Source organism: Talpa europaea (genome assembly GCF_964194135.1).
Source record: "Talpa europaea genome assembly, chromosome: 13".
NCBI classification, from domain to species: Eukaryota; Metazoa; Chordata; class Mammalia; order Eulipotyphla; family Talpidae; genus Talpa; species Talpa europaea.
In genome coordinates this window covers 30,048,637-30,120,143 of record NC_140080.1, presented here as the reverse complement: position 1 = coordinate 30,120,143, position 71,507 = coordinate 30,048,637, and the positions used below count along the sequence as shown (strand labels likewise).

The 71,507-nt window shown below is 48.2% G+C and overlaps 1 protein-coding gene across 1 annotated transcript; it reads right to left on the bottom strand.

Annotated features, from left to right (window-relative positions):
* Nucleotides 1-29,402: 29,402 nt before the first annotated feature.
* Nucleotides 29,403-60,529, bottom strand: TGFBI (transforming growth factor beta induced; the record flags this gene model as incomplete). Its single annotated transcript, XM_084252358.1, has 17 exons — nt 60,379-60,529; nt 55,916-56,014; nt 45,444-45,508; nt 43,998-44,158; nt 43,483-43,647; nt 43,103-43,249; nt 40,998-41,139; nt 39,058-39,270; nt 38,150-38,287; nt 37,436-37,581; nt 36,165-36,301; nt 35,248-35,378; nt 32,894-33,018; nt 31,570-31,672; nt 30,915-30,994; nt 29,861-29,885; nt 29,403-29,443 (listed from the first exon to the last, which is right to left on the bottom strand). The coding sequence occupies exons 1-17, from the start codon at nt 60,510-60,512 to the stop codon at nt 29,403-29,405; spliced, it is 2,052 nt and encodes a 683-aa protein (XP_084108484.1). The 5' UTR covers nt 60,513-60,529.
* Between the last annotated feature and the right edge of the window lie 10,978 nt (nt 60,530-71,507).

Here is a 71,507-nt window from a genome sequence, read left to right as displayed (position 1 = left end):
CTCTGGGAAGTTGGAGCTCAATCCTGCTGGGACATGTTTGGGGGAAAGTTTAGTATCTCCCGCCAGAGTTACCCAAACCAAGAGACACAGAGGCTGTGGTGCATTTCTGTTATGTTCATGTCCTGAATCGGTGGGCAAAAAGTATTTGGCCCTTCCAACCTGTCCCTGGGAGAGATCAAGTGCATTCTAAAACAGCTGGCTGCCACTGGAGGTAAGTGGTAAGAGAACACAGATAAGACAGTGATGGCATCTGCGCCATCATTTCTCAGGAGGTAACATAATTCCCGAAGATAACTGAGGACTCCTATTTGATAGAATGAGTTCAGAAATTTACCAATGTCTATCTGGATGGACGCATGCCACATTTGGGATGCCAGCATTTAAAACCTTTCATTTGTGGAGAGACTTCTTTACTGTGTAGTTCCTGGAGGGAGGCTGAGACCCTTTCCTACCACCATGAGAACCCAACTGGGGGATACTTATACTCTATCTGTTGCATATGAGACCAAGACATGGTGCAAAGACTCAGGACAGCCAGTGATGACTCACAGCAGCAGTAGCCAGGTGTAGCAGTAGCCAGGGTTAGAGTCCAGCAGCATGGCGAGTCTGTGGGACAGCAGAACTGGCCATAGTGTTGTAACCTAAGTATTTTTAGTCTCATTCCCAGACACCCACCTCCACTGATTTCTACCCATTTTCCAAATCTAGTTCACTGAGTATCCATCTATTTTTAAAGGTTCTGAAAAGTTTGCAACAAACAGAGAGGTGCTATGTTGTTAGCAATAAAAAAGCTTCAACACTCTCCAGAGCATTTTTCCTCTCCCCATATCATCTTCTCACAGAAAAATCTATGTAACATATGAAGAACTATATCAATATTTCATTAGGTTATTAGACCTCAGACTATTAGGAAATGACTCAGGAGACTCTCTATCAATGGCAGAAAGGTTTAAGGCCAAAGGTTAATTGTCGCGGCCACAAGCACAATGAAAAGATAATGGGAATGTCCAGCTGCTCTCAGTGTGGTCCACCACTTCTTATTTTTTTTTTAAAAGATTTATTCATTTATACAAGAAGCAGAGTATAGGCCAGATGCGCGGGAGGGAGAGAGGATTCACCAGAGAGAGAGCAGGGAACAGAACAGGCAGACTGATGAAATACACTGTTGAGGGGAGTAGCGGGTGAGACAGACGAGGTCTGCCACGCCATGTGTGACCCTCGCCGGCTAGCCGGGCTCGAACCCATGCTGCAGAGGCTGTGGACAGCTTCGCAGCGCGGTGCTCAACTGCTTGTGCCACCAGGGGAGGCCCTCCACCATTTTTAGATGCCACCTTCATCACCAGTACTAGCATAGGCACAACTTTCTAGGAACTCAAGCAAAAAATAATTTGGATCCTCCGAAGAAACAAAGATCAGCTGTCTGTCAGAATTTTCCTCAATATTACTATTTAGCAGAAGATGATGGAGCAAAACCATCAGTGATTTTAGGAAAGGTCACAGTCATCTAAAGGGAAGAAATTTGAGTTTCCTGCAGATATTTATGCAACTATGAAGGCAATTTAAATGGATGGACAAGAAATCTCTAAAACTGAGCATTTTTTAAAAATATGACAGACATAACCTGAAATTTAAAAAATTAACCAAGAAAATGGAAAAGGAGAACTACAATGGTGAAGAATGTAATTTGTGTTCTGGAATATCAAATGAGGGAAGCGTCTCATACCCGGAGACAACAAACCCCCAAAATACAAATAATGATAACAAGGTAAAATTCATAAATGTAGCTCTGGGAGGTTTGATATGCAAAATGACAGAAGATCCTTAAGATCAAAGGCATAGAAGGAGAAAGGAATAAGGAAGGAAAGACTGAAAGAAAACTCTTAGCTGTAAGAAAAAATTGCATTCTTAGAAATAAAGGATTCATTCACTTCTACGTTTTCCAAGTTGCACAATACACCCAAAACCCATCATATTCTGGGGAAGTTTCTAAATTTCCAGGTTAAGGGGAATATCCAGCATGTTCCCAAGCACAGAGAACACTTAGTAACAAAGGAAAATGAATCAGATTGGTGTTACATTTCTCATCTGAAGTTCAATTATAGAAGACACTGAAACAGTGATTCTAGATTATTTGAAAAGAAAAGAACTACCTTCCAAGAATCTTCCGTTCAGTTATCTATTAAGATGATTGTTCTGATATGTGAGTACTCGGCAAGAGCCCTAGTGCTTTCTGGGGAAAAGCACTAGGTAAGTGTCTAAGTACATTAAATTTAAATCAGAAAAAAAAAAAAAAAGACGGTAAGATGAAGAGTACAAAAACACTGGGGAATATGGTCATTTTAATATTTATGGCTGAATCTAAACTGATGCTAACATTCATGCCTGGGATAGTGATATCAGTAAAGATATCAACATTATTGATAAATGTTAAGAAAGATGAGAAGGAGTAGGGCTTCCCAGGTGGTGCAACGGTGAGCGCTGGGTTGCGAAGCTGCCCGCAGCCTCTGCAGCGCCGGTTCGATCCCCGGCTGCTCCCCGGCCACCGGAGGAGGGTCCCACATGGTGTGCAGACCTCTCCTGCTGCCCGCTGCTCCCCTCAGCAGTGTACTTCATCACTGCCTGTTCTACTCTCTGCTCTGGCTCTGGTGAATTCTCTCATCCTCCTGCGCCTCTGACTGTACCCAGTGCTTGTATAAATAAATAAATAAATCTTTAAAAAAAAAAAAAGATGAGAAGGAGTAAAAGCTTTTGAATGAGGTTGAAATAGAGAAGTGTCACTAAGGTTTCATTTGGGATATCACTGCTTAGAAGAATAGAGATTTAAATTTCTTTGGAAAAATAAATTACAATAATAATGTATTAAATTCACCTACCAAATAACTACCAATAAAAGAGGAAAACAAAGCCAATAAAATATGGATATATCTACATTTGTGCTGAGTGTGTACAATTGATTGATAAGATATACAGCAAAATATTGATAATAAATAGTAGTAGTAGTAGTAGTATTAATCTAATACACAAATATATAATACACAATATAAATAATGATGGTAATAATATATTTTTTCTTTTAAGTAAGAAAAAACAATGGGACAATAAGGATCTACATATTAGGCAGGACAAGTTTTTTTTTAAAGATTAGTTATTGCATAGAAGAACTGGGATGTAGGCTAGAGGTACGGGGGGTGAGAGGATTCACCAGAGACAGAGTGGGAAGCAGAACAGGCAGATCTACTGAAATAAACTGCTTAAGGGAGCAGTGGGCAAGATAGGAGAGGTCTGCTGCGCTGTGTGGGTCATTTCCCTGGCTGGCATTGAACCCAGGCTGCAGTGGTGATACCGCTGATATTTAACCCCTGTGCCACCACAGAAGCCCTAGGCAGGACAAATTTTGCACCTTCCATTAGCCACTGGAGGAAGTATTCCTTAGGATTCCACACCCTCACCGTCTGCCCCATTGGTTGGAAACAACGGTTCATGGGCAATCAATTCTAGAAAGGTGGGACTCAGAATTCAGAAAACAAGCTCTTTTATCCGAAGTAGCAAAAAGTCTCCTTTGCCTGTCCTAGGCTGAAGTCCTATGAGAGTAAATCCATCAGGAAGGAGGAATAGGAAGCTCCAGAAAGACCCAAGAGACAAGTGAGGTACGTTTGACCTCTTTCCTACCAGTTTACTTCTTGTACTTCCCAGTTGTTTGAGTCAACACCTCTCCCTTTTTTATCTTCAGCTAATTTGAGTAGGTTTCTGTTGCTGTTAACTAAAACAACCCCAACTAAGGCAATGTCTCATCCCCTACCAGTTCTGACTGACACATGTACTAACAAGGCCTTCCTGGGTTTACTTTAATCACAAATGTTTCCCTTGCTGGGATGACATGATTTTAGCCCAGGATAATTTTTCTATTAGAGCAACTGCTGTTTTCTCTCTCCTCGTGAATAGCGAGAGCTTTGGTGCTCTGCTAGTCTTCCTGCCATTATCATGGGCTTTGTCCGTTGGGATGGTTCCCCTGCCCTCCTCAGACCCAAAATTGGAAACTGCACCTCCTAAATAATGACCCTCTATCATTATTCCCACTGTCCAGCCTCACCCGAGCTCACTCACCCCCCTGCTCACCAAATTCCAGACATGATATCCTTTATTTTATGATTTCAAAAATGCCAATGTTGGGGCCTCCCCGGTGGTGCAAGGGTTTAACCTAAGAAGCTATCCGCAGCCACTGCAGCACCCGGAGGCCAGGGAGCTACCCACAAGGGGCAGCAGACCTCTCCTGACTTGCCCCCTACTCCCCTCAGCAGTGTATTTCAGTCAATCTGCCTATTCTGTTTCCCACTCTGTCTCTGGAGAATCCTCTCACACACACACACACCCCTCTGGCCTGTACCCCAGTTCTTGTATGCATAAATAAATAAATCTTTTAAAAAATGCCAAACTTTAGCTTAGCCCAGGGTCTTTAACTAGGTTGCTTTCTTTTTTCTGAGACCCTGTCCTTCATTCATTGAGCTGACTCTTCATGGGTCAGCTTGAATATTACTTGTCATGGTCCTTCATTTTTAGTCTTGGGCAGTCCTAGCTAAGATCTAACATCAATTTTCAGTTTTACTCTTTATTTCTCTTTCACACATAACACTTATTACAAAACATAATTATACATATAGCTGTATTTCTGGAACTACATATCTAGTAACTCTTTCCCTAGATCACAAGTCCCATCAGCCAGGAGCACGGGCTATTTAAACATGGCTCTGTCTCCAGTATCTAGAACAGTGCCTAACCCCTGGGTGGCCCTCCCCAGACAGTTACTGAGTGGATGAATGTTTGTTCACAACTAGCCATTAATTCATCAGACAGTTCCTGGAACACATCATGGGAAGACCTGCTTTCAGGAACAGGGCATCTCTTGTGAGGCTTGCCAATGAGACACTGCATAAATTAATGGCTTTGTACTGAGTTCAGCATAATACTAAGGGAAAAAAATCAGGAAGAAGAGTTTCCAGGAAAGCTCTGGAGTCTGGAGAGCAAAATAGATGGCAGGGAACTGGGGAAGTTTCCATATTCCCCCCTAGTCTCTTGCAGACACTGGTCAGGACTCACCAGCATGCCCTACACAGAGTGTTATGGGCCATTGGCCAGCCAGATTAGCTGGAACGCCTGCCACAACGCAGTCACAGCACGAGATCGTACCCATCAACTTTAGCGGATGTCTTAGAAACATTTAAGCAGCAAAGTGAAAGGAACTGCCTGATGAAGGTGTTGTGCTCTCAGATCAGAAAGGAGCAGAGCGCTTTCAACATCAGAATCATGTTTTTCAATCTTAGCATCTTGGTATTATTTCTCACAGTATAAAGTAACACTAGAGCAAGGACTGTGAAATTAGCAAGATCTGTCTGTTTGAACTGGTTTCTACTGCTTGCTAGCTGTGTGATCCAAAGCAAGTTACTTAACCTTTCTGGGTCTTGAATTCTTTTTTCCCCCCTGAAAGTAGAGAATAACATTAGAACATAGCACACAGGGCTTTAGTGAGTGGATGGACATTAAAACGTCATAATCAATGAAAGTATTTAGCACAGTGCCTGGCACCAAATTAGCTCCCAGTACTTGTTAGCTATTGTTTTACCATTATTGCTATTGCTGCAAATACAGGTAAAGCATCTAGAAGAGTGAGTGTCTGGCACATAGCAAATAGCAATTGACTGCTGTTACTCTTTTGGGTCCAGCAAAGGTGGTATTCAAACATTTCACAATCCTGGCACCAGCTGATGAGAGGGAGTCTAAGGAGTATTAACCTTTTGGTGGCTGGATTTGTGGGAGGCCAGCAGTAGGGAGCCATGGGCTAGAGGGGTGGAAGGAAGACAGGGAAGCTGTGATGATGGGGTTTTCTTGGAGGATCTGGGCAGTGGTTATTTACCAAGCAGTTCAGAAGTATTTCTACAATAACCCCCAGGGTACCCACACCAGTGAAAACCAGCTCCTTGTTAGCCCTGGAGCAAGCATTAAGTCAGAGCCCAGGAAGGATCTAAACTCAAGGCCACTGCTAGTTCTCATCCAGCTACAAAGTCATTCTGGAAGTTTACTCACACTGCCAGGATCATCCCTGGCCTCTGCCTCTTTTTCTGGACCCTTCTTTGATCACTTACTTACTGCTTAAGAAGCATCAACTCCCTCCATACCCAGTGACTTGCAGCCTTGATGATGTCCCCACCACTTTTGGAGGGATTGGTTTCTCCCTAAAAAAGCTTTCCAGTCCTCAAGGCTCACTTCTACGTTCTCTTGTCCCCATACCAGGCAAAAGTGAGAGCCACCCCATCCTTGTTCTCATCAGCAATAAAGTGGATCTTGTTTGTCATGCCCTAATCCCAGCCTTGAGACTCTGAATGCTCACCCCAATCCTCACTGTCCGCATGGGTTGCCAGACCCTCTCAAGGGCAGAGGGCCTGCCTCCCCAGCCCAGCCAGCTCCCACTCAGGAAAAGGCCAGTCTCTATTTTGGGCAGAGGGTCCCTCACACTTCCCTAGGCCAGGACTCTGCCTCCTTTGCCAAGGCACCACACCTTAACTGTAGCTTTGGTCCCTGAAAGATGGACTCCAAAGAGTTGGGGGAGTACAGTTGGGAAGAGCCATATTAGCCTGACTCCTAACGTTCTGGAACAGCTTTTCTTCCTGTATCAGCATTACCTTCATTATTTTGTAACCTTCCTACTTCTGACCAATCATGGCTTTTTTGGTGTGTGTGTGTGTGTGTGTGTGTTGGATTATGTAATTATAATCCTACCTGTAGTTCCCATTAAAAAAATCACAGTTTTTGTTTAAGAAAAAAAAAAAAAAAACAATGACATTTTGGCCCTCCTCTACAAAGGCCTTCAGGTACTTTCAAGTTTTCTAAACCCTCTGAGCCTCCAAAAAGTAAATCTTATTTTCTCTTTCTCCCTAGCAGTCAGCTATATATAGCTCCACGCACAATAGCTAACCTTGGCAGCCTGAGCACTTGGACAGGCTTGGCCTATTGTCTCAACACCCGCCCACGTGCAGCCAAAGGCCCACAGCCGCCCAAGCGGGAGCTGCCTGAAGGGAGGGTCTGAGGCAGAGAGAGAACAAGTCCAGTCGCTTCCGGGCCCACAGGCCCTGGCCTGGCCACTCCTTCCCTGTGCTAGTTTGGACAGCTGACCTGAACTTTGATTTTCTAGCTGTCAAAATATTATAAATTTGTTGGAAGAGACAAAAGGATTACTGTATATATCAATATTTGTTAAGAGTCTGACTCAAGGTTGGGGTCAGTGTGGTCGCTAAAGCAATACTTGCTGTTAATTTTATTATCCCATGACCTTTGACATCACTGGGTGTTTGAGAAATTGAGAAAAATGTTTTCTTCTTTCTGCCTCTCACAAATGCAGTCTCTCACACTCAGAAAAGGCTTCTAATGCTTCATCTTCCTTCCTGTTTTATTCTTGTCTGTGGATGTCCTACCATTGAGTTTATTCCTAACACTTTCGAGATGAAGGGCAGAGTAAATAGGGGCTCTAAACGGCATTATGAGATATAATAGACATGCAATGAACTGCAGAGGATAGGTTTTGACAAACTTACACATCCATGAAACCATGACCAGAATCAGATAGTGAACACATCTAATACCCCAAAGAGTCTCCTCTTTAAAATTCTACCCTCCAGGGTCTGCCATCCCACACTTTACAATTCACGTAAATCCCTTTCTATTAAAATGGATTAATTTGCATTTTTTAAAGTTTAATCTAAACGGAGCCATAATAAGTACCCCTTACAATTGGTTTCTCTATTTCAGCATGATTATGTACACCCATGTTGACACATGTACCAACATTTCATTCCCTTTTATAGCTGTATAGTATTCCCTTGTATGACGTCAGCACAGGCTATCAATCCACTGACCCTACAAGTATCTGAGTTATTTCTTGTCTTGTGCTATTTTTAATAAAAGTGCTAGGAATAGTCATATACAAGATTTTGTTTCTGTATATGCATTCTTTTCTATTTAGTACATACCTAATAGTGGAATGCCTGGGTCACATGATATGTGTGTGTGTGTTTATGTTTGGCATTTTAAGAGACTACCAAAGTGATTGTGCCATTTTGCATCCCCATTAGCAAGGTCTGAGAATTCCTGTTCCTTCACATCCTTGTCAACACTTGGAATGGTCAATCTTTTTCAGTGTATCCATTCTAAGTGTTTAGTGGTATCTAACATGGTTTTAACTTGCATTTGAGATTTTGAGAATATTTAATCATGTGATTATTTATCATTTATATATCTCCTTTGGTGAAATATCTGCTAAAGTTTTTGCCCTACTTAAAAGAAAAAGGAGGATGTTTTCTTACTAGTCAGTTTTAGGAGTTCTTTTACATTCTGTATACAAGTGCTTTATCAGGTATATCATTTGCAAAGATTTTTCTGTCAGTCTGTGGCTCACCTTTTCAGTCTCTTAGCAGCATCTTTCAAAAAGAAGAGTTTTAATCTTGATGAAATGCAACCAATCATTTTTTCTTGTATGAATTATGCTTTTTGACCTTATTATCTAATAAATTCTTGCCTGACTCAAGGTCAAAAAACATTTTCTCCTAGAAGTTTTTATAGTTTTTAAATTTAGATCTATGATCTGAAAATATTATTACTTTTAAATTCCATTTTGTTTATGGTGGGAGGTATGGCTTAAAGTTCACTGCTTTGCATAGGGTTAACCAATTGTTCCAGCCATAATTGTGGAAAGACTCCACCTTTCTCCACTGAATTAACTTTGTAACTTTGTAAGGAATCAGTTGTCCATATATGTGTGAATCGATCTGGAGTCTCTATTCTGTTCCTTTGATCTATTTGCTCAGCCTTATGCCAATATCACACTGTATTGATCATTTGGGTGTGATAGTTTTGGTTAATCTATGTCCTTTCATTTTATATGAATTTTAAAATTTGTTTGTAATTTTTTTTTTTTTTTGGCCAAAAAGAGCCAGCTGGGAATTTGGGCATATACTGACTCTACAAAACAATTTGGAAAGAAGTGACAACAGAAGTCTTCTCACCCATGGACGAGTATGATTCTCCATTTGTTTAGGTTTTCTGTAATTTGTCTCAGCAATATTTAATAGTTTTCACTCTATGGGTCTTGCACATATTTTGCCACATGCACTGCTAAGTATTGCATTATTAATCTTGGCTGTTTATTTCTATAAATGGAAATGCAGTTAATTTTTGTATATTGATATATAGATGTTATATCCTGCACCCTTGCTAAATTCTGTGAGTTCTAATTTTTTGTAGATTCCATTAGATTTCCTTCATAGATAATTGAGTCATTGGCCAATAAGAGAAGTTTCACTTATTCTTTCTCAAATGGTAACATTTCTTTCCTTAACTTACTGCACTGACTAGAACCTTCATTATAATGTTAAATAAGAGTGGTAAGAGCAGACATTCCTGTTTGGTTCCTGACCTTAGAGTGTTTCACACTTCAGTATGATATGTTTCACACTTCAGGATTTTTTGTAGATGTCTGTATCAGTTTGAAGAAGTTTGTACTGTTCCTAATTTAGTGAGAATTTTCAATCAGGAATGAATGTGGATTATTGAATAGCTTTTCTGAATCTACTGGTATGATATGGTTTTTCTGTTTTTGAGTTTGTTAACATAGTGTACTATGATGATTGATTTTCAACCAACCTTTTTTTTTTAATAGAGGCATGTTTTATTTATTTATTTGTTTGTTTGTTTTTGTTTGTTTATACATGCACTGGGTACAGTCAGAAGCACTGGAGGGTGAGAGAATTCACCAGAGCCAGAGTGGGGAGCAGAGCAGGCAGAAGGACCGAAGTACACTGCTGAGGGGAGCAGCGGGCAGCAGGAGAGGTCTGCGCGCCATGTGGGACCCTCCTCCGGTGGCCAGGGAGCAGCCGGGGATCGAACCGGTGCTGCAGAGGCAGCGGGCATCTTCACAACCCAGCGCTCAACCACTGCGCCACCGGGGAGGCCCTCAACCAACCTTTTAAAATCAACTTTTCATATGGGATAAACCCCACTTAGTTATGAGGTATTATCCTTTTTACAGATAGTTGTACTTTGTTAACATTTTGTTTAAAATTTTTACATCTTTGTTCACAAAGGCTATTGATCCGTTGCTTTTTTATAGTTTTTCTAGTGTGATATTAGTATAGTGGTAACCTCATAAAATTGGCTTTGGATATGGTCTCTTCTTGGGAGGATGCCATAAAAAAGGCCCATGTAGACCCTGTAAGATCTTCACAGCCATTCCAACAGGTGATATGAATGTTCTGGTTACCTGCAGTCTGAGCTAGAGGAGCTCCGGGTTTGCATTCTCCCTGGGTTCCTTGACAATTTCTTATTTAACAGTGGATAGCAGTGCAGGCAGAGGTCCTTAAGGCACAACACAGAGGCATTGCCCAGGACTAAGGCACAACACCTCTTTGAAGTCTTCCAGAATCCTAACTAGTCACTATCTGTAATCTTCACCCACTAAGAATCTTATCCTTACCCCTACTCCTTCCTAGAGACCTTCCTGTGTGACTCATCCTGGTGAAAACACTCTTTAATGAGTTTTGCTTATCTTTACTCCCACCTCCTTCCCAACAGCATTTACCCATAGTCAAGGCTCTCCCCTTCAAGACCAACAACAAAGCTCTCCCCAGACCTGAGGACCTGAGCACACTTGCTCCTTTTTCTCCTTTCACAATGAGCTTCCAGAAAGAGCTGAACACCATTACTTTGTCCCCACGTCCCACTCACCCCTCAACAAACAGAAATCCCTCATCCTCACCACTCCTACCACAGTCACTAGGGAGCTTCTCTGCTGACTGGGCCTTTGGCACCTCCATCCTGATTCCCTTTTTGTTCACTTTGCTAACAGCCTGATTCTGCCTCTCAGGCTATTGCTATTCCATAAATTCCTACCTACCAGTTCTCTCCAGAGATTTATTCTCTCTTCTTTTCACTCTTTAAACTGCTTGCCTAATGCCAGATGACTTATCCTCACCCCACCAGCAGCCAGCTCCAGAGAGCACCATCACACTGTGCTCATTCTGAAGGGAAACGTCCAGATTTGAGTTATGCACAACCTGCCCATAGGTGCCTGCCTTGCTTGCACTTACTCCCAACATTCCACTCGACACCTGAAGAGCAATGTTCTATTACATCTCTTGGTATAAGGCTTTAGAAAGCTGAAATCAACTCCTAATCCATTCTGCAGGCTCTGGCACACGGCTGACAATCCTTAAGGATTGCTGAGCATATGAACCCACTCTGCAACCCCAGCCAGTGTGGGCTTCTCTATTGAGAAGGGCGCCACATCACAAGCATGGGGCTATACTTCTCAGCACTATGTGTCCTTTTGGACTAGGGGAGGGACTTATTTGCTAACACCCCCCTCAAGAGATACTAGCATTCTTAGAACTTGATGTGAGCTATGTTTCCTACTCGCCTCCTTAAGTCTCAGTTTGTTGATCTAGCAAATGTTAGGGACTACCCTGCAGACAGAGGCAAGGATTACTGAAGCTAAGATATGGAAGCCTCCTCTGCCTTCTGTCCCCTTCTCTGCGCTGCAGGGCACTCAGATAACTTAGGTTAAAGGTTATCTAAAGGAGGAAATGTTTTATTGATCATGCAAGGGCATCTAGAGCCAAGGAGAACCCAAACCCTGGAAGGTATGTCTGTCCTTACCCCCTACTGGCTCTCACTATCAATTCTACTCCAGCTTTTAAGTGTCAATTATTTATTCACTCATCCATTCATTTAGCAAATGTTGAGTGCTTGCTACTGCCAGGTGCTGAGGCAGCACTGGGGAGATGGGGATCATATGCAAGACAGATGTTGGTCCCTGCCCTCAGGACAGTGCACTCTGCCACACCTGGATAAGTCTGGGTTTGTGTAGGATTTGTGCAGCGGTGTACTAGCCAACGCAGGAAACACAGGTTGCTGTGATAAAGAGTAAGGGGGTAGAGGTAAAAAGAAGTGGTGGTCCTTTCAGCAGAGTGTTCAAGGAAGGCCCCTCTGAGGAGGTGACATATGAATTGAGTATCCAAGAAAGAGATGGGGGGGGGCAATCGCTGAGTAAGAGTGAAGGGGCTACAAAGAGCATATTTGAAGAAGCAGAGAAGGCAACGTGATTACAACTAAACAAAAGAGGAAGAGGGGGCGCCAGCCACTATCAGAAAGGTGTGCAGGCCCCAGCTCATTCTATGAACAAAGTCTTGGTTGGACACTAGGCAGGAGGAGGAGTCTTTTTTTTTTTTTTTTAAAGAGGCATTTATTTATTTGTTTGTTTATACATGCACTGGGTACAGTCAGAAGGAGGGTGAGAGAATTCACCAGAGCCAGAGCGGGGAGCAGAGCAGGCAGAAGGACCGAAGTACACTGCTGAGGGGAGCAGTGGGCGGCAGGAGAGGTCTGCGCGCCATGCGGCCAGGGAGCAGCTGGGGATTGAACCTGCGCTGCAGAGGCCGCGGGCAGTTCGCAACCCAGAACTCAACCACTGCGCCACCGGGGAGGCCCAGGAGGGGGAGTCTTTAAGTGTTCTAAACAGGAATGACTGTCATCAGCTTTCTCATGACAAACATGGTGGATTTCCTTACAGCCCAGGAAGATTTGCCCACCAGGGGGAGCACCTGGAATGCACCCACTGAGTCCTCCCCTTTCTGATGGCCAGTTCTCATTCCTAACCCCAGGCTCCAAGCCTCAATCAGATTAGGGAACAAATGGAAAATGACTGTAAGCAATTACTTTAGTAATAGCTTATTGAGCCTACTGCGCGCCAGGCCTGAAAGAGGTGGATTAGTACAATATTGCTGCCCAGCTCTCCATCAGGTACCAAATGAAAGATCCATTTTGGGCAATTGAAAATTTGCTCAAATTGACAGCAATTTGACAATTACAACAGTAAATGTGTATGTTATGCAGTCTAGTAATTCCACTTCTGGGATTTTAGCCTCAAGAAATACTTGTCTATATTCATAAAGCAGTTTGTGCAGAGATCTTCATTGGAATACTAGTTTAAATTAGTGAAAAAAAATAAAAACAACTTTTATGTCCAGTCCCACCAGGGGGATGGTAAAATAAATCATGGTTCATGTACTCTTGGGGAGCTACTATAAATAATGAGAGCTCTCCAGGCTGCTGTGGGAATATCTCCCAGACATAATGGAATTTCCTACAAAGCTGGTACAATGCAGTCCCATTACATCCAACACAACAGTCATGACCAAAATAAAACTATACAGTATATATTTACCTTTACACATAAATTCATAGAAAGAGGACTAAAAGGAGACACCATAAACTTTAAAAAAAAAATAGCTGTTACCTCTAGGGATGGTAATGGATTCGTAGCCACAATTAGGTAAAGAGTGGCTTTCATTACCTGAATGGTTTCAATTTTTCACGTGGCTTTTGTTTCATATAAAATGAACATAAAAACAACAAAATGTTTGAACTTGAAGGCACATAGCTGGAAAGTTGGGGAGCCAAATTTCATCCCAGGATGGGAGCAGTACCATTTGTAGCAAAATTCTGTCACATTCTCCCTGGTCACTCAACAAAGGCTTATCGAATGTCTGCTCTGGGCCGGGCACTGTGGTAGGTAGGGGCAGCAAAGAACAGAATGGAAGGCCTGTCTAGTGAAGGTTACTGTTTGAAATATAAGCAAGACAGACCGGCACCGGCACCAAGGGTTACTCTACCTCTTTCAGAAGAGCTCAAACTTTATTTCTCTTCCTTTCACTCTTTGTAATTCGCAACTTCAATTACTTAACTCTGTGTCTCAGTTTATTCATCTGTAAAATGGGGCAACATTACCCACCTCACAATAGTTCTGGCCATTAAACAAAGGCAAATTCTTCACTGTGGTGTAAGATGAATAAACAGGCATTTTACGTTTGAGGTCCAGGTGACTTTGTTAGCACTTGTATGGGTTAGGCCCCATCGAGCTCCTGAACCCTGCCCCAAAGGAAAGAAGACAAGGTGGTGGGGGTGGGGTGGGGCAGAGTGGGGTGGCATGGGGTAGTGGGGGAGCTGGGGGGAGGGGGGAAGGAACAATGATTCACCCTACTTTATCTTCCACGGGGAGTTCTCTTGAGCAATGAGGCTTTAAATTAAGTTTTGGACTACAGGCTCCATCCTGAACCCTTGCCTTGATGATCAATTATGCACTCACCTCCCCATGCAAAATTCATGTGTTGATCAGGAGGTCTGTCCCCTGGGCCCAGCTCAGGGTCTGGCACAGAGATTAAATGAGCAGGCAAGTTCACAGGATGCTCATGGGCGATTTTATGGAAGGCCTTGGGCTACCCGAGTCTCTATCAGGACATCCCGAAAAGCTTGTAGGAGAGAACTTTTCAGGAGTCGTGCTCTACCAACCTGTGTCCTCCACCCTCTGCCTTTCCCCACCACTGTTTTCCTTCTTTCTGAGGTTCTCGCATAGGACTGGGGCAGGGAAACTTAGAGTCTTCCAACTCCCAACTGGGACAAACTCTAAGGACTACATGCCAGAGCAGGCGGGACCCACCAAACCACTGGCAGGGGTGGAACAGATGTGGCGCCTTCCCTCCATGTCATGTATTTTTTATTTTCTACTATAGTTTAGAACCTGAGATCTCAAATTCCTTTCCAGATAGGCTTTAGTTCAAGTGGTTATTTTGTTTCGAGGACTTCTGATCTCTGCATTGGGGTTTAAAGCCTGTGGGTGCTTTCTGACCCTTTTGTACAATACAATGTCTGAATCCAAGCCCTTCCTCTTCCATGAAGATTTTTTTTTTTTTTTATAGAGGCATGCTTTATTTATTTATTTATTTGTTTGTTTGTTTTGTTTATACATGCACTGGGTACAGTCAGAAGCGCGGGAGGGTGAGAGAATTCACCAGAGCCAGAGCGGGGAGCAGAGCAGGCAGAAGGACTGAAGTACACTGCTGAGGGGAGCAGCGGGCGGCAGGAGGGGTCTGCGTGCCATGCGGGACCCTCCTCTGGTGGCCAGGGAGCAGCCGGGGATCGAACCGGCGCCGCAGAGGCTGCGGGCAGCTTCGCAACCCAGCGCTCAACCGCTGCGCCACCGGGGAGGCCCTCCATGAAGATTTTAAATGTATCTTCTGTTCCTCTTCATTTTGGCCAATCAATCCGTCTGATAATGTAAATTGGAGTGCTTTCATGGCCTGATAGTATAGACAGGGTCTCGCTTTGGTCCAGACTCAGCCTGTTACCACAGGATCCGCCGGCCAGCTTCTGCTGCATGCTGGGATACCGGTGGTGGTGGCGGGTAGTGTAGGGAATAGTGTGCTGTGAGACTCCTGGTCCCTGGAACCTCCAGGCTGCATTGTACATTATGGATTTCACTCCATGTACTACGACAGCGGCTCCAGAAACAGTAACAACCCCTGACATCACTTTATCCTTAGACTATTTTCTTCGCAACTTGATCCATTGATCACAGCTAGTGACCTCCGTTGCCTCTAATTCTCCAGTCACCCCGGATTTTTCTTTCAGGTCCTTGAGCACCACAAGTTGCTCCCTCACCATCTGTATCTGCACCCTTCACTTGGAGGGAACATTTCTGTGCATACCTCCCTCCCAAAAAGAGGGTCTCCCCTCTTCCCTCCAGCCCTTACTTGATACCGTCTCAGAGTGTGCACAGAAATTGTATGTGCTGTTGTTTAGTGGGAGTGGGGGAGCTCCAGTGTAGAATATAAGCTGAGCGAGGACTGGGACACGTGACCCTTGCTGTGTCGACATTACTGGCTATACTGAGTACTGGCAGACTTAATGCACATAGAAACACACGTACTTTTCATGTTAAGTTCCCCTGAGTGCAGCTGCTGCATCAGTTCTTATATATCTTGAGGGTTTTTGACTAAGTCCCTGTTGGCAAGGTTGAGCTGGTATGGGGACAGGCCTTGGTTCTCAGGGGAGGAAACCCTGAGATCCCAGAAGGGTGGACTACCCTGGGGAGGTAGGGGTTATCAGAGCAGGAGGGGAGGGGATCCTGGGGGTGCTCTTAGCCATGATCCTAACTCCTCTTGGCTCTCAAGCTAGTCAGGGATCGCCCACCTGCCGTCTGGTGCTGTGCCCACCCCTCTTGGTTCTAGAGATGCCACACACACCCTCGATCAGCCTTGATCATGCCACATTGTCTTATGCTTCCAAGTCTGCACTGGCAATGTCCCCACCTCTTCGCTGCACACTGCTCAGTCCTGGAGCCTTGACTCTGGTCTGTGGCCCTCTCCCAGTTCACCCCACGTCCAAGAGTAGCCCTCCCTTTTTATTCACACCCCCAGAAGAGAGTGTGAGGCTGTGCACCCCTCAGTGGTGGTCATCCAGACTTTGGGTGGACAACCTGCTGCGACTCAAAATGGCAGGAAGGAGAGGGGCTTGGATGGCTTGAGCACCCCCTCTGCTCCCCAGGGTAGTGGCTGTAGGATCCTGAGAGAGGGCTGGGAGCAGCAAACGGCCTTAATCTAGGGGGATTCAGTGCTGGCTCAGAGAGAAGCACCCTCATCCCCTCCCCAACCCTACCCAATCCCCACTCCCACTGGTGCAACTTGAACCTTGAGAGGGAGGGAAACTGTTAAAGCAGACCCAGCTTGGTCAAGGTATTAGTGATGGGGATGGAGGAGCGGAGATTAAATTTTATATTTTGGTCAGTCCTCATTTTCTTATTTTCCACAGAGATTACAGATCACTGGATCTAAATCAAAACAAACAACAAATCCTTCCTGCTGGAGTTGGAGGGCTCCCCCACCAGCATCACCGGAGCCCATCACAGGGGATCCCTGGCCTGACCCAGGAGCCCAGCCCCTTCCTCTTCGGGAATCATCCGCCTTTCCCTGTCCACTGAATGATTCCCATCAGCCTCCAAACTTGCCCTAATAGGTCCCCTGGGAGAAGGGAAAATGGTACACACACCCCCCCAAACTATACACAAACCTCCCACTCACCCATCTTCCCTCCTAACAACCCTCCCCCTACTTTTTGCCCTTTCGTGACAAAGCATCTGTCTCCCTGTATTACCCTCCCATTTTTTTTCTTCTTTTTTCTTTCTTTCTTTATTTACACAAGAGCTGGGGTACAGGCCAGATTCGTGGGAGGTGAGAGGATTCACCAGAGACAGAGTGGGGAACAGAACAGGCAGACTGACTGAAATACACTGCTGAGCGGAGCAGTGGGCAAGTCAAGAGAGGTCTGCTGCGCCATGTGGGACCCTCGCGGGCTGGGTGGGATCGAACTGGCGCTGCAGAGGCTGCAGACAGCTTCACAGTGCTGCGCTCAACTGCCTGCGCCACCCCGGGAGGCCCCTTCCATTTTCTTTTCAAACTATGGCCTTTTTTTTAGTCATTACTTTTTAATCAAGGTGCCCTCTGGCCAAGTCGAATAGTTGATTCTCTTCCCTTTTCCTGATTCTGCTGCAGCCACTTTTGCCATCTGAACCTGAACACCACCCTGACCTTTCCCTTCCACGCTGCAGTCCAGTTTTCCTAGTCTTCTGGCTGGATCCTCCCCCTTCAGGCCTCCCAGAGTTGAGGGTCTATGTCTTTTTCTAACTCTCCTACCCCTATCCTCTTCCTCCCTGAACATATCCAGCCCCAAGGGACTAACCACTTTGTGTACTTCTCTGTGTATCTCCATTGGGTATTTTCTGACTTTCAGATTCTAACACCCAATTGCCTACTTGAAAAATCTGAGACGTTTCAAATGTAATTAACCAAATCTCTCCAATTCCAAACCAGGTCCTTCTTAGTCTTCCCCACCTGGAAACCAAGCATCTACTTGGTTGCTTAAATATGGACAATATCTTGAATTTTCCTCTTTCCCTTACTCCCCCAAATTCACTTAATAAAAAGTCCTTTTGGCTCTACTGAAATGTCCTTAATTGATCACTTCTCATCCTTGCCATTGCAACCTGGTTCAGATAAATCCTGGCTACCCCCTCTCACTAGACCACCCATTCAGCTGGGCTCCTTGCTTGCTCTCAGCTCCCCATTCCATTCTTCACATAGCAGAGTGATCTTCCTTTCCAGTTATCTATTTTTAAAAAAAGGAAGGAAACACTCAAAGCTCTGGGGGTCATATTAGAAGGATAGAAACTAGCTGGTGCTGAATGGCCCAGGGAGATGACCTGAGCATGCTCAAATTCCTAAATTGAATCTCAGGATTTTTAATGCTCGAGCTTTGGGTGGAAACCACTGGAAGGTGAAAAATGTATGTGTTTGCCAAAGGATGAGGTAGAGACGGCCCTTCCCTCTGCTCAAGTGCAGCTCTAACAAGTCTTCAGTGCTGGCTGTGGCTGTGTGCCTGCTGATGTTTGCTTTGTTTCAGACCTCAAACAACACCAGGACAACCCAGATTTTCCTCTTCTCTGCAAAGAGCATACCCCTTAGTAGCAAGAGAGCAGGGGGGCTGCACCCTGCTGTATGTTTGGTCCATTTGTTGGTATCCTGTGTGTGTGTGTGTGTATGTGTTTTTAAGATTCCTTGCAGTGCCCTGCAGAAACACTGGGCTTTGAATGTGAGCCTCATGTGACCTAGCCAGGGCCCAGAGGGTCTGGAGCTGGAGGGCCAGGGCCGTTCTCCTGGAGAGTGGCATTGCCATTTCTCCCTCCACTTCCTAGCCAGGTGCTTGGCATACGACAGGCATTCAATACATAGTTATTGAAAGAATGAATGCTCAGGATGATAATCCTCCCCTCACCTTTTGAGGAGCTGTTAACAGTCCCTAACCTTCCACAACCCACCAGGGAAATCCCAGTTTTCCAGAAATGGGTATTTAGGCTTTAAAAACTGATGCATTAAATTAAGGAAACATCCACCAAACTCATTCTGTATTGCATCTCCCTGGCAGCTGTTGGTGAGCCAATAAATAGACATCTGGAGAGAGGATTGAGCCAGATCTCATTAAAATCACAAAGTCAATGGCTTTCCTTCAAGAATGTTGCTTTTTGCATATTTGCATAATGATACCAACGTGGCTGCCCCTGACCTTGTCAGGAAACTGGAGAATTCATGCTGGGTTCCAGATGTGGCTGGCAGGACCCTAGTCTTCCCACCCCACCCCCACCCCCCCTTAGCCTGGCCTGGCCTCCCAGGGAAACAAAGCTTGGCTTCGGAGCCCAAAGCAGAGGTGACAGAAAGCCAGCTGCCCCTTCTCTGCCAGCCTGAGCTGCTTCCTCTCAGATGTGGCCCTTCCTCTAATAGCCATTCCCAACCCCCCAACCTGCATCAGAATCACCTGGGGGCTTAGTAAAATTCCCAGCTCCACTAGTTCAACAGGTCTGAGGAGGGGCCCCCAACTTTTCATTTCTAACAAGTTCCCAGGTGATAGTGCTGGTTCCAGAACTCCAAGGCAGTTCCACATCTGCTGGCTGGTACCATGTGGCCCGCCAATAGCTTAGCCTCACCTGGACACATATGTTCTCAAGCATGTCCCAGGCCTGTCCCTTTCAACATGTCAGAGGTTGTTACTCTGAAGCTCTCCCCCCACCTCCCAGACCTAGTGAATCAGAATCTTCATTTTAAAATGTTTGTGTAGCACTAAGGGGTGGTGGCAGAGGAGGGGTGGGGGTGGGGTAACATTTGCATTCTTGGGCTTCCCTGGGCCCCAACTGAAACAGAATCTCAAAAGGGCAGGGTCTAGAGATCTGCATGTGTGACAGGGCCCCAGGGGGTGCTTAGGCATGCCACTGGGAGGCCACTTCACTGCACACTGAAATCACTTGGGGAGGCTTTGAAACCACTGAGGCCCAGGTTCCCTGAGGACCAATTCAAATCAGAATCTCTATAAAATATTTCTGATAAATGCCCAGAAGTGGAATTGCAGGCTCTAATAGTAGATTTATTTTTAATTGTTTTTAAGATTTATTTAGTTATTTATACAAGAACCGGGGTACAGGCCAGATGTGCGGGAGGGTGATAGGATTCACCAGAGACAGAGCAGGGAACAGAACAGGCAGACTGATGAAATAACTGCTGAGGGGAGCAGTGGGCACAACAGGAGAGGTCTGCTGCACTATATGGGACCCTCGCCGGCTGGCCAGATCGAACTGGCGCTGCAGAAGCTGTGGACAGCTTTACAGCTTGGCGCTCAACTGCCTGTGCCACCAGGGGAGGCCCTGTTTTTAATTTTTTTTTGAGGCACCTCCATACTGTTTTCCACAGTGGCTGTACCAATTTACATTCCCACCAGCAATGCACAAAGGTTCCTTTTTCAGCACACTTGTCATTTGGATTTTTGATAAAAGCCTTTCTGACAGGTCTATTAATTATACTATTAATTATACAATCAGAAACACTGGCTTTGTAGTCCAGGCTTGAGGATTTAAAAAAGCCCTCAGGACGCGCTACTTACCGCAGGACTGTGAACCCTGCCCCGGGTCTCCCTGGTGATGCACACGTTCCCTGGGCTCCCAAGGGAGTGGCTCAAAAAGAGTCTAGAATCAGAGTTGGGTCCGATTCCATTGCTATTAAAAACTTTTTTTTTTTTTTAATGAGCTCTGACTCCATCGCTATTTAATAATCCTTACTGGGCAAACACACAAGCTCTCTGAGCTTCAGTTTCCCTCACCCCAACTTCCCCCACCTATAATCCAGGACAATGATAAGATAATAAAGAATATGAGTGTAAAAGTCCTAGCATGGGTCTTATACTAGTAGGTCCCTCAGCAACAGACGGCTTTGATTATGATTAGCACCAGAAGATGGGATTGGAGAAGCCCCAGGGCCCTTTGTCACCCAAAATTTCTTACCAGTCAGCCCTGTGGCTACCCTTGGCTACAATAGGACACAATTGTGAAGAGATTTAAAGGTCTTAAAATGCAAGGGTGAATACTTGTTCTCAGAAGGCCTCACTAACCCTCACAGGGCCAGATGACAAGCATCATAGTTTGTCAGTCAAATGTAGCCCCACTGTGTTTATGGAGGCCCTTGGGGCAGCAGCTAGCCTATGTGGAAGGGAGGATGATCTGGACTGCAGCGGGGGAAGGCAGATCCAGAGGAGCCACACCCCAGCTCTGCATAGGTTTCTTTGGGGACAGTTTTAGGGGTAGGAATCAGTCTGCTTCCTGGAGGAAGGGCTTTCACCTACAAACTGGAGCTTCACAGGGTCAGTTTGACCCTGAATCCTAGGCCTGGAGACGCCATCTTGGCCCAGGATGCAGGCTTTTCTCAAAGAGAAGGCAATTCCAAGGCCTCTCTGTTAGATGCTCAGTGAAAAACATATAACTAAATCCACAGGATCATTCCCAATACAATTTTAAATGTTAAAAATAGCTAGAAAACTGATAATATGGCTCTTTTCTGTATGATCATTCATTGCTTTCACTACCTATGCTATACGTTAGTTTTCGACGCTAAGTAATAAATTACCACCTAGTGGCTTAAACCAACACATCTTTTAATTATTGCCCAGTTCTGCCAGTGAGAATTCAAGAGGACTCAACTGGGCACTCTGCTCAGGGTCTCAGAGACTCAGGGACTGAAATCACAGAGTTCTGGACTCTTACCTGTGGGCTGTGAGCGCGTAACCAAGCTCAGGTAGGTAGGTAGGTGGGTGGTAAAATCTGGATCCTTGTGGCTGCGCCTCTGAGGCCCGTTTCCTTGCTGCCTATTGGCAGGAGGGGTTGGCTCTCTGTTCCTGCCCTCCTCACTTGGCCCTTCATCTTCAAGCCAGCACCTTTGCATACAGTCTGTTTCAGGCTGGAAATCTCTCTAACATCCTCTTCTGCCACCAGCTGGGGAGAACTCTGCTTTGAAAGGGCTGTGCGCTTAGGCTGTACCCACCTGGATGATCCCCCTTTTGCCATCAAGGGAGTAACACTAGGAGGCAAAGGTCATAGAGGCAATCTTAAAATTCAGTCTATGGCAACGCTGTTTTGTTTTCATTTTGAAACATTAATAATGATTTAATTAGGCACCATAAGTGGAAATTACAATATGCTATGCATGCTCACATTTTCCTCAAAAACAAAATCTGGAAGGATCTGTCCTAATAACTTGACAATGGTCATCACTGGTTGTTAAAATTATAGGGACTCTTGACTTTTTCCTTTTACTTCTCTAACACTTATGCAAGGGTAATGTGTTAATTTTGTAAAAAGAAAAAAAAAGCATCTTCAAAGGCAAAGAACTCTAACTCTGAGATGTTAAAAGATGCTAAATTAGCACCAATTTCAGTGGCGTGCTACATGGGCAAGCAGAGATATGCAGATCAAAGAACAGGAAATGGAACCCAGAGACGCAAGCTGATGTAAGAATAAAACATGTCTCCAAAGTCAGAACAATGCCATGGGGAAGGAAGTAATTGTTGAATTTTGGTGGTGGGATAAAAGTTTGGAGGTGAAATTATTCATTAACACTGAATTTCCATCTTAGAGTAAACTGAATTCAAATTGGATTTAATGATTAACAAGAAAATAAAACACCTTAGGAAATAAAACCATATTCACAAACCTGATTTTTTTAGAGCTAAAAATTTGGTTACACAGAGAATAATTGTAAGGGCAGGACTTGGACACGGTGCAGGTTTTCTGATCCCATGCAGACCGGGTAAAGGAGGAGTCAGAGTCCTCAGTAGTTTTGCAGGTTTTTTATTTGGGGTTCACCAGGCATATGGCAGGCAGGGGTGCTGGCTGGGGGGCTGGGAGGCTGGCAAGCCTCCCAGCCCCCAGCAAGTCTTCACTCTATCTGGGCTCTCTGGCGTTCTCTGCTTCTGCTTCGGCTTCTCTTTCAGGTTCTGCTGCTGGTGCTGCTACTGCTGCTGCTGGCGTCCCCCCGTGACGCCGCCCTTAAAAGCACAGTCTTAGCTCAGCTGAATCCCATCTACCTATGCCCACACCCTATTCCAGGTGCCCGCCATCAGGCATGCATTCAGGACAAGGATCCATCATCTCTCCTGATGGCGGAAGGGCAGAAAAGCCTGACATTCTCTTTACCCTACAATAATAAAAGGGCTTAAAAATCATTCACTGGTATAAATTCCATGGTCTCCAAAGACAGGTGTAGGCTACTGATGATTACCGTCAAAGATTTACTCTAGGTATGGGCGATTTCTCCTGGTTCAATTCTCCCAAGTGTGTTATCTGTCAGCTACAGATAAAGGCATTCTCTCAATTCTCAAATGCTCAGGGCTGCCGTTGAGGGTGGAGTCGCTGCTTTGTTTTGAGTAAAGAGTTCCACACTCCTGGCATCCACAGGACTCCTCACTGGGGTACTAGGTGCACCTGCTCTGCCTGAAGGCTTTTCATATCATGCCTTGTTCCTGCCTTTCTCTCTCTTCTCTTGCTGTCAGGGCAGAGGTGCTGCCTCTGTGTCCCTTGCAGGCTCGGAAACCCACTTGTGGTTTGATAGTTGGCCCTTTTTCTACTAATTGATGACCTACTGTGGTCTAAGCTAGATGCCTGGGGCAGGGGACTGACATGCTTTGAGTCCCTTTGTATATTGCTGGCAGGCTTCCCCGCTTCTATTAGAAGTTTCTGGTTTGAGGAAGATTAAGAATCCCTCTTCCGGGCTGGAAGTGTTTCCCCTCAAAATAGGGCCAAATGAAGGTGATTCCCCTCAAAATAGGGCTGGGATTTGACGCTGCAGGTGGCAGTTCAGAGACTGGTCTTCCTTGGTTCTCAAGCATGTCCCAGGAGCTGCCCCAGCAGGACCTAGAGTTGAGGACATGGGGTGCTTACACCCTCGTCCTGTTTCGCTTTCCACCTCCCTTGGGGTGACCAAGCCCTATCCTCCCCAGGGTTGTTTCCCTCACCCCCCGTTTCTGGGAGCCCGACTGAGAGCTGACATCAGGGAACGCCCCTGTGTGCAGACGGCTTCCTTGAACTGGAATTATTTATTTATGGGCTGTTGCCAAGAAGCCATCCGGACTCACTGGTCCCACTGACAGGGGATAGAGTGGTTTTCCATCTGTTCACTCAAAAACTCATTTCCACCCAAATGAGGATATTTAATCAGAAGTCTTTCCTCTCTGTCTCTGCTATTCCCAAATCTCAGATCTTCCTTCAAATGCAACTGGAGGAAGAGGATGCCGGAAACGGGGAAAACTCTAAGCAAGACGCTTCCTCCCTAAAGGGGCTGGAGGCTGAGGGGATTGGGTTACCTGCTCAGGATGAAGTGACCCACTCCGCAGGGTGACTCAGTGGCCATTTGTCTGTTCTACTGACGGAGATGTGCTTGGCCTGGGGCCGCATGACCTGACCCCATGGGTGCTCTTCCTCTATTAGGGAGTCTTCTTAGCCAAAGTGGTGTGAAGCAGAGCCGGGCAGAAGCCCTGGGGATGGTGCTGTCTGCAAGGCCACCCTCTGCACTCCTGTACAGACCTGAGGAAAGCGACTCACATGCATGAACACCCCCTGAGGAAACCCCAAGTGTCTGGGAAGCCTCTTAGCCCTTTTCAGAGAACAATAGGGGCCAAGTCTCGCCTTGTTGAATAAAGGGAAAACCAGGCTTTGGGTTAACAGCTTTTAAATATTGTGTGCCCGGCTCGGAGACACAGGAGTGGCACAGAATCTCTGCCTCAAAGCAGTTCACACCCCAACTGGGGAAGCCAAAAAAGGAAATGGGACATTACTCCAAAGAAATTATTAGGATGGTGATGATAGATGCACAGGCATTGGAGGGAGGGGCTTCTGATCCAGACATGAAGAATGAGACTGAATTGTCTCCAGGTTGGGTTTTTGGTTTTTTTTTTAACCTACATGGTTCTCAATCCCTGAAAAATGCCATCCAGTCAAACACTCAAACCAAAAATATATGTCCTCACCTCTCCCTCGTGTTCCAGATGCAATCTTATCTCCTTTGAGAATGCTCTTGCCAAGGTCACTGACGACATTCATGTGGCCAAGTCCAACCGGCACAGCAGTAATTCAACAGTTGGTGCTCCTTCTCAAAAAACTGCCATCTCCCCTCCTGGCTTTGAGGACTCCCTACACGTCAGGTTCTTGTGCAGGTTTCTCTTCGTCTTCACCTCTCATTGCTGGAGCAATGCAGGGCTCTGTCTGAGGCAGTCTTCTTTATCTATACACCCTTCCTAGGTGAGTCTTACCCAGTCACCATTTTTGAATAATATCTGTATTTGATGACTCCCAAACACCCCACCTCAAGCCAGTCTCTTCCCTGAGCTCTAGGATTGGATATCTAACAGCCTTCTCGACATCCTACTTGGTTAATTGGATCCCCTAACTTAAAATATCCACAGTAGAACTCTTAGTTTTCTTCTTTTGATAGCTTCTTCCCCATTTCTCTACACTTCAGAAAAAATGGCACCACCACCACCAGCTGTTCAAGGAGAAAAATCTTAGCATTATCCTTGAATCCTCTCCTTCACCCCTCCACACCATCTTCAAATTCTATCTCCAAAATACATGTCAAATTGCTCCATGTTCTTCCATCTCTAGTGCTACAACCTGGTCCTCTATCTCCTGCTTGGCTGACCATGAACAATGCAGCTGGCCGGTGTTTTGATGGCTCTGTGGAATCTGCCTCCAACAGGCCCAGGGTCAGAAGTGGAAGGTTCCTGGGCCTCCCCGGTGGCGCAGCGGTTGAGCGCTGGGTTGCGAAGCTGCCCGCAGCCTCTGCAGCGCCGGTTCAATCCCCGGCTGCTCCCCAGTCACCAGAGGAGGGTCCCACATGGCGCACAGACCTCTCCTGCCGCCCGCTGCTCCCCTCAGCAGTGTACTTCAGTCCTTCTGCCTGCTCTGTTCCCCGCTCTGGCTCTGGTGAATTCTCTCACCCTCCCACGATTCTGACTGTACCCAGTGCTTGTATAAATAAATAAAAATAAATCTTAAAAAAAAAAAAAAGTGGAAGGTTCCTGAGTGGCAACCATACCTGAGCTGCTGCCTTCTTCCCCGACTCAACTCCTTATGCCCAAGGCATCTTGGGCCTCTTAGGCCTGTGTGAGTGTGTGACAGTGTCGGTGCACGCAAGCCAACATACGAGTGCATTGAGAGTATATGTGATAGCATGCGCGTGTGAGAATGTGGTGCGAGTATGTGCAACTGTGTGTGTGTGTGTGTAGGAGGTTGTTCCACATTCCCATTCTCCCAACACTTCTCCGAACTGACTTAGTCAGGGAATTGGCCAAGGATCCCATGGAGTGGATGGTTCCTTGCCAGGCAATGATGCCAGAGGTGGCCCCAGCTGACTTCTCAGACTGGGTATCAGGCCCATCCTCATTCCCTGGCCTTCTATGCTGGCTTTGGAAAGATTTCTGAATACAGTATTCTGGGCAGCTCCTCTCAGAGCAGAGCATGACACTAAATTATGATTCTCAGTATGGAGGTATTTTCCTCTGTGTGAGAAATTCTTCTCCAGTTTCCTGATAACCACATGGTGCTAGGGCACCCATGGCTGTTGTTCACGCGCTCCTGATGCCTCAGTAAGAGAACAAGTAAAGCTCTAGGCTGTGCCAGCAGCCCTTTCTGACCACCCTGGCACCCATGGCCTATTTGCCCAGGGCTGCCTGGACTCTTCCTCCATGGACCCTGGTGAGGGTGGGTGAGGCAGAGAGGCAGAGCGTTTAAGAAGGCAGTCTGGAGCCCCATGGGTCAGCTCTGTGTCTAGCCTCTTCCTAGTCTGTGACCTGGAAAACTTCTTTACCTTGTTAAGATTCCACTTCCACAGCGGTAAACTGAGAATGCTACAAGTACTTACCTATTTCAGAGGACTGAAACGCGGATGAGAAAAGAGAATGTATTTAAGTGTGTGGGCCAATGCATCGGCCCCTCTAGTGGAGGGTAGATGAGCTGGCCTCCAGCTGGCCCATGGGGCCAGGTTTAGGCAGCTGCCTCCAGCATGGAGAAGGCACACCCAGCTTGGAAAGTCCTTGAACCCCATTGTTGAAGGCCTTTGTAGTTCCCTCTACACCCCAGAGGCCTAGTAGGCCCAAAGTGACAGCAGAGAGAAGGGAACCAAGCAGATGCCCTTTCCCTTCCTTCTCTTCCTGGATGAGGCTCAGATGGCAGGGCTCACATAGGCCTTGACAACCTCCTCTGGGAGGGCTGCCCTCTGTTCTGATGAGGGCGCACAGGGCAGGCACACACATCTCCTCAGTAATCACCCACTTGGGGAACTCCTCAGCTTTGGCTGTCTGTCCCCATGGCAGTACCTAATGCTGAGTTTGGGTCTCCCAGAGAAATAGGAGGGTGTTTAGGACCCTCAAAAGGGGACTCCACCTTCTTTGGCTAGGAGAAGGCAGGTCAACAACTGGGCATGGTTCTTAGTCACAAGGACTCTCTAGAGCTGCATACAGTGGGAACCTCCTCCCCCCCGCCCCCCATGTTGGGAACAGGGCCGGGATTGGGTCACAGGAAGAGAAGAAGGGATTTAGGGATTTTTAAGGAATCTTCTGACTATTGTTTTAAATGAAAGGATCTTTAAAAGCCATACTAATCATTTCTTTGAATGTTGTCTTGTAACGACCAGGTATGTGCACTGAGAGGTCAGAGACTCATAGCTGCAGGATACCCAGGATGTGCCAGGCCATCAATGGCAGAGAGGCATGACCACCAGTCTGGGAGCACAGGGCAGACCTGTGGGGGATGGCCAGGCCCAGAAGGCTAATATTCACCACTTGGGACACCTCCTGAGCCTGACCCCTCCTTCCTGTTTAGCTCCTCCAACTCCTCTCACCTCTTCCCACGGCCAGAGCTCCTGGGTGTTCCCTCCTCCAGTCCCACTTCCTTAGATTCCTTCACCTTCTGTCACAGAACCACAGGGCTGTGCTTCAATCCATGAGGATAGGTAGGTGGCAGAGCCATGCTTAGCCATTTTCTTTCCCACGAAGGGGACAAGTCCTCTTCTGTGGCTGACACAAATATTTGCAGAACGAATGAATGAATGACGTGCCGGCTGGTCCATGACTCTATTCTCACCAGTGGTGTCCAGACCCGGAAGTGCAGCTCAGACAGCCCCGGTTGTGGGTCATGGGATGCAGTAAGTGATATGAGCCCCACCTGCTGGAGTGAGTCAGCCTGGGCCCATGAAGGGTGGAGGATGAGACTGGAAAATTCTCTGGAAAATGCACTGCTTTTGGAAAGACACACGAAAAGGCTCTCAACTGCACAGCAGTCCCTGACAGCATGTCGAAATAAGGTTACCCGGCTCTGCAGCAGGTTTTTTTTTTTTTTTTTTTTGTAGGGATCATTTTATTCTTCTGATGCCTACGCAGTACGTGCAGTAGTCACCCTCTGTTACCGGTGAAGAAATGAGGCACAGAGAGGTTAACTGACTCAAGGTCACACAGGCAGGGGGCAATAGTGGCTACATCGCCACAGCCATGCTATACTGCCTCTTGGTGCTGAGGACACTTAAAGATGGAGATGAAAGAATGAACCAGGAAGGGGTTTGAATGTGGGTTGGCAAAGAGGGTCTGACTCTGCGAAACCTGGATTTGCTGGCTTGTCAAATGGTGGTAGCTGGGAGACCAGGAGACATGGGTTTTAGTCCCAGCTCGCCATTTTCTACATTATCAGTGGCTTTCCCATTCCTGCGCCGCTTCTGAATAATGGGCGGTGCCAGCAACCACTTCACAGGGTGGTGCTGAGAGAGGATTCCAAAGTCTAACAGAGGTGGGAGTGGTGAGGTTGGAAGGAAGGCCAAGGGTTCAGGCCAACAAGAGGCGTAAATGGAGAACTGAATATTGAGGAACACAAGACCCCAGGGCTGGTGGAGACAGAAACAAACAAGTCCCTCAGGGATCCCTGCCCAACTGCTCTGGGTGGAAGCTCAGTATGAAGCAGCAACACAGCCCCAGGGACAGAAACCTGGCTCTTGTGAATACCCAGGTCCCATCCACACGGGAGTAAGTTTCTTTGGTTTTATTATTACAAACACACCAGGGCTCTGCCACACCTGGGAAATCCTGGGCTCTGAGGGCTCTCCCTACCCACTCTTTTCTACCTGGACAGGCCACACAGGAGTGTCCAAGCCACGTGGAGGTGCGAGACATGCTTGAAAGAACAGTTCAACTCATAGCTTATAATGATGCCATTTCTCCAGCTGGGAAAGAGCTTTACAAAACCCGTGCCAGGACTCCCCGTCATGCCAGCTTGCTTGATTCATGTTTTGTGAGTTCCACTAAACTTCTTTTCCAGAGCACTTGGCACAGGCAGGAGATTCCACATTTGGGACAGGTCCTCTCTGGAAGTGAATGCTAAGCAGCAACATCCAGGTCTCTGCATGCGGTGGGTTAACAGCCATGTTTTAGGGGTCGGGGGAAATACATGTCTCTCTGTCTCCCTCCCCCCCCACTCACCCAAGGCTCAGATCTCATTATAGTGTGTGGCCCATGTACATTGAAGTGTGATATTTGGTTTCAAAAACATTCAGTCTCTTTGGCAAACTGAGAGAAATTGGCAGGAGCTACTGAAGTGTATTCTTCCTGCGGTCCTTGCACTAGTGCTTCATCCTCTCTAATAACCGCTGATAGACCGGGGCTGGAAGAGAGAAGTTTGAAAGGTCAAAAAAGATGCAGACTTCCCTTTGTCTGGGATGCTGTAAGAATCATGAGATGAGGTCCAAGCATCCTCCTTATGCCATACTTTCCTCTATAGCAGGTGCTTTTGGTCTGTGAAATTTCATATTGACTCAGTATCTGAAGTTCTGAACTGTGATTTTCTAGATCTACCCGCTTGTAACCATGTCCTCACCACAGGGTCCTGCCAAGTTCCTGTGCAATGTTCCCAGACTCCATCTTATGGAGAAGGGAAAGGGATATTCCGTCTGGCCCCAAAGGTGAGGCTTGTTTCATTCATCATGACGTTCTTATCTCTATACAGCAGATGGCAGACTTGGGCCTGCTTGGGGGTAAGGCCCAAGGAGCCTACAGAGACTTCAAGTCAGACCAGACTTACCTAGTTTCACAGAGGTCTGGGAAGCCTGAAAGAAAACACAAGGTGTCAGGTTTTCTAGAGAAACTTATACCTGCACCTGCTAATGGCAGTGGCTTTGCCCATTGCCACCCCTACTCATAAAAAATTCTGCGGGTAAAGAAGAAGAAGGTAACTGCTGGGCCCTGGGGAGCGCCTCAGCTGGGCTTGCAGCCCTCAGTGATGTGCAAGCTGCATCACAAGGAGTCTGAGGAGGACATTCCTTGAAGCTGAGCTTTCGCTAAGACTACAGCCTAGGGTTTGAGGAGCTGGGAGGGCACAGTGGCTGACTCTCAGGAGCAGCTGCTCAGGGTGAAGAACTCTTTTTGAGAGGCACTAGAGAGAGCCTTCTGGTCCAAGGAAAAGGGACATATTCCAGCTCTGTGTTCTGGTCTGCCTTCTGCAGGTTCTTCTCTGGAAACCTTCTGCAAGGCACCCCACATTCCTAAGGGGCTCTGCCTGATCCCAAGCAGCAAAGGAGCCTGAGTAGGGCTCCTGGGCCCTGGGAAAGTTGGTGAGCGGGAAGAAAAGCACAGAAAAGCCAGAAGTTCTGAGTGGGAGGTGGAAAGGGAGGTCCACACACATAGCTGGCTCAGTACCATGTATCCAGGATCCACACCACTGCTCGGGAGAGCCCACCAGGACCCAAGATGGGAAATGTCATAGAAAACAGAAAAGTGCAGGGCAATCCAGGCCACCATAAGGCAGATTCAGAATCATTTTCCCTTCCTGGATACATGGGTTCCAGAATTCTATCTATTCTCACCAGCAGTGGCTTTCCCATGGACTGAGCTTTATAGGCCTTAGTTTAAAGGCCTGGGCTTTTGCCCAAAAAGGAAGCAGGAGCTTCCAGGCTTCTTTTCTCTGAACACCACACAGGTTACAGCTAAGGATATCCTAAAGGGAGTAGGGAGAAGTTTAGAGAGAGCTTTGGGAGAACAGTCAAGGAAGACAAAGGTTCAGGAAGCCCCTGCCCCGGACCTAAGCAGAAGACCTCCCCAGCTGCTTAGGCCAGAGGCAAGCCTGGCATGCATCTTACCCTGGAAAATGCTGATGCCTGTTTGAAGATTTCAAACGCAGAGTCTGCAAGTTCATCCCCTCGTTCCTGAGGTCTGTTGGCTGGAGAGGAAAGAAAAAGCAGCTTGGGTGAGAGAGAAAATATTAGCATGCCTTCACAAAAACATGACTGAGGGCACTGTGGGACTTTCTGGCTCACATTTTCAGTGAATTTTTCTTTTATAACTCTTCTTAACTCATGGTGGAATTTGACCCATGGGGACAGAGCTCAAAGAATGGTGAATACACAAGAAAGGACAGAAGCTAGACTCAAGCTGAATTTCATGGTAGGCAAAGAGAGCTTACAAGAGGTGAGATACTGTAAGAGGGGTGCTTTGAACCATGTCCACAGTGTCCACATGTAACAAACAACTGGGCTATGTCTGAGCAGAGCTGCAGGCGATCCAGTAAGGGGTAATGTGTGCTGGAACGCCATGTCATTGTGCATTTGAAACCAAGTTCCTACTTTGCTTCAACCAGCCACAATGATGCCGGCCATGGGGCTCCATAAGAGTGTCAGATATTATTTTTATCTCTGCTAAGGGCAACTTTTCTATCATGCCCTAGAGGCCACACATTGAGAAGGTAATACCTTCTAGAGGCAGACTCAGTGGAAGGTAATAGCTGCAGGACTTTACCTGGTGGCTGCAGAACACTGGAGATAGCATGGACCACGCCATTAGTGGCCATGATATCAACCTCAGCGACAGGCTCCTTATTGACACACACTGCATTGTTTTTCTAGGAGAAAAAGACAGAAGAATTGCTGATTATAGTGCATATTTATTGTATTCATTCAGTGAATGTTTACTGGCATTTCTAGATGCCATGCCAGATCCTGTGCTAAGTGTTGGGGACACTCTGGGGAATAGAACAGTCCTTGCCTGCTGCAGACCTTCATTCGGGGGATTTATTCTTGTTCCTTGCATAGACGACACAGCCTACTATAATTCACAGAATCCTCTTCTGTGTTATTTACTTAGTCCTCCCAAAAGTGTGTTATGGTGGCAGATAATGTCCCACTTAACAGAAAACTGAGACTCAGGAGAGGCCACTGGCCTTAGCAGGTGTGACATCTGGGAACTGAGGCCAGCCTCAGGTGCTGGGTGACAGGCTCTTTCTACTTCTCAATGCCCCATCTCAAATTTCCTTACCCATCCAGGGTGAATCTATCTCAGGCTTACCTGAATGACCCATGTGACAGATCCCAGGGTGCAGGGAGAACTGAAGCCTGTGACAGACAGGACCCCAATACCCAAATCTAGGAGCTAGAAAATTCTTAGGGGACATGACAATGTCAAACAAGTTATTCATGTCTCTGACTTCCCACACTCAAGAGAAACCAGTGAGCAAAGGCATGACTGAAGGTCAGGCCAGAGCAGTAGGGAGCAGAAACTGAGCCACAGACTGCTAGAGTGGCCCCAACCCAGGGACAGTCAGTGGCCTTGGCTGGAGCAGCCAGGGTGGCAATGGAAGCTGTCTATTCTTCCTCTCAAGGTAGAGACCCTTTGAACCAGCTCCATAGTAGAACCAGTATCATTAACTTGCAGAAAAAAACACCTCTTGGGGTGACCTGGCTCAGGGTGTAGCTCAGTGAGTCCCTTGGTGTGGGGGGTGGTAAGAAGAGGGTTGGGGATTGATCTCTCAAAACACATGAGTAATTGCCTATCATCTCCTTAAGGGAAGAAAATGCTAATAGCTTCTCTCGGATGCCAAACAGATGCTTTATTCCTTCACAGATCTGGAGGACCTTACTCATGTCTAACTGCAATCTCTCTTGAATTCCCTGAAAGCACTTTTCTCTCTTTCTTTGGACAAAATATAATCAGAGATTCAAAATGCATCTCTGAGGCTGTGTGTGTGTGTGTTTGTGTGTGTTTTGAGTGTTGTGCAGGGGAAGGCTGTGCCCTGGAAACCTGGTGGTAGGACACAGCCAGCCTTTTTATTTTCAGATGCACTCACTGAGCTGACTTCCAGCTTGTCGCCTTGGAGAGACTTCAGCCGCACCAGGGCCCCAATGCCTCCACTGACCAGGATTTCGTCACCAATGTGGTATTTCAGAATATTGGCAAGTTCTTTGGCATTGCCTGCGGATTTGTGAGAAAAATGGAGAGTGAATTAATGCAAAGGTTGGTGATTGGCATGGTCAAGGAAAGCCTCCAGAACATGCAAATGGGCACCCCTAAGACGGAGAACTCTCTGTCCAGGAAATAGCACTCACTGAGCACCCACTGGATGCTCAGCCCTTTGACCCACCAACTGCCTACCAGTCAGGGATACAAGCACATGCCTGTAGCCACGGATCTCCCCTGCAGTCAGTGGGCTGCTGAGTGAAGTATGAGAGCCCTGTGATGCTGAGGAGTTAATCCATACTGCTTCGTGAGTCTGACTCATGTTCCATGAACTAAATATTTGCTTGGAAAGCCAGGGACCTTTCCAGCCCCGGCATCTGGGACATTTCATCATCAGCATGGCTCCCGACAGTTATAACAGTCGTGAAATATTTACACATTCTACCCTCAAATGCATATTCTGAGACGGCTGTTTCCTGAAGGGAGGACTTGAAAGAGTCAACAGCTGTACTCTGGAGGAGCCCTGGAGCCGATGAGATCAGGGCTGAGGGGGGCATCCCCTCCGCAGCATCCCTCCCCCGCAAGTCTCAGCATTCTTTCCAGCCCACAGCAGCCTCTCCACCAACTGGGGAAAGCTTGCGATTACTCACAAAGGTGCACAGGCATTTCCCAAATTAAGTGTAGGAGGCACTTCTCAAAGCTGCCAGCTGCCTTCTCCTCTCTGTCGAGGCAGCCCCTGATACTCACATTACCAGCCAAATGGCTGGATTTCCCCAAGGCTTGTGGACGGTTATTTCTAGCATCTTGAAACTGAGGATGAAGGAAGTTTTAAAGCATTCTGGAGAGTTCATTAGGTTACTGACAAGCCCACGTTAGTGCCATGGAATGGGGACACCAGGTACCTAAGGATTTCTAAACACCCACAACCTGGAGCTGAGAGGAGTTCCCCTTCCACAAAAATATGGCCTGGAGGCACTGAGCCTGGCCAGGCTTTGGGTGGTGTGAAGGGCCTTCTTCTGAGGTCCCTAACACCTGGGTGCCAGGAGCGCTGGGGGAGGCAGGGTTTGGGAAGCTTTGGCCATGCCCCTCCTCTGCTCCCACATAACTGAAAATGAAAGGCTAGCCGAGCAGGCCCAGGCCACCTGGGGAATATTCCATTTCTGTTGGACAGGGAGAGGATGGAAAGTTTATGTTCCAAATGAACTTCTCCCCTCTTCTCAGGAACATACGTCAGCATCAGAGACATAGGCATTTGGGCAGCAGTAAAGAAAATTAAACAGGACACAAATTTGGCTCACAGCTGCCAGCGGCCTGAATGCTCTATGCTCCTGCATCAGAGTGGGAAGGGAGCTGTCCCTGATGTGGGGTCCTATCAAGGTCCTTCCTTCTCCTCAGACTCAGTTTTCTGTGAGAGGTGGAAGTGTCTCTTATGGGCATCATCAGAGTTGAACACTGAACTCCATCCCGCCTCCCCATCATCTTGGTCATCGCTGACAAGGATGCTCTGAGCTCATTTATTCCTTACAACACACTGAGCAAGGTACTCTTACCACTCCTTTTTCTAGTGAGGAAACTGAGATTCAGTGAGCTGAAGCAACTGGCTAGGGGCCACTCAAGTGGTACATGCTAGAGCTGGGATGTAAACCAGCTTTCGGGTAACCTGGGAGTCCAAACTCTTAACCACGAGGAGGCCTCAACTACTTGTCTCAGGGCCTGACCAGCTTCTTGATAAAGCTTTTATCCCGAGGGACACCTGATGCAGCAAAAAGCTTCTTTATCAGCCCCTCAGCGAAGGGGTTGGTGGTTCTCCACGCTCAGTTCCTCTCTACTTCTTTCTGCCTGGTTGGTGCCCAGGGAAGCTGACTGCTGTAAACGGCATCATGCAGGCCCCCTGCCCTCCTGTAATCAGCAGACAGGAGCCTGGTCAGCAACGGGTACATGGCAGGAGAGGGAGGCTGAGGGCATGCCGGCCTCCTTGCCAGGACCTGACAGCAGCTGCATCTGGCTCTGGCCGCTGCCCTTTGCCCCTCCCCCAAGGCACCAGCTCTCCCTGGTCCCTGGGTGGCTGCTCGTCCATGGATGTCATCAGGTCTCGCTGGTTCCCCTCACCCTGACCACACCTCTGCAATCTTGCCTTTAAATTCCTTTTCACCAAATCCTTTGTAACATGCAGCTACCTCCTGTGGGGACCAAACCCATGTGGGTACTTTAAGGAAGTGCACATGTGCTTCAGTTGGTCTTTACCCAAGAGTTTGTTCCGTTCTTCTGGCTCCATGGCTTGGAAGGCTTCGTCAGTGGGCGCAAAGACTGTGTAGACCCCTTCCCGGTTGAGCGTTTCCGTCAGCCCTGCAGTCTGGATGGCGGCTACCAGCATGCTACGGATACACAGAAAACGTCATCTGTGGTGGGAGAGGGTCGCCATCTCCCAAGTACCTCCTCACCTCTGGGGCAGGTGGTGCCCGGGTCACTGGGGTTCCCACCCCTTGCTGGTTCTCACCCCGTCCCCCTGCACAAAGAGGCAAAGAGGCCAGTCATCTCCCTCCATAAAGGCTAAGCTCAGCTGAATGGCTAGAAGTCAGAGGCTGGGGGGTGGAGGGTGGGGTGGGGACTGGTCAGAGGCATGGCAGACCCAGAGCCTGGCTGAGCCACTGGGCCCTGGGGATGGGACACTGGGGAGGGCAGGGTGTGGGTGGCCCCCCAGGGAGCTAAACTCAGGGGCAGGGAGCATTCAACATGACAGCACCCATGAGCAAGCCAGTTGGCATGGAGAGAGCAGGGCAAGAAAACGAAGTGAGTTGGGAGCCCGAGAAAAGCTGCAGGTGCGTTAAGCAGCCACTGCAGGCAGTGACAGACCCATCACACACTTAGAACCAAGTGCGCTTTGCCTACTTGGGACTTTAGGATAAAAGTATGATGTTTTCCTTGCACTTCTGTAGTAACAATGCAATCCCCATTCCCTTTTCCCTCTGGATGTGAGGCTCACACACCCAGAAAACTTTCTCAACTTGAGCTTTCAAGGTGACCCTCATTCTTTCTACAGCCCAAGCCTGGAAGGTCACGAAAGAGCCACCATGTTACCCTGCAGTCGGGGGAAGCTGACAAACAGCTGAGACCCGGTGTCCTGCCCCAGCATGACCACAGGGTGAGGCGGGGCTGCTTACCTGAAGCGACTGTCGCCTTTCAGGATGTCCATGACGGTCCCCATCGGGGGTGTCAGCACCCGGTCCATGGTGAACAGAGTCCCATACCTCCCCCTCTTGTCGTGGGCAGCGATGCAGCTGTTCTCGATGCACAAGCTCTGTGCGGAAGGGGGGCCGAGAAAGGACAGGTTACCCCCTGACATCAGGGACCTCCTGATTTGTTTGGGGTCTGTGCTGACAACACTTATCCATGAATAAATATTGGGATGGGTCTTTTTTTTTAATAATTTTTTACAAAGATTTGTTTATTTATTTATACAAGCACTGGGTACAGTCAGAAGCGTGGGAGGATGAGAGGATTCACCAGAGCCAGAGCAGGGAGCAGAGCAGGCAGAAGGACCGAAGTACACTGCTGAGGTGAGCAGCGGGCGGCAGGAGAGGTCTGCGCGCCATGTGGGACCCTCCTCCGGTGGCCGGGGAGCAGCCGGGAATCGGACCAGCGCTGCAGAGGTTGCGGGCAGCTTCGCAACCCAGCGCTCAGCCGCTGAGCCACCAGGGAGGCCCCTTGGATGGGTCTTTAAGACTAAAATAAAATAGTGTGTTTTCTCCAGTAAGTGGTGCTCCCTAAAGAAAGCATGGCCACGGAGGCCCCAGTAAAATCGCACAGAGACACCATGATGAGAATATCCTTTTAGACGTGGGCCCTGTCGCCAACAATCAAATAAACAGAATTCACTGACTACAGCACTGCTAGTGGGTCCCAGGCAAGGGCCATGTGGTGTTGTGCTTCCTGTTTGATATTCTAAGGTAGCTGTGGGCTTAAAGAGACAGAAGAGATAAGAGAAAAGAGAACCTTTCTGATCAAGGAGGGCCATGCTGCATAGCTTCTTCTCATTTATCTATTTATGTATTGTATTTTTTTTTCCTTTAAAATTTTTTGACAGTATTTGCTTCCCCCCACCCCCTCAGATTGAGTCCCCATAGTTCTCATTTAAACTAAGAATTCAAGACCTCCATGCCTCCTCCCTCTGTCTGTCCCTCTGCATTCAAGGTGGATGCTGCCAACGCTGCCAGGGCACACAGGTGTGCAGGTTCTTCCCAAAGGCGCTTAGGAAAGAAGATTCTAATCCTTATGCAGGACCCTATTTCCGTATCCCCTATATCCGGAGATTAATTCTTTCCTTCCTAGAAACCAGTTCTCAGGTAAGTGCCTGCTTATTGTTTGTTTACACTAACATTTCTTAAAGGTGAGCCAAAGAAGGAGCACAAAACAATGAGGACCTAGAACTTACATTGCGATAAACAAAAACTCTAAGTTTTTTGCCACCCAGGGTATCCAGGGTCTGTCCATGGTACAGATATTTGGAGGCCAGCTGATCTTTAATCACATGGTTCAGAAGCAAATTCTTGGTATTGGCATCAACAGGCGGAGCTCCATCTGCAAGAGAAGGCATGGCAGGTCCACAGCATGCTCTGGAGATGAGAGAACGAGACACAAATATAGTGAGAAGCCCCGCCCTCCCCTCCGTGGGTTTGGAAATGGAGGTTGAGAAATCAAGCAAGGCCGCCAATGCTCTTGAACATCTGGCATCCTCTGCAAATTAAAAAACAAGAAAAGGTGCAGATAACTGAGAGTGTTGGAGCCCTGCCCTGAAGGTGCAGAGCCACACGGGCCGCCTCTGCCCTCGCACGGCTGCACCCTCACTCTGACCTCCTGCTATCACCTTGGCAATAGACCCCGAAAAAAAAAAATGAGGGAGGGAGTGTTCCACTCTCTTGACAGATGCAAATTCTGAAATTCCGAGCACCAGATCCCCAAATGCCTGTTCTGCTCTGCCAAATGAAACAACAGAAGTTTCTGATGAAGTCACATCTGCTTTTAGTTGAGCTGGGTGGAAGCGCTAAGGTTCCACGGGGTGCTGTAAATTGGAGAGAGTGGAGGAGCTGACAGCCGTGAGGCAGCTGCCCCCGGAGACAAAGCAACAGGGATGTCTCCCCCATGTTACCTTTGAATACAGAATTCAGGGGGGCCAGGAGTGTCACCCGCTCATTTCCGGAGAGATGAGTGCCAAGGCCGGCTTGTCTGTAAAGGTCAACGGCTGTGGAAACGTCAGACTCCATGGCCAACTCAAATACCGTCTTGGCTACAAGGAAGAAGACAGTGGGTTCAAAAGTTAAAAGTGCTGTTTTCATTTATCATTCGTCCACCCAGAGCATGACACATATCAACAGGAATGTCACCTCGTGAGTCAACAACCCCTCTGAACGCCGCTGTGGCACAACGGGCTTGTGTCATTGAGGGAACAGTTGCCCAGAAAATCTCACTGGCCTGGGGAGTGAGGTGACGTTCACTTTGCAAAGGTCATCCTCCATGCCCAAGCCTTGGTCAGGGCACTGTCTGACTCTGGGGACACTCTCTGTGTCACAGCTGCTGGAAGGTAGATGTTGCCTGTGACCACAGCCATAGAAAGAATGCTGTTCTGTTTTAGTTTATTTCCTGTGAAATTCCCTCACTCAGGAGGGCATGGCCCTCCCTGGAATTCCAGAATGGGACTAGAAAGCTGAACGAAACATGCTAAAGTCCACTCAGTCATTTCCCCTAGGTCAATGACATTTGGATGGCTTGGGCACCCCTGAGAAAGGAAATGCTCTGAAGTCAGCAGGGTGCTATGGGTGCCAACCAGAGCAGGCAGATCTGAAAGCCTCTCGACTGGCCACTCCCTCCCCAGACACCTCCCATGGCTCCCTACTGCCTCCAAGACAGTGCCTGTAATTTCATGCCTGCAGGTTGAGTCGCCTCACAATCTGACCTCCACCCTCTTGGCACCCAGGCCTTCTCTGCTAGGAGGCTATGTGGTGGGGGTAGGAGGGGAAGAGGTCCTGGTGAGCCATCTCGGATGGTGGCATGGCTTACCTGAGTCAGGGATGAGCAGCTCGTCAACTAAGTGGATCACACCATTGGTGGCCATGACATCTTTATTGGAGATGATGGCCTTCCCATTGATGGTGAGCTTTTCCCCACTGCAGCCCACCTCTAGCGTAGTGCCCTCCAGGGTCTCCACAGACATCCCTGCGACAATGGCTTCTGCACACATGGCTGTCTTCAGGATGTGATTGTTCAGCAGGTCTGGAGGCCAAACAGGACAGGGGTGGAGTCAGGGCCCATTGCAGGCTGACCTCAGTGGCCAGTTTGGGACCTGCTGGCTATGGCAAGCATTCCACTCTCTCTGATGCTGACCTTCAGACAGGGCTGGGCACCCCAGGGCCTAGATCCTGCTCCTCTCCCACCTCCTGTCAGATCTGGTGGGGCTTCTCTCAGATTGCCTGACTGCATCTCAGCTTAGCCACCTGCCAGCTCTGGGACTCTGGGCAAGACAAGACTCTGAGTTTCAACTGCCTCATCAGATAAGTAGTGATGAGATAAGCACTCATCCTCTCTGGGCTGGTGGAAGGATAACATGACATCCCGAATGTAAGGCGCCCCATACAGTGCCTGACAACAGAGTAAATGCCCAACCAATGTTAGGAGGTCACTTATTAGTACTTGACCTTCAAGGATATGGGAAATGAGTTCACCCTGGAATGTTTCAGCTATTGACCTTTATACAAATGAAAAGATGAAAAGTATAGCAAATGACAGTTTTGAATTATTTCTACATTTTGTTTTTGCTCATTGTACCCAAGGCCCTATCAGCTGCCAGAGTTTCTTTTAGGGGTTGGGGATGGTGATCAGTTAGATCTCTTCCACCCCCACCCATGTATCATAAATGCAATACTTATTTACTCATCCAGGATAGGGGTTGGGGTAGCACCAGAGGTAGCTGGAGGAACAGTTGGGACGTGCCCCCAGCCCCACCAGGCAGAGCAGGTTCCTGACTGCTGTTCTCCACAGCCCTTTGTCTTGCATTCTCACCAGAGGCAAGTTTCAATTTGTCCAGAGTGTGGGAACCAAAACCGCACTGTCACAGAAAAGAGGAAGCTTGGAGGCCCCGCAGCAGTACAGGCTCCTAGAGAAGTGGCAAGAGCTTTGAAAGCGAGTGCTGGCTGGATTTGGCCAGTGGGGGAAAGAAAGGACTGGACACTGGAGTCTTTTCTCTCAAGTCCTTTCTTCCTCTCGGAGAAGGAAACTGGAGGCCAAAGTGGAGTAGGGCGATCTGCCAGGGTCACTCCAAGGGTGAGCAGGGCCAGGGCTGACAGTGAGTCTTTAAAGGGGCACACTAGCCCCACTGCTTCGGGCTAGTCTGTCAGCTCACTAGAGACAGCAGGAGACTGTGGGTGGTGGACTCCTGGCCCTTTGACTGCCGGCGACAGCCCCGAACAGAGGGCCTTGGAGTTGAAGTGGAGGGTACGGGGACCAGCTTCCCCTCCTATTCTTGCTCCCACTTGCTCCTGTCCTCAGCTCCAGTAATAATCAAGGCAGCCCTTAACTTAGTGGGTCACTGAGGAAGACCCAGCAAAAGGAAACAAGAGATGATTGTAACTGGCTTTTAACTGTAATTTTGGATGAGGCCCCTGGCCAGACAGAGCAAGAGTGCAAGGGTCAGCCAGATGATTCCACTTCTAGGATGCCAGGATCTGCTTTGCTCTCCCTATACTTGGCCTGTTATACTTTCTGAGCAGCCAAGGCCTGCTCTGGACCACCAACTCTGCCTCCCTCCTCAGCGCAAGTGTGTCCGCACACAAACATTGCTGGATTCCACGCCCGCCCATGTGAACAGGGCTCTGCTCTGGCCGCTGCATCAGGGCTGGGGGCAAGGGGATGGAAGGTGGGTGGCAGTCTGTCTGGATCACTGCAGGTATTGGGCTCAGCCAGGCCACTCGTATGAGGCGCCCGCAGGAGCTGAGGGTGCTCACCTCGCAGGGCCTCCGGGTCACCCAGAATCCGGTTCAAGGTCTCAGCAGGGATCTTCTCAAAGGCCTCATTTGTGGGGGCCAAGAGTGTGAAGGGGCCATCCCCTTCGAGCTGGGTGTTGAGCCCTGATGCAGCCACAGCAGCCTGTTGGGAGGGGAGAGGACAAGATGGAGCTTTCCCCAAAAACTCTGGGGCTCCCTGCAGACAAGATGCATATACAACCTCGCCAATACTCCTTTGGGGAGCTCCATGCTTTTGCAGAAGCCTGAGATGAATAGAAAAACAGAACCAAAGCTCATGCTCCCCATGTCCTCCCAAGGCCTTGCCAGTACTGAGCTCCAGCCACAGGGCCATCTCCCTGTTACCTCTGGTGCCCTACTGCTTCCCACCTCCGGGCTTTGCCCGCCATTCCCTCTGCCTTGAACCCTCTCTGTTTCCCTTGCTCCCGTTCCTTCTTTGGGTCTTGGCGAAAATATCCTTTCTCTCTCTAAGGTGGTCAACTTGAGATTGACCCTCTAGCCCCATCCCATCCCCAGAAGAAAATGCTGTTCTTCTCTCATAGTCATTAGTTACTGGGTAAAAATGATGTGACTGAGCCCATGAGATCACATAACCACCTTCTACAGAGCAGCCAGAATATGGTCTAACAGCCTGAACAGCTTCCTGCCGTGCTCAGGATGGAGGTGGACTCTGGGCCTGCTGGCAAGAAGCTGGTTCCTTCTGGCTCCTTAGTGATCTTGGCTCTGGCCCGGCTCGTCAACTTGTGGATCCTGACCCTCAGCCTTTATTTTTGCTCTTCCTTCTACTGGGAGTGCTTCATCCTTGCGTTTTGTGTAACTGGCCTCATGCTCAGGTCTCAGCTCAATAGCCATTCTTTCCAGAGAGCCCTGCCCTGCCAGGCAATCCTGACTGGCCTCCCCCCAGGAAGGACCTACCACTTACTGATCTCATGCTTGGCATAACCTGAGGCTACCTGGTCTGCTTCTTGTCTGTCTCTCCAGAAGGATGTAACAGGACATTCAGGGCAGACCTTTGTCTGTCTCGTTCCCCTCTCTACCCCATCATAATGCCTGGCACTTAGTAAGTATGGGATTAGCAGAAGCCAAGATGGGCATTAGGAAGGGTCAAAGGGGAAGGAGGGAGAAGGAAGACTTGCCAAGCCAAAATAGTAAGATGAGCTATTCAGTGGGGAGCAACTTCTATTAATGGAAACACACCACCAACTCTGTGGGAACATCCCTCTCTGCCAGACCCAGAAAGAAAGCAGGAGGGAGAGCTTAGAAACCTAAGGTCCCATGAGCCCTCCACAGCCACTCCCTGAGGCCATATCAATTCCAGCAGGGCCCATGGGTGTTTGCCTCTCTTTGTTGGAGATCTCCAGGGGAGGAGCCACCCCACTCCTATTTGGTATCCTTTGTGGACAGGAAGTTCTTCTTGAATCAGGGCAAAAACCCTGACGGGGCAGCCTAAGTCCACTTCCTCCTGAGCAGCCATGGCCACGAGGAAGGCCCTCTTGCCACTCCACATGTACAAGATGCCTACTGGGAAGATGGTGGAAACAGTATCCCTGTGCCCCTTGAGCCATCACCAGGCAGGTGGGAAGGAGAGCCCCAGACTCCTGTGTCCACTCTGCTGCTGGCCCCTCTGCTGGTCTGGGCTCCAGGGAAGCATGTACAAGGCTGGAGCAGGGGCCCCCTAGTGGGGACAGGTAGCCCAGAAGCATCATGCAGCCTGGCAGGCCATTTATTCTAGTCCCACATGGGGAACCAGCATCTGGGAGGAAGGCGCTCCCACCTCTGGAACCCCCAGGGTGGGCTCAGCAGCCCAGGGCTCAAAGGGCTGTTCAGCTGCAGCCACAAACCATGGAACATTCCAGAGGAGCAGAGGGAAGGAAAGCTCTACAAAGGAGAAGGCAGGCAGAGGGACACTCCAGGAAAGGTTTACAAGGTTTCCTAGTGGTCAGTCCTGGTGAGAGGATTCCACATATTCATGGGCATTTGTGGGGAACCAGCTCCATGTCCCCCACATGCCCATGAACATGAAGCCATCTTCCTCTCCTCTGGGATGGCTATGTGTCCCTGGGCTGGGTCTCCTCCCCGGGCCTCACCCGAAGGGTCTCAAAGATGTCCTCGATCTCGATGATCTGCTGGATACTGTTGGTGGTGGTGGAGATGACCTTATCGATGAGGTGCACCACCCCGTTGGTGGCGTGGTGGTCAGCTTTCAGCAGTCGGGCACAGTTGACGGTTATGATCTGCCAGACGAGAAGCGAGGATGAGAGATCAGGACGTCAGAAGCACAGACTTAAGAGCCCCAGGAAGGAAACACCCAGTACAGAAAGTGGCTTCCACAGGCTGTGGAACTGGAGGCTCGAGGAGAAGCAGTTCCAGGAGGCAGAGGATTCTCTATAGCTTCTCTCTATTGGAGGACCAAAACCCAGCACAAGTGAGCAGAGAGTGGGCAAAGGGCAATGCCGAACAACCATACCCCATTGGGATAGTGGTGGATCTGGATGTTTGAGTTCTGGTACATGGAGGTGAGGGCCATGTTGTGCTTCAGGTCGTCCGTCAGGACCCGTCTGTCCACCATGTGGTAGCGCAGGGCATTGAGCAGCTCGATGTTGACGTTGCTTACCAGGGAGTCCAGCACTTCCTAAAAGGAAGGACAGTTGGGAAGCTGCAGACCCCACGTTCAAGAGATGGGTCCTTGATACCCTAGGAAATGTGTCTTTGAAGCCCTGTGACCCCAGGCCACCATTCTGGAAAGGACTCGTCCTTGCTAAGCACGGAGGTTTGTATGTTCATTTGAATGGGAGAGGCATGCAAGCCACCCAGCCATGTATATTTTAGCTTAAGGGTCGTGGCTTTATCTGAGGCCTCAAGAAAACATTCCACCTAATGGGGGAAATCCCTAGAGTCCCTCTCCTTATGCCCACAAGCCCACCCTCTGGGAAGCAAGGCGGCCCCAGCAAGAGACCCCTGAGCAGAAAGAAGTCATCTCACAGCTGACAAGGAAGCCCAGGCCTCGTTGCTTGGGGCAAAGATGGTGAAGCTGCCGGGTCCTTCCATCTCAGGCCTCAGTTTATCTGTGCGATCCGTGTACAGCTGAGTGGTGGTGGAGCCAACTACTCCCAGGGTGTCGTAAAGGTTTGACAGTGGCAAGGCTGCAGGGGCAGAGGACAGACGAGAGATGAACCTGTGGGGCCCACCCCAACCAGACTAACCCCTCCCTGTTGGCCAGAGAGGGAAGTGCCTCAGTGGGTGAAGAGAGTGGGAAGGCCCAAGACATTATGGACCCCAAAGTTTGTTAGTGTTTCTTAAAACAGCTCCCTAGGACAAATGCCTCCCTACCTGAACTCAACTAATGGCTAATTTTTAACCATTTTAACTACAGCAGAGCAGAATTTTTGTTCAGATATTTAGATAAAATCAGCAGGAATGTACACCAGAAATACAATCCTAATCACCAACCAGCCTTACAGATTTATCTCGTAGTTGAAATTGGTTCCCTAGTGGGTTCCACCAGAATGAAAGAACTTCATAAATCTTTGTGGTACTTTGTGTATTTACAAGTAATAAAATATTATTTCCTAAAAGTAGCCTGAGGTTTAGAAGAGCCTTGTAAGCTCACACAGTGAGGTTACCATTTTCTATAAATGTTAAATGAGGCTCAGAGGTTGAGCTGCCGCTCTGAAGTCATTCTTCCTTTTTCCCTTCCATGTCCTCCCTGTCCTTCCATTAGGTCAGTAACTCCACAGACCCGGTCCACGCCAGTCACACCCTCCTCACAACCTTGGCATCAGCTAAATCGCGGCCTTCCTTTTAAACCTCACTCTCACATTCTCAACTAATAACATAACAAATATTTCAAAGTTATAAAAAACTCCCTTGTACAGTCCCTGGTGATGTGCAGAACTGAGGCCCTGATAAATCTACAGGTGCCATGCTGACTTTGGCCCTGCGTGGCCTTTCGTGGCACCTTTGTTGACTTTGGGTGAGCCTCTGGCCTGCCGCCGTCCTCCCCCCAGGAACACCAATGGGCCAACTTTTGACAGGGAGGAGGGAGTGGCTTGGCGTTCCCAGCCCAGCCCAAGCCCAAGTCTGTCCCATCTGCTCTCCAGCAGTGCTGGTCTGAAATGCTGGCTGTCTCTGGAATCCCTCCCAGCCAAGACAGCAAGGCCAGGAGCCTGGGCGTGATGAGGGCAGCACAGGCAGGCTGGAATTGGAGTCTGTTCCGCCAGCCTATTTGGGTCAGTGTGAACAAGAAGGGGCAGTGCTGGAACCCCAGTTTCCAGCTTCCAACCTCTACCCCTCGCATGAAGCCAAGAGTCTGTGGGGAGAACTTCCACCCAGCTTCACCCCGTGGAAGCTTGCTCAGGCCCTGAACATGTCTGTGTACTCCCCGTCCCTCCGCCACCCATGCCCCCAGGCCAGGCCTGCCTCACTCACCTGCTGGGCAGCCCTTCTCTCCAGGGACCTTTTCATAACCAGGACAGCACTCATAGCTGATGACTCTGTAAGGAGATACGCAAGGATGTTAGGCAGGGCTCCCCTCCTGCTCCCAGGTCTTCAGGCCCCTTTCCAAGAAGAGCATTTGCCCCAGGCAAGGAAAAGACAAGAGAAAAAAATCCTGCTCTCAGACATCATTTGCTCAGTCAGGTCTGTGCATTTCATTGCAAGGAGCTTTTATCACTCCTCAGCTTTGTAAAATGTTCCCCACATTGCTGTCACAGAAATGCAACCGGAAACAATCAGAGGCCTGAGGCAGCATATTCAATAGTGAAAGCAGTAAATATACTCACCGAGAACCAATCTCCCACAGAACTCACGAGAACGAATCTCCCACAGAACTCCAGGGAACCAACCCAGTGGTTGTCATTCCTGAGAGGCAGTAGGGCGGAGGGGGGAGAAACAGCCTAGCTTAAGCCTGCCTCTAACTCACTGGAACCTCTCCAGACACTCTTGTCTCCTCTCTTAACCTCATTTTCCTCATCTGTGAGGGCTGTGTATATGTCGTGTGCGATGGTGACTAGATGAAATGCCGGGCCTCCCTGGTGGTGCAAGGGTTTAAGCATCGCACTATGAAGCACTCCGCAGCCTCTGCAGCACAGGTTCGATCCCTGGTTGGCCGGAGAGAAACCCACATGGTGAGGCAGACCTCTCCTGTTTCACCCACTGCTCCCCTCAGCAGTGTGTTTGGTTTGTCTGCCTGTTCTGGTCCCCATTCTGTCACTGGTGAATCTTCTCACCGCACCCCTCCCCATCTCTGGCCTGTACCCTAGCTCTTGTATGCATGAATGAGTAAATCTTTAAAAAAAAGAAAAGGAAAAAGAAAAAGAAATGTCTGTGGTCCTCCAGCTCTCCAATTCACAACCAAGAAGGGGAGCATAGATATATGACCAGTGTTCACGTCAACTTTAAAGCTTTAAAAATTAATATAGAAACAAAACTTCTTTTTATCAAGATGGTTGTTTTTCAAAGTGTCTTTAAATTTAAAAATTTTTAAATCAATTAACATGTGAGTATGGTTTCAAATACACAAAGGATGATGTAGCGAAGGTTCTCTATCTACCCTCATCCCTCGACCGCCCCACTGTCCTTCCAGAAGGCAGCCCGTAATTCCAGTGTGCATGATTCTCTGAGTTCTGGATGTAAATAAGATTGGCGGTAGAGAGTCTGAAACTTTGAAATCATTTGACAAAGCAAATGTAAAATTTTCTCTACTCCTTGCTCAGGCAGATCCATCATAGAACATTCACCGCCTTCAGGAGGCTGAAGGACACAGCAGCGGCTCACCCATTATTCTGAGAATTTCAAGTAACATCAAAAGTAACTCTTCCAAAAGCTTACATCTAAGAAAGACCTGCTTCAAGGTGATCCCCCGGGTTCTGTGTGAGGTGACGCCTGCATGGCAGGCCTCGGGAGCACAGAAGCTCCTCCGCCACAGTCAACCCTATCCTCCTCTTCCTTCCCAACACAAGGCTCTGCCCTCTGGGACAGGAGAGCTCAGACTTTAACCGCAGTTTTACCACACAATTGCTCACCGTGGGGCTCTCACAGGATGTTAAATGACATCACCACAAGAAAGGCAGGCAGAGCTGAAGAAATGTGAGCTCTGGAGAGGGGGAGGTGTTCATAGTGAGCCTGGGACATTCTGCTCTTCTTGATGCAACTGAAGTCATCTCAGGAAAGCCCTGGTGAGTTATATGGAGATGAAGCCTGGTTCATCTGCTATCCAGGGGGTCCTTTCAGAGATGGATTAGCTGCGGTTTTAAGGCTTCCAAGGAACTACAGGTGTCTCTTTTCCAGAAATGGGTTCCCCTCTGGAAATGTCACTGAGAAGTAACAAGCTGTGCAAACTCCTCCCTGTCCTGCTCTCTCTACCCACCTGCCTTCCTCCCCTGCACCCCTCCCCAGTCCTTCTCCCATCCTACTCCTTTCTGCTTTCCATCCCTGCACTTAACAGGGGTTACACAGCTTGGTCGTCTCAGGACTGACCTTGACCGATTGACAGTTTTATCTTTGGAAACTAAAGTCATCTTCTACAAGTAAAGCGAGATGTAATTGATTCATGACCTTTCAAAGGCAGCACAGAGTAAGAGAAACAGTACTAGAATCAGGAGACCTGGCTTGTGAACCATCAGGAAGTAGCAGAATGACTCTGAAAGCCCGTTTTTCTCTCTCTGGATCTCAGTATGTTGATCTATAAAATGGGGTGACGTTAGACTAGATGATGTCTAAGCTTCCTTCCAATTATATACTCACAAACTCACAACTCCAGGAGTGGAATTAGTGCGAAGGTACACAACAGTACTCATTCAAAGAGGAGGGAGTATGCCCGCCAGCTTCTAGCTAAAACCAGGGAGACCCCACAGCCTAGAACCCACAGGACCAGGTGACACCCCTGCAAAGGACTCCAGACTTTCCCTGATAAATGCCAGGGCTCTGTGGCTGGAGTAGAGAAAGAGGGATTAGGTCAAGTCTCTCAAAGCCTAATTTCTTCCCAAAAGTAGCTGAATGACATTCCATGAAGCTCAAGAAGCATAGTTGGAGGATGGGTTTCTGCCTCAAAGCCTTTCTTATCTCTGGGGACCCCTGTGCACAGGGATGCTGCACAATTCGTGCCTTAGAGCCCCCGGTCACACTGGTCAAAGACTCTTCTCCCAGGGTGTCAGTTTTTGACTTCCATCCCAGAAAAAAAACAGGAAAGTGCTCACCAGCTTTGGTGAACTCATTAGGATTTAGGATTTCTCTGAAAAAAAAAATAAAATCAAGCTCCCCATATGTGAACTTGCCAGTTCCTGTGGCTGTATGTGTGTGTGTCTGTGAAGGTGACACAGGAGATATGGAGGGTTGAGGGACTGGGGAGCAGGACAGATCTAAGCAGAAAAGGCTTAGCGTAGAGGTACCTTAGAGCAGAGGGACTGAGGATGGAATCAGCTGCAGGCCTCTGAGGAGAGGAGTTTCTTAAGACCACAGTAGGGTAGAAGTGTCTTAAGAGTCTCCTTATATATTTCATCAAATCCAATCCCCTTTCCATGAATTTTGACAACACATGCACTTGGCGGAAAGTGGACTGATATGGAAGTCTTTACAAGGAGAGAACACGTGGGTCTCTCCAGTGTGATCAGAGCTAACTCTTGTCAGCACTCTTGGTGCCTTTCAAGGTGGCCTTTCTGCACCCGTGTCCCACAGTGGCTGGACGCAGAGGCATGCTGCTCACAGGAGAGGACGCTGCTCACATGCTGCTCACGCAGAGGATGCTGCTCACAGGAGCTCAGACCCCTAGCTGAAGGCTCTTCCCTGGGGCACCACGTGTGGCTCTCTGCCAGGAGACCTTCTCCTAATCCCCTCCTCCTTTTACGTCCTCTGTCCACAGTCTGGGTTCCTGCCATCCTGCGTGGGTATAAGCTTCTCTCAGCCTAAGTACAGTAGTCCAGGGGTTGAGATGGGCACACAGCTGGCAGTTTCCCTGCTCCTAACTTCCAACACCAGCCCTTCCCAGGACGGGCTTGTCTGGCCACAGAGAAGCAGATGGCAACCGAAAATGGAAGACTAAGAAGACAGCCCACAGAGACAATCCTAACCAAGCCTTTCTGAACTAGCAGCTCTGTTCCTGGCCCAGCGCACCATTCTGAGGCTCTGGCCCTGGGCAGAACACACGGACTATGGGGAGACAGGGCTGGGGCACGGGCAATCACAGTGACACAGGTCTCCCCAGGTCCTTGTATTCCCTGCACAATCTGGAGACCTGTGACTGGAGTCTCATCAGTAAAATCTATTCTGTTAAAGGCTTCTGGCTTCTCCTTAACCTGACACAGAAACAAAAGTAGAAACCATAGGTCAGAAAAAGCACATCCTTTAGGGCAATCCTTTCCTTGTTCTGCCTTCCCTGGTCAGAAGAATTTGAGAAGAAAATGAGGAAGGAGCTCTATTTAGAAGTGCACTGAAGGGGCCAGGGATGGAGGGAGAGGGAAAAAGAGAGTGTTGCTTCAAGGTCTCTGAGCAGATATTTGGGAAGCTCTCCTCCATTCTCCTTTACTGTTTTGCTCCTGATCAGATAAGGAGAAGCATTGCTATTTTCCTCAAAATGATTCTCCAATAGGGCCTCCCCGGTGGCCCAGCGGTTGAGCGCTGGGTTGCGAAGCTGCCCGTAGCCTCTGCAGCACCGGTTCGATCACCGGCTGCTCCCCGGCCACTGGAGGAGGGTCCCACATGGCACGTAGACCTCTCCTGCCGCCGGCTGCTCCCCTCAGCAGTGTACTTTGGTCCTTCTGCCTGTTTTGTTCCCTGCTCTGGCTCTGGTGACTTCTCTCACCCTCCCGCGCTTCTGACTGTACCCAGTGCTTGCATAAATAAATAAATAAATGAATAAATAAATGTTAATAAATAAATAAATAAATAAATAAAATAAACGGGACTTCTTTTTTTTTTAAAAAAAAATTCTCCAATAAGTTAATATATTAAGGCAAACCTGTCCATCTCCCCCAGCGCGCTTCCAGGTTTGAGCCGTCTGCTCTAGCTGAAAAGGCCTAGGGGTGAACTAGACTCTCAGGTAGGAGGGGCAAGGAGTAGATCCTGAGAGCCGGATTCCTGGGACAGCAGGTAAACTAATCCGTGTCGGGGTTTCCAAGTGAATCACAGAGCAAACACAGACCTGTATCGTCTAGACATTCGACCTGGTGCACAGACTGCTGGCCTGAAGGGGCTCATTTTCTGTGCTCTGGACTTGCAGACAGTTGGGATTTCTTTTGCCTCCCAACAGAAAATCAAAGTCTCAATTTCCCTGGTGAAAAAGAATGCTTTAACCAGTTGCCAACCATCCAAAACCCCATCACGCCCATTCAGCAGGTTCCAGCTTGGCTAGCAATGAAGACAGTCTTTAGAAATGTACATAGATTTTTTTTTTTTTTTGGTGAATCTACTTGTGTGGTAAGAGGGCATTTTCGGGGGGGAGGGCTCCTGGATGCTGTGTCTCCTCAGTGCCCATGCCCTTCATCTGACCAGGGGTTTGGGAGAGTCCCCTTGCAGCAGGAGGTAAGAATGGCTACCAGAATAGGGTGAAAAACCTGAAGAAAGTAGGATTCTGAGCCAAAGGGCCTCTGCTGACCGTGAGGAGGCCTTGTGCCTGGGACCCACAGGTTTTAGGGCTAAAGAAAGAGAGGAAATATTTGGGGCAGTTCACCCAGGTGCTACAGGCTCTATAGGGCTGCTCACTCATGGGTCTCCTCATGTCACTGACATTAGCTGTAGGGCTGATTCTGCCTGGCGGCAACAGAGTACAATAGCTGGACCTCAAGATTCTGACTTTGACGGGAAGACTTAGAGCAGGCTGCTGAGGCTTTCTGTGCTTCTGTATCCCCAACTGTAAATGGGCTAAAAATCATATTGATCTTATAGGGTGACTGTGAGACTGAATGTGCTTCCAAGTACTTAACAGATGCTGATGTTTGCTGAACGCTCGGTCAGTTGTTGAACCTCTGCTTTAAAAACTCCAGGTATTGGGGCCTCCCTGATGGCGCAAGGGGTTAAGCACAGCACTATGCAGCAATCCGCAGCCTCTGCAGCAAGAGTTCAATCCCCGGATGGCCAGGGAACAACCCATATGGCCCAGCAGACCTCTCCTTACTCGCCCGCTGCTCCCCTAGGCGGTGTATTTCAGTCCATCTGCCTGTTCTATTTCCCACTCTGTCTCTGGTGAATCTTTTCACCCTGCACACCTCTGGCATGTACCCCAGTTCTTGAATGCATAAATAAATAAATAATTCTTTTTTTTTAAAAAAAACCCCAAAACTCCAGGTATTAAATAAATAAATATTCCAAGGATAAACTTTAAAACCGAAGTTAGATTAACAACTCCATGAGAACAATGTTCTGCCTGAGACCACTGAGCACATCACATTGTAATAAATAAATCCTCCGTAACACATCTAGCTCAATAGATGGGGTCTGTATGAACTTCCTTTGTTGTAACAGATTATTAGAAATTTATTGAATTAAAACAATACCTTTATTATCTTATAATTATGGATGTCAGAGTAAATATTGGCCTCAGGCTAAAATCAAAGACCACATTACTTTTAGGGGCTTTAGGGGAGATCCCAATCTTTGCCTTAGGCAGCTTCTAGGGTTTCTGCTTGCCTGCCTTGGCTTGTGGCCACATGACCAGGTTTTCTGGTCACCTCTGTTTCTTCAACCTCCACTGCCTCCTTCTTCTAATGCTCTTTCTTTCTTATTTAACATTTTAAATGGACAGGTTTATTAGGAAAAGGTGAAAGAGCACAGTTACAGGTGGTCTGGAGAGCTGCTTAATGCCCTTTCTGGTTACATTTACATTCCAGATAATCCAGGAATAACCTCCCCATCTCATGATTCTTAACTTAATAGTATCTGCAAAGTCTCTCATTCTACATAAGGTAACATACTTATAGGTTCAGAGATTAGGATGTGGACATCTTTAGGGACAATCATTACTGTGCTTACCAGAGGGTCTTGCCCCAGATGACACATGGGTTCATGCAAATACAGAACAAAATCTTTGTCAGGTAAACTGCCCTCCCTGGGATACAATGGGACAGAACTTTCAGAAAGGACTGCCTGACAGAGGTGTTTTGTGAACCCTTGGTGAATGTCAACATGAGGTAATTGGGAGCAGGTTATCCAGGGGGTCCCAGCTGGCTACACAAGGAATCTGAAATAGGCGAGGAGGTGCGGGTGAGGGCCTGGGTTGTCTGGCTTCCCTAAGAGCTTCTTCTCACTGTCTTCTTCCTTTTCCTCTTGGGATCAAAGCTGTGGGACACAGGAAAGGTGTGTGTGTGTGTGAGGGGGTGTCTCTTCCTCAACTTCATTACAGGTATCTTTGGGCCCCTAACCAGAATAAGATGGACTGGAAATAGCACTGCCAGCTGGTGGAAAAGCAGGACCATACAGCAGCTGGTCTGAGTAAAAGTTTAATCTTTAAGCTTTAACACAAAGCTGAGGAAGTACTAGTATCTCAGCCCTAGGGCAAAGCAAGGCTTGCTACTAGAGAGGGGTGTGTCCTGCCAGCTCATCTTGGCTCCAGAGAATGGTTATTGCACTTGTGAAATGTGTTGTTTGTGAAACCACTTCCAGAGAGAGACACACGTTTGAAATGCACGGGCAGCTGTCACCCCTGCCAGTTAGCATCTTGGCCCTCCCAGTGCCACGTTTATGATGTCTGAGCTCCTACTGTGACTATGGCATCCCCATGATGTCAGCTCTGAGTTGGCTGTTAAATAGGTCTCCTCACCAGGGCCCACACAAAAGAAGCCTGTGGAAAGGCAGCAAGAAGGCCTGACCACAGTTTCCTGCACCATTGCTCAAGTCACTGCACGTCAATATTTTTATGGATACTGATCAAACCAGGGCCTGAAATTGCAGAGTAGGAAGCTGTCTTCCTACCAACTCCTTTGTTTGATTAGCTATTGTGTCACTCCGGTGCTCTTTAGGATCTGAAATAAAAGTTAAAGTGAATTTCCAAGCAATAAAATTCGCTCCAGTCATTAAATGGGGTCCTGCTGGCAACCACTTCCTGTAATAAAATCTGTAAGTCAGGTTTGACAAATAGCACCAAAGACTCCAGATCTTCTCTTTTTGGAAATGCAGAACTATTGTGTGAAGACAATGTAGCCAGCTTGATAGGAGTGCTGAGTGTGCTGGGCCCGCCCTCCCGTCCTCCCTTCCTCCCTCTCTAATGGAGGCCAAGTCCCCTAGGCCTCACAGCTCTGCATGGTGCCAGGAACCTGGGTCCCTTGACACTGCAAAGTCCTTCCCCACCATCCTGTGCTTGGTGCTGCTAGTCTGCTTTCAAGCTCAAATTCTCCTTCTTTAGGTCTCCGGCCCATAGGCCCCTTGGTGACTTGGTCTCCCCCTCCCCCAAGACAGTTTGCTCCCTTTCTTTTTTTCACCACAGGCGGCCTCTTCTCTGGAGTCTTACTGAGAAAACCGCCATGCCTGAGCTGGCCCCATGCTGAGACGCACTGTCTGCTCCGACTGCCACTGTGCTCCACATTTCCCCATCTGGTCTGCACCCAAATAAATGCACCTGGAGACCATTTTCAGAGATGATGTCAACTCCAGCCAGCACAGCTTTCTCCCCTGCCCTTCCTGACCACCCAGGATATTTAACTCTTGGCAGCTCCCACCCGGGTCACACAAGTGAACTGCGAGCTGCTGTCTCTCAGCTCTCTCAGGGACAGAGAGATGCCTCCAACCGCTTCCCCTTTCCTTCCCAGAGTTCTCTGGCACTCTCCCAAGTCAGCACCACCTTCCTGACACTGCATGAGATGTTCCAGGAAGGGATCCCCCTGTCCTGGACCATGAAGTTTTCCATCCACTCATATTTTCCTAGCCTCGTTTCCTCTTTTTGAAGCTGCCCAAAGTACCAGCCACACTGAAGACCAGGTCAATGGCTGGGGCTGGCCACTGGCTCTGCTCCACCCCGGTCTACACTCATCTATTCCTTTCCGAGTCCCTGGCTTATAGGCGTGGGGTTTGTGCGTGTGTTGGGGTGGGGGAAACACACCATCATGGCACCACACTCAAAGCCAAACCTACCCAGGGGAACACGGGAACACTGGGTCATCAAGAATATTCTGCCAACACACAGCTGTGCTGCCCGTGCCTTGTCCTAGCACAGAGAGAGTAAAGGTTGCAGAACCAAATTAACTTTAGTTGGGCAACTTCTTCAATACAGAATCTTCCAGAAATACCGTGGACAATGCTGCCACATGGCCATCCAATTTGTAGGGAATCCTGAACTACTAAACGTGGGGAGCCCTTGGAAAGCCAGATCTCTGAGCTGTGGTAGAGCTGCTTGCTTGATATCTGTGCGTTGGCCACCGAACACAATTATTTGCGGCCTCGCTCTATGTTTAAGTAAAGAATTCATTAGTTTTATTTGAGTAGATAATAAATGTACAGGGAGAAAACCAGAGAGTATTAAAATTATTTTTTTAAACTTAGCCCTGAGGAAGGATGTACGGCACAGAATTTGCATAACCTCTTTTTGTCCACTGCAGCGAAAATTATGTCTTCATTTTGTTCACTGAATCTGGGAGCGTGTCCTCTTAGCTCGCTAGTCTTTGGCTTTGAGGCTGGGCTGGGTTAAGTGGGGAGCCAGCTGTCATGGACCTGCCTCCACAGGTTCCCAGGGAGCTGCTGGTCTGTTCTACACTGAGTCCTAATCCCTTCCATTCAAACTGGGACTAATAATGGTTTCACTGAGTCAGGGTCACAAATTGGGATATTTATTTCCATGTACATTTTAAAGAAAGGGCATTTTCCCTCCTTCATTTGGTTACAAAGTTAGAGGAGTTGTCTGCAATGTTACAAACAAAAGATTTAAAAATCCCTGCCATGGTAAAGTGTTTAAGATAGTGACTTCTAATCCTCCTATTATGCAGATCAGAGGAAGGCCACGCCCTCACAAGTGGTTCTGGAGGCTTTGCACAGCACATCTTCCTGTCTGTAGGAGAGAGCCAGCTTGGAGATCTATTGAGGGTTGCTGCCAAAACAGATTAGGTTTCCCCAGAATTCTGTTGGAACATGCAGGCCACCCTGCTTCCACCAGGCAGCAGGGAAGTCTAGGTGAATGCCGCCTCCCGCCATGCTGAGGCACCGACAAGCCCTATTACAGCCACACTGCTCCACGCCCCACTGGCACTCACTCTTTTTACTGGTCTAGACTTACAAATTTAGAAGGTGGTGTTTGCCGAGCACTCCACGTGCCAGATACCATATTCAGCTTCTCATGTGCATTACTCCATTCAGTCCAGCCTATTGTTTTTACCATTTTACAGATAAGGCAAAGGAGGTTTCCAATGAAGCAACCTGTGCAGGTAAGTGGCAGAGCCGGGATCTGAATCAGGAATGTGGCTCTAAGCTCTTAATACACTATGCGGTCTCATAAAGTGCGTATTTCTAGGCAAGCTCAGTCTTTGTGGTGATCTGGGGAAGTTTGACCTTAAGATTACAGAGCAAAGGTGTTGTTACTTAGCATAAATCACAAACGGGTTTTCAGAATCAAAAGCTGGTGGCTTCTCCACTGAGTATTTCTGTCGTTTAGTGAGGATTAAGCACTAGACAGGCAGGCAGACAGACAGACACAGACACAGACACACACTTTATGCTTTGTGTATTCTTAAATCAGCCCTGAAAATGTATACAATTCATGTCAGAGGCTTTACAACGCAAAACAAATTTGCCCAGTTTACTAAAAACATTAGTCCCCATTCACAATTCCCTGACATGCTTGCACATGCATTTTCATGGCTCCCATAGCAGCCTGGCCTTTCAGAGGCCAGCCACGGCCAGCACAGGCCTGCAGGCACCTGCAGCCTCCATGCACACAGCACGGCCTCTGTGGTGGCTGGCAGCCTTGGGCGGCTACAGATACTCACGTTGATTTGCCACAGATTTTCCTCTGGTACCACTGCTTACAGTTGGTGAAGTACTTCTTGTTGGTGCCAATGAGCTTCTGCACAGCACACACATTGGGGCTGAAATCAAAGGGCAGTGTTAGCAAGATGGTCAGCATGTCTGCCCTGTCTCCACGTCCTTTCCACCATATGGACCCACGTGGGTCATTAGAACAGATTCTCAACACGAAGAAGACACAGTCATTTCATTCTTGCATAAACTTTGGCCTTCCTGACCCAGATTTCCATCAATACCCCATCAACATTCCTCCGAAATTAAAAGCTGTCAAAGCATTGCCAGAATTTCATGTTACGTGGCCTTCTCGGTCATGAACATTTGCTAAATACAAATGCACCTTAAAATTTAAATAAAAGCATCTTGACACTTTTCAGATCGCATGTTACCAACTGAGAAAGCTAGTGAAGTCAAAGCGGTGTGTCTGGCTAGCAGAGCAGCTTTGAGAGCGGTCAAAGCCTTGCTCTGTACCCCCACTTCCACAGGCTTTAATCTGGCATCTTAGTGCACACCACTGGGCCTGCTGCATGTAGTGAGGGGAGATTGAATCTGGGGTCCCAAAGGCAGCCCACAGAGGTGCCCTCCTGGGATGAGATGCTCACCCACTAAACTCAGAGTTGTTCATTACTTAGGCCCAGCTTGATTCCCACTTCTCCCAGACAGCCATCCTCCAGTGCCCCAGATTACACTCTTCTGTCCCTCCTCTGATGTGGGGTGTAGCACCTATTTTCAGGCTGGGATCCAACAGAATCCTATAACTTAGGGTAGATGCTCTGGCTGGTTCTTTTTTGTATGTTTGAGATGGGGCCTAGCACTGGGTCAAGGTGGAATGAACTGGTTGAAAATATTGTGTGGGATTCTCAAGGACCACCCAGCTCAGGAACATTGTGGAAAATCTAAGTGCAAACATCTTGGGGTTCTGTTGAGAAGTCTTTCCCAGAGCAGCAGGATTTTGATTTTATGTATCTTATTCTAGTGTATCAAGTCTTGACCCAAACCATGCTCAGGCCAGGTGGTGGCAGGAGCTCCACAGGAATGCCCGGAGAGAGGATGCCGCTGAGTTGAGTGGTGAGCCGGGAGGGCCACTTCCCGGAGCAGGACATGTAGTTCATCTGCTGAAGCACAAGTCAGAGGGGAGCAAAGCTGAGCCGGAGGGCTTCCAATGGACTCAGGAACTCCAAGCATCATTCCTTACTATCAGTTCCTCTGGGACTTTAAAAATGTAATCACAGCCACCATTTGATGTGGATGGCACTACTCAGGAAGACACTGATGGTGCAGTGAGAGCTACGCCTCTCTTCCCATCACCTGGACTACGGGAACTCAGTTAACTCTCAAATTTTCAGTCAGTTATTTCCCTGTCTTGTCTCTTCTACCACATGTCCAGTTTGTGGTTCAGTAGGCAAAGGTGAGTGGGTCAAAGAGGCACAGTAAATATTAGTGAGGTGGTATAAGAACCTGAGGGCAAGGGAAGTTAAAATGCTGAGAGGAAACCGTAGGCCGGCAGCGATGACAGTCATGTCCCCTTCTTTCTGTGTCTGACCAGGTTCTGGAAGCCTCCAGAGGATTCTATCAGAAGCTACCCTGCTTCTCTGTTTGCTGTGTGGGATTCGCAAGTTATAACAAACTCCAAATAACCCCTGGAGAGTCCCACTGGTCACGCTCCAGTCCTAGGTGCTGTTCACTACTGTACAATCTCCGCGGTTATTCTATCTAACCAAGGAGGAAGCAATTACTGTCGATGAATCCCTTGGCATGTTGTGTAGGCGTTTGGCGAAGCTTTAGTGAGTCTTTTGTGGATGTGACTCCAGCATTCCTCAGCAGAGTATCTGAATGGCTGTGGCCCTTTGAGACAGGAACAGAGGAAGGGGTAAGGGGTGGGAAGATCAGATTGTGTAACCCAGGAGGCATAGGCATTACAGATAGGAAATTTATGCTGAGGTTTAACTGAAGTGAACAGGTCCTTCCTGGGCCTTCTGCCTCAAGCACAATAGCTTTGCTGTTCAACCTGGATTTGAAAATCAAGTGCTTCAGGAACTTTGTCCAGTTTTGGTTGTTGCTATTTGGAAGTATGATGCATTTTTACTTCTCTCTTGGTATTATTTTTTCCCTCCTACCTATAGTTACACAGACAGAGCTGGGAGTCAAGAGAGTGTGCCACAGTCATGACTTGTCCAACAGCTTTCTGTGTCTGGACTAAGTAAGCCACTGCATCCAGAAGCTGCAGAGCTGCGCTAAAGATGGAAGCAAAGCGGAGATGGTGATGGTGACCGAGGCTGCAGGGAGTAGGGCATGCTCATCTCCTCCTTCACATCTGGGAGCACGTCCTCAAAACAGCAGAGATTCCCCTTCCCTTCCACCCATTCTCACCCATTCTCACTTTGAATGAAGGGTTGGAGCTTGGACAAAGTTACCCATTTTACACAGGGTGCCACACCCATATGCCCGCCAGGCGGCCCTGTGATGTTTTCAGGGACTGTTAGATCACAGTAAATGCAGCCCCGCCTCAACCGTTTGTCAGTTTATCAGTTGTGCGTGCAGATTTTACGAGGGCAGGGGGGCAAGTGTGATGCCTTAGCCCGGCATGGGTCACTGCAGGTCTTTCCGACTGTACTGTCAGAAGCAAATCAAGAGGCTTCCCCAACAGGGGCACTGAACGGGTGTTGGGGAGGGTGGAAATCCAATATCTTACATGAATAATAAAAAGCATCATGAATAATCATAATAGAGTACGTGCATTTTAAAAATGCCCTATTTTCTTACTGGCCTGCGTATTCTTTGGGTTCAGAAGGGAAGGTTTGCTCAAGAGATGGTTCCTGGTGGAACCCCATCAACTCCTATGGGGCAACTTCACTGTGGTGTGCAGACACCATTCTGGTTGGAGATGCTGCCAAGCACACTACAGGGGTCCCCTCCTGACTTCGTGGCTAAGATACAAGGGCACAGAAACCTCCTGGGAAGGCTGTGGCACCCAAATATGTTCCATTGGAAAGAAAGGCAGAGTACAGTACAGAGGTGAGCTGAGCAGAGCGAGCACAAATGCCACGTGTTTCCCTTTTGACTCTGATGCCTCCCATCCCCCCTCGCCTTTTGATGTGACCCCTCACCCTTTTGTAACCACAGCCTAAGTCATAGGGGATTCTCCCAGTCCCCTAAGGGTCTAGGTCATGTTCTGATGCTCTTCTCTTTTAGGGAAGGAACTGAGACTTTGGTCTGACCTGGCTCAATATCCCTCTGCAGTGGCCAGACTTCCCCCCCCCCCCCCCAGGTCCCTTTCCCTGCTGCTCTGCGCACCTGAAAGTCCAGGTGAGATCCCGAGGCCTCAGGTAGAGGGAACAAGGATGATCACTCCTCTTGAGGGAGTATTTCTGGGGGTGGGGCGTCAAGAACTGTAAAGTCCTATGAAGTCAACTCTAATCCCCCTAACAGTGAGTTCTGATCTGAGTACAGATCTCTCCAGACATACAGCAGTCTGGGCACTACCTGGATATGAATGCCAGCAGCTATATGACTCCACCCACATACAGTTTTACCTAGGGGTGTGGGCAAGCAGGTAGGCTGGAGCTGTAGCACAGCCTGGCTATGTGTGGAAGCAGATGGTAGCATTTGGGATGTAGAAATAGTGCCCACCTCTGCCTGGGTTTGCGCCAGGGTCCTTACCAGGTCATACTCTCTGCCTGGCTTTGCTGCCTAAAAATCTATACATCCTCCATCTTTCAAAGGAGTATCAGGAAAGATAATGCTCCACATTTACAAACACAGATGTTGTCTTAAGGTAGAGTTTAATCTTGGCTCCAGTGTATACTGCAGGATCGTGGGAAGGTGGGTGTCCGCTCCAGACTCAGTTTCCCCATCTGTGCCAAGTGTGTGAGGCCAGGCAATTCTCCGGACTTTCATCTGGCAGGAGAGGAGATGCCACATTGCCTTTGCCATCCCAGAGAGCACTGCCTGGTACCAGGTGGTGGCTACAGGGCCTGGCCAGGTGAACAATTCCCTGGGGGCTTTGGATGCTGCCATCTTGAGTCCCCTGAGGTGTCAGGATGAGGACCTGGCAGGGCTTCGATGTACACTGCTCAGTGGGCTTCCTCTCTGCCCTGACCAACTTTCCTAGGAGATTCTGGGCAGAGAGTTGCCAAGTCCCCTTCCTCTTATCGGCTGGGAGGAGAACCGAAAGCCCTGGTTCATCTCCTGCTCTTGGCGTGAGTGTGTGGAGGTCACTGCCACTCTCACACTCTTCCTCCAAGAAGCCTCTATTGCTAACTTTAGCTCTATCTTCCACCTCCCTCCCCCCAACCTGGTGCAGGGCTGGTCCCTCCAAGCACCCCACGCTGCCCACATTTCCTTCGGGCTTTGTCCTGAGTCCAGTCTGCGTCGATGACCGCAGCGACCGCCCCTCCCTCCGCCACCCCACGCAGGCGGACAGGCTTACCCGTGCTGCCGGCCCCGGAGCCGGCTGTGCTGCAGCACCAGTTGGTAGGGTGACCTGGCGGGTCCCGCCAGGCTGGCACCGGGCCCCAGGGCCAGGGACAAGGCCAGGGGCAGCAGCCGCACGAGGAGGGCCATGGAGTGAGCGGACAACGGCGTGGGAGCCAGCGACCCGCAGGCGAGTGGTGGCGGCGAAGTGAGCGCGCCAGGGCCGCAGGGCCAGGTTAAGTAAGCGGCGAGCGGGCGGGAGCGGCGGCGAGGGGCGGGAGGGGCGGGGAAGCCAGCCTAGGCGCAGAGGGCGGGCAGCCCAGCGCCTCGCCGCCCCCGCCTCCCGTCCCGTCCCGGCTGCGCCCCGCGCGCTCCCTCGCTGTCCCGCTTCCCAGCCTCCTCTGTCTCCTCCCTCCCCGCTCCCCTACCCGCAGGCTCCCGTGCAAGAAGGGCTCAGGGTCCTACAGGAGAGACTGGGGGTGAGGGGCAGATGTACTGGAAGCTTTCCAGAAACTTAGCTCCTTTGGGCTGGTGCCCCAAGATCCCTCACTGGTCTTGAGGCTATGAAATGCCGCTGGAGGGGAGGTAAGGCTGACTCCCACAACACAATCCCATCCCTAACCTCTGCCCTCCAGGAGCACCCCCTCCTTCATCCAGGCTTGCTAATAGAAAAATAAAAGGGGGTAAATCTTATGATTGACAGGAGTCTCCAAGAATGTAGGGCAGGTTTTGTTAGACTCCAAGTTACTCTTGGAAACCAGGGAGGAGGGCAGGCCTGTCACCTTGGTCCACATTTGTTGTTACTCAGTAAACATCTCTGCACCCTACTGGCAGGACAGATGCTGCAAAGAGACAAGATTCCTGATTCCTGCCCTGGAGGAGCGGTGGAGAGAGTACACAATAGTCACATGGGAGGGACAGGAAGATTCACTCAAGCTCACACCTATTAATCACCCATCAGCTACTGGCATCCAGTGCCAGGGAGGCCAGGGTGGATGAGTGAAGGAGAACCACAGCCTTTATGAAAAGGCTCACACGAGAGATCTATGGGCCAGTCACCAGTGTGCCATGAAGAGGGGAAGCTGGGGCCTTGGGGATCAGAGGAGGCACATGGCCTGAAAGGAGGGACATATGCTCTTAGGCCTGAGAGGTGAGAAGGAGGCAAAAGTGCCTTTAGCCAGGCAAAATGAGGGGTGCATTGAGGGAACTCAGGTGGTCTGGTTGCCTGAAGCCTGGGGAGGTGGGTCTAGGAAGGGAGGGAAGGTGTGTGACAGGGCCCAGGACCAAGCTAAGAATCCTGCAGGTGATGGGGAAACAAATGACCAGAACAGTGTCAGTCTGGCTCTGAGAGGATCAGATAAAATGAAATAAGGCAAAGCTGGAGGCAGGAAGATCACGTGGCCAGAAGGGAGCCAGGTGAGAGTTTACCCAACGGTAGTGGAGTAGCATGAGCAGCAGCGGCAAACCCCAGGGTGTTGAGGAGGTAACAGACTCATCAGAGCTTGGCGGCTGTGCTTAGTGACAAGGAGCTGGGAGGACTAGGGTGCTACTGGCGTGGGCACAGGTGGATGGTTGTTCCACTTTCGGGATGAGGGACCTACAGGGAGCTGAGGTTTGTCAGGAGAGGGTCGGTGGCTTGGAACACACTGAGTGTGAGGGCTGGTGATTTGTGCAGGTGGAATGTGGCATGGGCAGCTGGGTGTAAGGTAGGTAGCTCTGGTGAGGAGTCGAGGATGGAGGTTGCGATGTGGGAGTCATCAGCCTGCAGGGAGCTGAAGCAGTGGGAGGGGGGCTTCTTTGGGGAGGGCACATGGAGTGAGAGGTGGCTGATGACAGATGATGGAGAGAGGCATGGCAAAGGTCAGCTGCAAGGGAGGCATGCTGACAGGAGAACAGGAGGGGACCTGGCAGATCCAAAGAGCATCCGTCCACTGGCTCAGAAACAGGGAGACACTGGGGACTTGGCTGCAGAGAGCAAGGCTGAAGCCAGATTATGGCAGGCTGGGGGGGACAAGGGCAGTAGAGACATGAGTGCAGTGTAGACGGTTCTTTCAAGCATGTCTGTGAAGGGAAGGGGAGATTCAGGGTGGAAGCCAGGGCAAGACAAAGTCCAGAGAGGCTGGGACAGGTCAGAAAAGTGATGGAAAAAGAGACAGAACAGAGGAGGCCAATGTCAAGGGAAAAAGAAGGATCACCAAAGAGAGGAGGAGAGGGGAACAAGGAGATGGCCTGGAGCAGAGCAGATGGGAGTCAGGGTGGGGGGGCTGGAGGAGGGGCAGGGACCCAGGGAGTAAAAGTCACAAGTCATAGGCCCTGGTTTGGGGGAGTGGTAGAAGAAGCGGTGGGGAGGGAGCGTTGACTAGACTTGGAAAGTGCTTGGGCATGGAGGGTAAGGCAGAGGGAGGAGTAGCCAGGACTCCAGGTCAAGCAACCTGCATTTCCAGGTGGTGAAGTCCAGGAGGGAGCTGCCTTCAAAGGTCTGCAGGCATAAGGGCTGGAGATGCAGATCTCAGTGACCACCACTAGCAGGCGGTGGCTAATATAATGGGCTGGGCCAGCTGTCTTGGGAGCAGGAGAGAAGGAGGACTGGTGAGGGGAAGGGAGGCGAGGATGTCAGGGAGAACCCTGTGGAGCACCCACTGGAGAGGCTGAGGAGCAGGCAGAGAGGGAGGGAGTCCTGAAGGCACAGAGGCCCAGGGAAACCCATCCCGGCCCAGTGGGGCAGAGAGTTCAAGTCATGGTCGAACTCTCTATGGTTGGTCCTCAGGACACCAAAGGCCACAGGGTTATAGAAAGTTTTCTGGAACATTCTAATCCCAGCTGTATCTTCTGCATTGAAGACCAGGGGTGTTATGGGGTGTCTTTGACCTTGGTAAGAGCCAACTCCCTCCTTGGTATCTCTCCCATCTCCTCTCCCCACCACCCAGAAGGGAGAGGCAGGAAATTCACACCCCTCTGTGTGAGGGGCAGTCCCAGTCCTGGGGACATCTGCCACTCTGGAGGAAATGTTTCCTTTGCCCATCTCTGTTCTACATGGGGCTCATAGACTTTCCTGAAAACAACTTTCTAAGAGAGGGGAATGCCTCTTCCCACTGCATTAGAGTCCATGTTTGGGATCTTGGGATTTAGCTGCACTTTATTTATAAATCTCTTGTCCTCATTGTGATGATTATTATTCTCCTCTAGCCCCTTGGAGCCCCTGGAATAAAATCCAGAGGCTGGGCTAGGAAGAACTATACCCATAATTTTCATAATTAAAAATAATCCTATCGAGTGACTTTCTGCTCAGCCGGTGGTTTTGCAAAGAGTGGAGTCTTTGGCAATGGCCCCACTCATCACTATAGGTGGCCACTAAGATCATGAACAGGAGAGGCTGCATTGGCCAGAGCTGAGGTTTGAGCACACAGCAGCTTCTGTGGAATGACTAGTCTGATCTATTAAAACACACACACACACACAACAAAACATCTCTTTATAAAATTGGGGTGGGGCCTCCCTGGTGGCGCAAGAGGTTAAGACGCAACCTCTGAAGCTCTCTGCAGTCTCTGCAGTACAGAGTTCAATTCCCTGCCAGCCAGGGCAGACCTCTCCTGACTCGCCCGCTGCTCCCCTCAGCAGTGTACTTCGGTCGATCTGCCTGTTCTGTTCCCCACACTGTCTCTGGTGGATCCTCTCGCCCCCCACATCTCTGGCCTGTACCCCAGATCTTGTACGCATAAATAAATAAATCTAAAAAAAAAAAATTGGGTGGCCCTGACCAGAAAGGTAAGAGATGAAAGGATGAGATGACCTGGCTTCAAAATCTCAGTCCTGTTACTTATAAACTGCATGTGGCCTTGGCAAGCTGTTCACTCCCTCTGAGACTCAAGTGCTACTTATCTCACAGAGATGATGCTAACACCCATCTCAAAGGACTCAATGATAGATTATATAATTCACATAAAGGAGCCAATAAACGAGTTGCTTGCTTCTGCCCAGTAATTGCTCTATAAACAAGAGGTCACTGAAAATAGTTTAGCAACTGTAGATGTATTCATCTGAAAATGATCATTTCCTTGATTGAAAACAAAACATTTCTCTGTGCCATATCACCACGTGGCCGAGGGCACCGCAAGTGTTCAAAGGGATACACACTCAGGTCTTATGTGTTCCTGGCCCAGAGCATCCCCGCACCCATTTCTAGGAAGCTGCCCCTTGGGTATAAGAGCCAGGGATCCTAGTCTTCCTGGGCCAGCTCTCCCGTCTCCCAAAGATTTATGGGCTTTGAGCAAGTCAGGTGATCTAGCTGTAAAACTTCCCTCATCTATAAAACTAACATTCAGTGACTTGAGTTTTTCCATGAGCTCAGTGAAGAGATTACAGTCATACTTCATTTACTGTTTAGAAGTAAAAAAACAAAAAAACAAAACCCACCTCTGTGCCCCACTGTTCGCTGCCTCTCCCAAACCATAAAATGCAAGTCCCTGGGAACGCAAACATTTCTCCCACCAGAGGTTAGTGTCTGGGGTGTTCTTGTTCCGTAGGTTAAGATGCTTCTGGAGAAGGAACAGGGCTTCTTCAGCCCCAGGCGACCTGGAGCCAACCTGGGCCACACAGCTCCTGATGGACCTTTCTCTTTCCAAGTTAGACAAAATAAGAGAAAGAGAGACTTGTCTGGAACAATAATTACTAGACTTTTCAGGCATTTTATAAAAATGACTACTTTCATATTCTCTGGCACATACAAGATCACCAAAAACAGATTAGTTTTTGGAAAGAACCCTTTTGTGCTTGACAACAGTCCTTAACATCGAGGTGAAGGAGTAGTTCCAACAAGTCCCCCACCAAGGGAACTAAGAGCCTGGTTCTGGGTCTGTTGGGGGAGAGCTGGCATTGACAGACTGACCAACTTCATGCATCCCTTTTCCCACCCTTCCCATAGTTCCTGGTGCTATCTGGACATCAGTGGCCTTAGATGACAAGGTCAAAATAATTTCCAGAGGGCACTCACCTTTCTAACCTGACACTGTGGCCCAAGACAGACAACTACTAACATCCAGTTCCCTAAGACTTGCTGGGGAGAAGTTCCCTAAGACTTGCTTGGGTTTTGGCATGAGATTTCCATATTAAAACAGTACATGGATCAAATTTCGGGAACATTTCCTTTCCCTGTACACACACGAAACTGAGAATAGCAGTTTACACATAGCACTTGTTCTATTGACATAACAAATGCAAGAGACATTCATTCCCTTTTATTAAAATTAAGAGATAATGGGCCTTCCTGGTGGCGCAAGAGGTTAAGGCCAACCTATGAAGCAATCTGCAGCCACTGCAGCATGAGTTCGATCCCCCCAGCTGGACAGGGAGCAACCCACATGGCAGACTTCTCCTGACTCGTCCACTGCTCCCCTCAGCAGTGTATTTCAGTCAATCTGCCTGTTCTGTTCCCCACTCTGTCTCTGGTGAGTCCTCTTATCGCCCCCCCCACACACACACCTCTGGCCTGGACCCCAGTTCTTGTAAGCATAAATGAATAAATCTTTATTAAAAAAATAAAATTAAGAGATAATTATAGTGCCATTTGGGGATTTGGATCTGGTTCTTCAAGAATTTTCTATAACTATGCCACTTAAAATTTGATCTGCAAACAGCATCATCACCAACTTGAACTTGTTAGTAATGAAGATTCCTAGACACCCCTACCCCTCCGGGAATCAGACAAGATGGTCAGGCCATTTGTGTGTATACCTGAGTTTCAGAAGCAGGCGTCCACAGGGTCATGAGAAATAGCCAAAGCTCTGAGGAGTTCACAGTAGGATTCAATCACGAAAGGCTTTTCAAGAAAAATAGCTATGGACAAAAAGGGAATACAGCAGTCTCCCTTAACCTTGGGGGATATATCCCAAGACCCCCAGTGGATGCTGGAAACCACCACTAGTCCTAAGTCACTATGTTCTTTTCCTAGACATACATACGTATGATAGAGCTTAATTTATAAATTAGGTACAGTAGGAGATTAACAATAACTACTAGTAAAATAGAACCATTGTAATACACTGTAATAAATGTTATGTATATGTAGAATCTCTCCCCACCTCTCGCAAAATACCTTATTGTATATATAGCATTTTGGAACCGTGGTTTATCGCAGGTAACTGTAAACCAAAGAAATCGAAGCCATGGAGAAGTGGGGCTGCCTTACACTTGATAAATTTCCACATTGGAAATCTCTACTTGTATTGAGACCAGCTTATTTTGTAGTTGACAGTCAAGATGCCCAAGTGACTGGCAAGTGGCTTTTTCTCTGGGTTCTGTTGTTGGGTGTTCAGTGTCTTCCATACTCTAAACAGGGAAAAGAAATTATGTCCAGTCTTTGATTATTCTCCCCTTTCAAAGTCTGCAAAGGGTTCCTATGAGGTCCTATAATAGTAAGAACTCACAACAAGCATCAAGCGTCACAGTTGATGAGGACAGAACAGCTGTCACAGCCCCAAGATGGCATCAGGTCCCTGGTGTTTACTTTCCTAAATGACTTGCTATTTCAACAACTTCTTCAAACAGTAGCTTTTTTAGTCAGAGCTTCCTAAGTACTACTTGTTGCTTAGAACCCTACTGTAATTTCCAGGGAAACTGATTTTTCACAAGAGGGTTATTTTGATTTGGCTCAGAAAAAGACCTTAAAAGAGAAGAACCCAGAAGCCCTTCTGACTTGGCTTAGTGTGGGAAGGATACAGTTGTAGCGACATGGTGTCTGCCTAGCCTTGTCAGACACCCAGGAAAGCCTTAATCTCTCTCTCTCTCTTTCTCTGTCTCTCTCTCCCCTCCCCCCTTTCTCTCTACCTTTCTCTCTCTCTCTCTCACACACATACACACACACACACACAAACATACACACAAAGAAGAAGAAGAAGAAGAACAACAAAGCCCTTCTGAGGTTGTTTCAATGGCCAGACCTCAAGTACTTTGCGACATAAATGCCTACAGTAGAGAACTTAGCAGATGATTACTGGCTTGAGATTCAACAGTTGTGTATATCTTTCCTCTGCTCCCTGCAAGTTTTCTCACATGGAGGGCAAAGGTTCAGAGAAAGACACCACCCAGTGGCAATGCATTCCAAAGCCCAGTAATCCTTCCAGCTACTTGGTCCAGTTCTTCTTCATTTCTTTATTCCTGCCAGTGGCACCATCCATTTCCCATCTTGGAAACCTTGGCATCAGTTTTGTTTCTTTCTCCTTCCAGCCCCCAACACATTCAGTCTCCAAGCCCCTGCAAATGTTCTTCTCAAATCTCTCCTAGAGGGTCCTATTCTCCCACTCTATACTTTACGTGGGCTCCCCCGGCTCCCCCCTCACCACTAGCAGCCTGTGCTCATCTCCTTAACATCAGCGCCCACCCCTGCTCTCAGCTCCCTCATCCGTCTTTCCCAACACTGCCTGTTTTCTCTTCCCTAGACTCCATCTCTACCTCTGCTCTCCTAGGACTCTTCCAATGGCTTCTCTGCCCTTTTCTTTCTTTTTTTTTGGTGGTGGTTGTTTCCCCCCCAATAAACATCTTCCCCCCCTTATTAAAAAAAGGAGTACATGCACATTATACAAGCTTGGGAAACACTGGAAACCCTAGATAAGAGGATAATTTTTTTTTATATAGAAAGGAATCTTTTTTTTTTTCTTTTAAAAGATTTATTTATTTATGCATACCAGAGCTGGGGTACAGGCCAGAGGTGCAGGGGGTGAGAGGATTCACCAGAGACAGAGTGGGAAACAGAACAGGCAGACTGACCAAAGTACATTGCTGCGGGGAGCAGCAGGCAGGTCAGGAGAGGTCTGCTGTGCCATGTGGGCTCCTCTTTGCCTCCGCTTACATGTATAATCCTTTCCCTTCAAGATAAGGTTTGCTACTGAGAAGCTGTGTGTCATCAGACAAATTCCTTAACCTTTCTGGGTTGCTGGGTTTTTTAATAAGTCTCTCTTCCATGGCCTTCCCACTTCAGACCCCCAGGAAAGCCCTAATCTCACACACACACACACACACACACACACACACACACACACAAAGAAGAAGAAGAAGAAGAACAACAACAACAACAACAACAACAAAGCCCCTCTGAGGTTGCTTCAATGGCCAGACCTCAAATACTTTGTGAAATAAGTGCCTACAGTAGAGAAGTTAGCAGCTACTTTTTCGACGTCTCACCTCTCTAGCCTGTAGCCCTTGGGTCTGTCATCACAGTAAGCCCATGTGTCTATTATCTGACTCCTTTTATAAATTTGTAACTCAGCACAGAGTCCAGGTAACTATTACAGATTAACTGGATAGCTGGCTGGCTGGCTGTGTTTTGAAAGGTCCAGCCTGAATCCCTTCTGGTAGAATTCATCCCTATCCCAGTGGATTAGGTCAGGGTAGAAGGAGATTGGTACTGCTTAAATGACTGTTCCACCACATACTTTGCTCCAGATTGCCTTGCATGGCTCTCTGGGGCAGGCAGAGACTCTGAAGGACTTTAAACAATGGTCATGGTTCCCCTCACCAGCTTCCATGGTGGGGATGCCAGTCCCAGTACCAAGGAGCCATCCTGATTCTTCGAATGCCCCTCTCGCCCATGCTAGGTAAAATGAAATCCCTAACTTCCTCGGCTACAATGCGGCATCAGAGAGCAGAAAGGGTAAGGGAGGCTGCTGGCTTTATAGCAGCCACTCTGAGAATTATCTCAAAAGTGCCTAAGAAATCGCTTTTATCCCAACACTACCCTGTCTCACTTGAAATAACCCTGGACATCTGAATCCATGGTACAGTAGGTAATCTGTGCAGGCAGGAGCTTGTGAGATGAGAGCCACAAAATTCTGCCTGCTGTTTTTAACACTTTAGAACATGTTTATTATCCAGATCAGTATTTTACCCTGGAACAAAAGGACAAAATGAACCACTGAAGTGTTCCCTGATACCCATCTGACTTCTTGGGACCCTCTGCTCCCCTTTGTCCAACAGCCAGGTTCTAACCCTATCCAAGAGGACGGGGTGCAAGGGCACAGCTGTGAGCCCCACAAGCAGCAGCCTCCACTTGGCCTTTCTTTGCATTTACTTTCTCAATCTTCCATTCGGGGGAATGTTACCCCAATATGAGTAGAAAAATTGTGGCGATAAGGAGAGAGCTGTAAAGGGCTTGGATTACTGCTTCTAAATATGGCAAAAGCAGGGATTAGTCTTTGAAGCTCCCCAGATGAGGCTGTGTTTAGGAAAGGCCGGGAACTGGAGAATGATGCAGGGGAAGAAGCAGATATGTGCAAGCAGGCGCACACAGGAATACAAGCCTATTGAAGCATAGTGTTAGTTTACCAACGGCAGGTATTACTCTAAGTACTTTCAGTAATTTTCATCCTTGCTATATATGATGGTTTGGGTATTGTTCTCTTTAACTCACCGTTCTAAAGATGAGGAAGGCAAGGCCAGGAGAGGTGAAAGAAATTGCTAGAGTAGTGATAAAGGCAGGGAGCCCAAGTGGCAGCATTGAAGGGCGGCAGCTCAGCGCTCAGCAGCTCTGCCTTACCAACATCATTGCACTAGGACCCTGTTCTGGTAGCGCCATTACTCATTTTTTTTTTTTTTTTTTGCAAAGTCAGGGAACCTTCTCTCCCTTGCCCAAAGGGAGCAAAGACCCTGCACATCCCAGCAGCTTATGTGGGACTCAAACTCACTGCAGTGCGAGCCAGCAAGGTCCAGTCATTCTCCTTAATTGTCTAGCCCCATCTTTGCAGCCTTTTCCATGTCAACAAAGGCTCTGTCTGATCTTTGGTTGGGAAGATGGGTCATTTTTTCCCCCAGTAGACTAATATATACCTATCAGTCACTGTTTCTCTAAAATCACCACACAAGTAAATATAATAAAAAGTAAAAGGAATTTTTTTTGGGGGGGTTGCTTGGTACAACTCCACATGTGAGACACTTTGGCAAGGTAGACACACACACACACAAAACACATGACTTTCATTCCTTTTTAAATTAACAGATCAAATACCAATTATCTGTACCTGGGAATTCTTTAAACTAATGGCCTGGTCATTTTAGTTAACATTGAATGCATCAAAATCCTAGGACCACAGAAGTATTAAAACCACCCCTGGGGCCTACAGAAAGATTTCCCTATACTAGTGAGCATATTTCTGAGGTCACAGTTGAACTAGAGCTTGAGTTAGCAACATTTGTTCTACATCATTAAAAAATACACTACTGGCCAGACAGAAAGTGGACTTTTGGTGGAGATCATAATGTAGTGTGTACAGATGTCCAACTATAATGCTGTAGTCCTGAAACCTATATAATGTGCCAAACCCATGTTACTTCAATAACTTTAAAAAAATTAAAGCTGATTTTTAAACAAAACTAGCAATACAATCTTATTTGTAAACAAGCAAAAAACCCAAAACTAACCAATGAACCAAACAGAAAAACACACATAACTGGCAATGTATGGACAACTAACTTGCTCCAGAAAGTGGTTCTGGACGAATTCTGCAAACACTTAGTAAATCCATGCTAGCAGTCGGGCAGTAGGCTGCAAGTTGTAGTTCTAAAGATGAGTGAGTCATTTTCTGACCACGAGGTACTCAGTCTGGTGGGGGACCAAGTGCGTATACAGTGATATGAGTGCCTAATGCGTGTTTCTGTGTGACAGGAACTCCAAAGGGAAGGACTCAACCGCACAGCGGGGTGGGGGTAGCTGCAAGGGATCGCGATTCTTCCCAGAAGAGGTGATTCATCATCTGGTTGAGAGAGAAGCCAAGTCAGCAAGGTAGACTGTAACTCATCAAACCAGAAACCGGAGACAGGGTTAGTACCAGAGGCATATTGCTGGTCTGAGTTTCTGCTTCTCGTTAGAGCTTTAGTTTCCCAGACATACAAGAATTGCTTTTCTGTGCATTTATTCCTCATAGCCAAGAAAATGCCACCCTCAACATTCTACTGAAGATCCTTTTCCCCCTCCATTGCATAAAATCTTCTACATATCTTAAGGCTTGATTTTTGGTTTTCAAAAATAGATTCTTCTATGTGGATGCTTTCCAAACTTCAAAACCAATAATAACCCTGGAGGGTCCCCCCCCAGGCTTTGTGGACTCAATGGCATCCCCAAGACATCACTAACAATTGATAGCATGTTGGTGCCAGATA